Raw genomic sequence first — 72,089 nt, 5'->3', positions numbered from 1 at the left:
GGGCGTATAAACCCCTTATCCAGTAACTCCTGTAACTGGATTTTTAGTTCCTTCAATTCTATGGTTGCCATCCTATAAGGAGTAATAGAGATTGGTGCTGTACCTTGCAGTATCTCAATAGCAAATTCAACTTCCCTTTCTGGTGGCAAGCCAGACAATTCTTTAGGGAACACATATGGGAAGTCTTTTACTGTGGGTATGTCATACAGATCTGGCTTAGCCTGCCTAGTATCCACCACATGTGCTAGGTAGGCTTTATAGCCTTTTCTTATTAATTTTCTTGCAACTGTGGCTGAGATGACATTGGACAAGAAATCTGTCCTTTCCCCCACAACTGTAATCTCATTACCCTCAGGAGTCTTCAAGAAAATTCTCTTTAATTTACAATCAACCATTGCCTAATGATGTGACAACCAGTCTATTCCCAAAATCACGTCAAACTCATGGAAAGGCAACTCAATTAGGTCTGCTAAGAATTCATACCCCTAAATCCTTAACAAGCAACTCTTGTATACTTTGTTCACCACTACACTATGGCCCAATGGATTAGTGACCAGAATGTCTTAGCCACTCTCCCCTACTAATATCCCCCTTTTTACAGGTAGGTTGATGAAGATGTATGAATGAGTGGATCCTGAATCCACCAATGCATGCACAGATATATTGTAGAGGGAGAATGTACCCCTGATGATATCCGAGGCATCTTGCTCCTCCTGAGCTCTTCTGGCATAGGCTCTGGCGGGTGCTCTGACCTCTGGTCTTTCTACTGGCTCAGATGCAGGCCTTTGTGGTGGTCTCACTGCCTCATATTTGCTAGATTTCCTACCCCTTAATGGGGCAGGAGTAGGTTTGTCTGCTTGTGTTGGAGCAGCTATAGCAGTTCTGCATGGACAGTTCCTTAACTGATGCTCTGTCGACCCACACCTTAGGCAGGCATGTAACACCCCTATGTTCGGTATTGCGTTCTACTGTCCCGGTGACCAATATTTGTCTGAATAGCTAGGATGCCTAGAACCATATTTAAATGTTGAGGAGACATAAAATAATGAAATACAAGAAAAGAAAATACAAGAAAAATGAAGGAAAAATAATAGCAATGAAATGAAACTAAGTTAAACGAGCCAGCACCGCAGCGATGGGTGACTGCACGAGGAAGTTACGGCGCAGGCAATAGCCGACCCTAGGACTGCAGGGAACCCTCGAAATTTAGTTTTGAGACATAATTAAAGACTTATTGAAGTATAAATGTCATTAGAAATATCAAAGAAAAATTAATTAATTAGTACAAAGAAAAATGAGAAATCGAGAAAACGATAAAACTCTGTGTTACCGAAAAATCGAGAATACAACCCGAATATGGGCATTGGGGTCATGTGACACCGAGAGTTGACTTTTGATCTAAATGTCAATGAAAATAAATAGTATTACATTTGGGAAAATCAAATGAAAAATAGAATTAAAGATAAAATGTAAATTAAGAGAAATTAAGTTTAAAATTGCAATTTTTGAAACCTTAGATTATAATATCATTAATCTAGGTTTAGTGGAGCACTAAGAGGATACATTAATACTTACAATGAGGGCCAAATCCTTCACTCATTTCATCATCCTCACCAAGCTCTCCCATGGCCGAAAATGGTGTCCCAACTTCCCTCCATGGAAACCACCCATGCAAGCTTGAAATCACCTTCATTTCAAGCTAAATTCTTGAACTTCCTTCATTAATCTTTGCCTACACACCTTGGGCAGCAATAAGGGAGCAAGAAAGATAAGTTTTGGTACAATTTTGAAGAAGTCCAAAAGAGGTAAGTGGTTATTTTCAATTCTTGTTTCATTAAAAGTGTAACTAAGGTTGTGGGTAGTTGAATTATGGAAGAATTTTTGAGGTTTGATGAATTGTTGGTGATGGAGCATTTTGGCAGCCATAAAACTTCATCATGTATAGCTTGTCTTTGCATGTAAATGGTTGTTTGAGATGTTAAATTAAGTGTTCAAATGTATTGGAGTTGGTTTCATGTATAAAGTTTGATTTGTAAGCTTGAAAAGTAAAAATGGAAGTTGATGTGTATGTGTAATTTTTGGGCAGCCTCAAAATGGAAATTGGTAAGGTTCAAATTCATGAAATGTTGTTGAAATATTATAAAAAAAAAATGGCAGCATATATGTGTGTGGAATAGTAGTGATAGGTATGTAATTTGATTATGGAAGTTTGTGTGATAATTAGAAGTATTTATGTGTATATATTATTGGGATTGAAGTTTGTGAATTGTGACTGCATTTGGTGTATTTTGAAGTGGTTATATTCTGTCCAAGTTGACCTATAATGTAGAGAATTGAATGGTTTTGGTTAGTGCCAAATGCAAAATGGTACGGGAAGTGAAAATGTAATTGGTAAACATGCGTTTGAATTGGTGTTTGAAAAGCATGTAGAGGGCAGTGTGCAAATGGACCTATAACCCTAAGTGTGTAGCTCCAATTGGTATAAGGCCAATTGGAGGTGAAACTAAAATGTGCCAACTTTCATGAAGAAAGGCTACCTAAATTCTTCCCAGAAAGTAACTTAAAAATTGACCAAATCCGGATTAGTGACTTGAAAGCCTGAAAATTGACCATTTTGGTAGCAGTTAGTGTTTTGGCCATAACTCACTCAAAACAGGTCCAAATGACCTGAAATTTTTACCATGAATAGATTAGACATAGATCTACAACTCTTATGAAGAGATCAAAACCCAAAATGACCATAAGAAAGTCAAAAGGCATGTACAATTTCGGGTATAAAAACTACCAGAACTAGAAATGACCTAAAAATGATCTAAAGTTACTATTTTAGTGCAATCTGTCCAGCTTTGGTAAATTGACCATATCTTGGTCTATACAACTCATAATGACCTGAACTTTTGCCCTGCGTGCAATAAGACTTATATCTACAATTTTGCTTCTTTGACCAGAAGCTAAAAACTAAGAGAACTAGGACTTTAAGCTAGACCAATCTAGCATACAAAAATTGAGAACTTGACATTTACACACAATGATGCTTAAAATAATTTGGCAATGAATGCCAACTTATAAAAATGGTAAATTACACTATATTGGTAGCATATTGAAATGCAAAATGTGACATATTGGTAACACTAAATCTAATTCACCTAGAGTGCATCAAGGGTCAACATTATAGGTTGACTAATGAAAGAAGTAGTATCAATAAAATTTAATTATGAAACCTTATGATTAGAGACAATTTAACTGAGTGCTGAAATACTTTAAATTATGTGTTTCAGTTGAAAAGCATATTGAAGAGCATAAGGAACATTAAGTCAAGGCCAAGAGGCGACTCATCCGAGGTCTATGCATAATATTTTTATATTCATTGCTTTTACTAGAAAATTTATTTGGAGAAATGAGTTATGAATAATTTTTTATTGTTTTGGCTTTGAGAATTTTATTGGAAATTATTGTGTTGCCTACTTTATGAATGGAAAATTGACTTTGGAAATTGATTATGTTTTGCATGAAATATTTGAATAATATGATTTGAAATTGTTTTTGGTTCACACTTGGCATAGCAGTCCCTTACTCTATTCCTCCTCCACTTGTGGGGTTGAGTTTGATATTTGACTATATTCCTCCCTTTCTGGCTTGCCAGTCTGAGGTGATTTTGGATGAGTACTCATTAGCTAGCTAGCCACCTCCCTCATTAATTTCGATTGGTGGGGTGAGTATGTCTTGTCATGGTGTATGACACTGCATGTTCGGAATATTTTGTGTCATGACCTAAGTTGTGTTATTAATTGGCAACACTGTGTTATTCAATTATTTGATCAAATTTGTGTTATATGAGCTTTGAAAATTGTGACATGAAATTGTGAATTATTTGAATTGTAAATTGTCAATAAAAGTTTTATATACCGTATTTTAAATTGTTATTGTTCACCACTGAGTAAATTTTACTCAGCGATAGCTTTTTCATTACTGTTGCAGTTAGATAGACGGACAGAGCAGCAGAGTAGGCTGCTTGTGCCACATTTTGAGATTTCATCAGGTATATTGAGTATACCATATTTTGTAGTTTTTATTGTAATTTATGTGCTCTGTATGTATATATTGTACTTGGTCTTGAGCAGTTGTAAACTAAAATTGTAAATTATTTTGGCTTGTAAAAATATTGTGATGTATTTATCTTATCTCAGCTTTTGGAAACACTGAAAAATTGATTGTTGAACTGAATTGATAGTGTTGAGAAATTTATTGTGTTGAACAAATTTATTGGAATTTGGGATTTGTAGAAATATGTTGGAAGTGCTTTTATAGGTTTTTGAAGAACTGTTTTATTCAAAATACATATGGCACTCTGCCAAAATTTTTACAGAAATTATTAATACTTTAAATTTGTTATTTGGTTTCACTTTAGTAAAAGAAAATTTTTAACACCTGTCAATAGTGCTCACCACTGTAAAAAGAAGCAAGAAAAGGTTTAAAATCTCTTGTAGTGTATTTAATGGGTTATCAGTAGACGAAGTTTGGTAATTCATTAGGTATACTACGGGATCATGTTATGCCTTACAGAGGGGTAGGGTGTGACATGTTTTAGTGGTATCAGAGCTAGTTTTTAAATTCTGTTTTCACCTATAATTTGAATATTCTTTCTACATAGTACAATTGCTCAATGTCATTGTTTGATACATACAATACATTACATTATAAATATGCACTAACATAAGGAAATCTCCTTGTGTTATTTGTTCAGGAGGTCTAAGATCCTCAAATTGACTATGGAAGAAGGGGATCGTTCAGTCGATCAATCAATAGAGGCTAAGGTACAAGGGGATGCCCTAGCCCTACACAATATGTATGGATCAGCCACACCATCCCCCTCAGTACCGCAGTTACCTGCTCAGTTCGCTCAGCAGATGGCTGCAATATTCCAACAGATGGCTGGTAATATGCCTACTTAAGTGCCACTACAGACACCAATGGTACAACCACAGTCTTCATCTAGGCATTATGACAAGCTGATTAAATATGGGGCTACTGAGTTCAAGGGGACAGTAGATCCTCTAGAGGCAGAACAATAGTTAGAGAGAATGGATAGGGTGTTCAGGAAATTACACTGTACAGAGGAGCTCAGATTTGAGTATTCAGTGTCACTACTACAGGGAGATGCATATGACTGGTGGAAAACCATTCCTCATAGTTTGGCAGAACCTCCAGTACTAACCTGGGATGACTTTTTCAGAGAGTTTAGACAAAAATATGTCCCAGATGCCTATGTGGACCAGAAGCTACAGGAGTTCTTAAGCTTGAAGCAAAGGAACAAAACAGTGGCAGAATATGAGAGAAACTTCTCTCGATTGAGTCATTATGCAGGAAGCCTGCTTACCACTCCTAGAGACAGATGTAAATGTTTTGAGATCGGGTTAAGGCCTAATCTAAGAATGCAAGTTGTGGGGTTTCGACACCATAATTTCTCAGAGCTAATATCGTAAGCCCTGGAACTGAACAGAATTGAGAATGAAGAAATAGTTACAAAGGATATAGAAGAAGAAGAGAAAATTAGAAAGACAACTGATCAAATTCCTGATAGTGGGTCAGGAAAGAGAAAGCACTTTGGAGGATCTAGCTTACGCAAATCGGGTAGAGATAGATCTTCTTGACAGAAACCACCCCAATCCGATCAGCAAACTCAGCAGAAACCTAGAAATATGCTGTCGGGTCGACTTTGTGAAACTTGTGGTAAACCACATAGTGGGGTATGTTATAGAGCCATAGGAGCATGTTTTAAGTATGGAGAGATCGGTCATTTTGCTAAGGATTGTATAAATGCACGCCGTTCTGGATTATTTACTACACCAGAGGGATCAACCCAAGTTTCTACCCCAAGGAGTTCACCATCAGTTAGTAGAGGTAGAGGTAGAGGTAGGGGTAGTACACCTGGAAATCAGAGTACTGTGAATCAACCAGAACAAGGTGATGCTTCAGCTAGAATGTACACTATATGGCAGAGGGAAGAGGCTGAGACTTCTGACATTGTTGCTGGTACTTTCTCAATTTTTAACTAAGATATATATATGTATTGTTTGACCCAGGGTCTGCATACTTTTATGGTAGTGCCAGTATTGTTTACCTTCTTGCTGCCCCTCGTATAAAAAAAAAAATTGTCAGTTACCTAAAAGTAAGTTACAGTAATGGAATTGCTCTAGATGAGGGCAAAGATGTTATAGTTAGTAATTGTCAATGGATATTGTACTCAGAATAAGTTTCGGATATTAGTGAATTCGAGAAGGATAAAATATAGGAAAGTTTGATCTATTGGAATGTATCGTAGTAACTGTGTAATGTTCTTGATGTTTGTCTTGTAGTCGCAGATTCTGATCGACTTGAGATTATTGTGTAGAGCTACATACTGCTCGATAGTGCACCAAAATGAGAATAGTTGCCAACGGCATTTGTTTTGGTATAGTTATGCCAGGACAGAATTTTATTGTTGGAAATGAGTTTGAAAATCCTACTTAGGGATTTAAAACTCAAAAGTTAGAATATCGAAAGGTTATAGTTTAGTACAAAAGAAAGTAAGTTATAGAATATTAATAGATAAAAAGAGTTGTGGAAGTAAAAATTTGAGCAGTTGGTTCAAATATAACAAAGAAATGTTACGAATATGAGTAAGATTGGTAACTAGAATGGTCAGAGGACCAATGATTAGATAAATAATTTTAACATGACCTCAATGATCATTCAATGAGGAAACATTAACCGAAATATTAGATAGAACAATAGTAAGATAAGATTGGTGTTATACAAACAAATTAAATGTTGTATTAGATTATTAAAAGTCTTATACAAATTCAAAGGAAAGAAGATTATACGATCATATTGAAAGGAGAAAATAAACGTATGACTATTGTAAGATGGCTATTGGGTAAAATTTCGCGGATGAAATTTATTTTAAGGGGGGGAGAATTGTAACACCCCTATGTTCGATAGTGCGTTCTACTGTCCTGGTGACCAGTGTCTGTCCGGACAGCTAGGATGCCTAGAACTACATTTAAATGTTGAGGAGACATAAAATAATGAAACACAAGAAAAAAAAATACAAGAAAAACAAATGAAAAATAATAGCAATGAAATGAAACTAAGTTAAATGAGCCAGCACCGCAGCGATGGGTGACCGCACGGGGAAGTTACAGCAGCAATAGCCGACCCAGGATCAGGAACCCTCAGAATTTAGTTTCGAGACATAATTAAAGACTTATTGAAGTATAAATATCATTATAAATATCAAAGAAAAATTAATTAATTAGTACAAAGAAAAACGAGAAATCGAGAAAACGATAAAACTCTGTGTTACCGAAAAATCGAGAATACAAGCCGAATAGGGGCATTGTGGTCACGTGACACCTAGAGTTGGCTTTTGACCTAAATGTCAATGAAAAATAAATGGTATTACATTTGGGAAAATCAAATGAAAAATGGAATTAAAGAGAAAATGTAAATTAAGAGAAATTAAGGTTACAATTGTAATTTTTGAAACCTTAGATTATAATATCATTAATCTAGGTTTAGTGGAGCACTAAGTGGATACATTAATACTTAAAATGAGGGTAGAATCCTCCACTCACTTCATCATCCTCACCAAGCTCTCTCATGGCCGAAAATGGTGTCCCAACTTCCCTCCATGGAAACCACCCATGCAAGCTTGAGATCACCATCATTTCAAGCTAAATTCTTAAACTTCCTTCATTAATCTTTGCTTACAGACCTTGGGCAGCAATAAGGGAGCAAGAAAGATAAGTTTTGGTGGAGTTTTGAAGAAGTCCAAAAGAGGTAAGTGGTTATTTTCAATTCTTGTTTTCATTAAAAGTGTAACTAAGGTTGTGGGTAGTTGAATTATGGAAGAATTTTTGAGGTTTGATGAATTGTTGGTGATGGAGCATTTTGGCAGCCATGGAACTTCATCATGTACAGCTTTTCTTTGCATGTAAATGGTTGTTTGAGATGTTAAATTAAGTGTTTAAATGTATTGGAGTTGGTTTTCATGTACAAAGTTTGATTTGTAAGCTTGAAAAGTAAAAATGGAAGTTGATGTGTATGTGTAATTTTTGGGCAGCCTCAAAATGGAAATTGGTAAGATTCAAATTCATGAAATATTGTTGAAATATTGTACAAAAAAAATGGCAGCATATATGTGTGTGGAATAGCAGTGATAGGTATGTAATTTGATGATGGAAGTATGTGTGATAATTAGAAGTATTTATGTGTATATATTATTAGGATTGAAGTTTATGAATTGTGACTGCATTTGGTGTATTTTGAAGTAGTTATATTCTGTCCATGTTGAACTATAATGTAGAGAATTGAATGGTTTTGGTTAGTGCGAAATGCAAAATGGTACGGGAAGTGAAAAAGTAATTGGTAAACATGTGTTTGGTTTGGTGTTTGAAAAGCATGTAGAGGGCAGTGTGCAAATGGACCTATAACCCTAAGTGTGTGGCTCCAATTGGTATGTGGCCAATTGAATGTGAAACTAGGCACAAAATGTGCCAACTTTCATGAAGAAAACCTACCTAAATTCTGCCTAGAAAGTAACTTGAAAAATGACCAAATCCGTATTAGTGACTTGAAAGCCTGAAAATTGACCATTTGGGCAGCAGTTAGTGTTTTGGCCATAACTCACTCAAAACAGGTCCCAATAACCTGAAATTTTTACCATGAATAGATTAGACATAGATATACAACTCTTATGAGGAGACCAAAACCCAGAAATGACCATAAGCAAGTCAAAAGGCTTGCACAAGTTTGGGTATAAAAACTGCCAGAACCAGAAATGACCTAAAAATGACCTAAAGTTACCATTTTAGTGCAATCTGTCCAGCTTTGGTAAATTGACCATATCTTAGTCTATAAAACTCAAAATGATCTAAAATTTTACCCCGCGTGCAATAAGACATAGATCTACAATTTTACTTCTTTAACCAGAAGCTAAAAACCAAGAGAAATAGGACTTTAAGCTATACCAATCTAGCATACAAAAATTGAGAACTTGACATTTACACACAATGATGCTTGAAATAATTTGGCAATGAATGCTAACTTGTAAAAATGGTAAATTGCACTATATTAGTAGTATATTGAAATGAAAAATGTGATATATTAGTAACATTAAACCTAATTCACCTAGAGTGCATCAATGGTCAACATTATAGGTTGACTAATGAAAGGAGTAGTATCAATAAAATTTAATTATGGAACCTTATGATTAGAAACAATTTAACTGAGTACTGAAACACTTTAAATTGTGTGTTTCAGTTGAAAAGGATATTGAAGAGCATAAGGAACATTGAGTTAAGGCCAAGAGGCGACTCATCCAAGGTCTGTGTACAATATTTTTATATTCACTGCTTTTACTAGAAAATTTATTTGAAGAAATGAGTTATGAATAATTTTTTATTGTTTTGGCTTTGGGAATTTTATTGGAAATTATTGTGTTGCCTACTTTGTAAATGGAAAATTGACTTTGGAAATTGATTATATTTTGCATGAAATATTTGAATAATATGATTTGAAACTATTTTTGGTTCACACTTGGCATAACAGTCCCTTACTCTGTTCCTCCTCCACTTGTGGGGTCGAGTTTGATATTTGACTATATTCCTCCCTCTTTGGCTTGCCAGTCTGAGGTGAGTTTGGATGAGTACTCATTAGCTAGCTAGTCACCTCCCTCATTGATTTCGATTAGTGGGGTGAGTATGTGTTGTCGTGGTGTATAATACGGCATGTTCGGAATATTTTGTGTTATGACCTAAGTTGTGTTATTGATTGGCAATACTGTGTTATTCAATTATTTGATCAAATTTTTGTTATATGAGCTTTGAAAATTGTGACATGAAATTGTGAATTATTTAAATTGTAAATTGTCAATAAAAGTTTTATAAACTGCATTTTAAATTGTTATTGTTCACCACTGAGTAAATTTTACTCAGCAATAGCTTTTTCATTGCTGTCGCAGGTAGACAGACGGACAGAGCGGCAGAGTAGGCTGCTTGTGCCACATTTTGAGATTTCGCCGGATATATTGAGTATACCATATTTTGCAGTTTTTGTTATAATGTATGTGCTCTGTATGTATATATTGTACTTGGTCTTGAGTAGTTGTAAACTAAAATTGTAAATTATTTTGGCTTGTAAAAATATTGTGAAGTATTTATCTTATCTCAGCTTTTGGAGACACTGGAAAATTGATTGTTGAACTGAGTTGATAATGTTGAGAAATTTATTGTGTTGAACAAATTTATTGGAGTTTGGGATTTGCAGAAATATGTTGGAAGTGCTTTTTACAGGTTTTTGAAGAACGATTTTATTCAAAATACATATAGCACTTTGCCAAAATTTTTATAGAAATTATTAATAATTTAAATTTGTTATTTGGTTTCACTTCAGTAAAAGAAAATTTTTAACACCTGTCAATAGTGCTCACCACTATAAAAAGAAGCAAGAAAAGGTTTAAAATCCCTTGTAGTGTATTTAATGGATTATCAGTAGACGAAGTTTGGTAATTCATTAGGTATACTAGGAATCATGTTATGCCTTATAGAGGGGTAGGGTGTGACAAGGCACCCGTCACTCTCCAACACTCCCCCTTATGCCACTTCAGGCAATGCGGACATGCAGAAGATGTTGAGGTTGGTCCCTTGAACTCCGTCCCTAGAGAGCTACCCACTGATGGTGTAGACTGACCTCTCCTAGGGGTGAACTATGGCCTGGGCCCCTGGGATTGACCCTGACATTGTGGTTGACCTGAACTCTGTGCAGGTGGACCTTTGAATTTCTTTCCTGGTGCAAGAGATGAGCTAGACTGACCCGGGCCCCTTTTCTACTGTCTCTCTCTTCTGGTCTGCTCACTTATTCTAACCTTTTTAACTTTTATTGCAGCTTCCACTAACTTGGTGAAGTATGTGATTCCCAAGGCAGTAATCATGATCTTTATGTTGTCATTTAATCCCTCTTCAAATCTTTTAAACCTCTCAGCTTTATTAGGGACTATCTCCCTTCTATAACGACTCAGTCTGACAAATTCCTTTTCATATTCTACCACTGTCAGCTGTCTCTGTCTCAAGTTAATGAACTCTCTTCATCTCTCTTCTAGGTATACACTACCCACATACTTCTTTTTGAATTCTGAGAGGAAGAAGTCCCAGGTTATTAGTTCTGGCTGCACTTCACTAGATACTGTATCCCACCGTTGGTAGGCATCATCTTGTAATAAAGATACAATAGCTTCTAGATTTTGCTCTGGAGTGCAGTGGAGTTATTTTAAAACCTTTCCCGTTTTGTTCAACTAGTTCTCGGCTCCAACAGAATCATCTTCTCCCTTGCCAAAGAAATCCACAGCTCCAAATTTTCTTAATATTTCCAGATGTGATTTCTGTTGCGGAGGTGGTGGTGGTGGCATTACCCCAACCATTTGTCTGAAAAACTCGGCCATTTGTTGAAACATGGCCTATGGAGGCTAAGCAGGCTCTGCTAGAGCTGGTGGAGCAGGTTCTCCCCTACCCCCAGTCTCAACTACTGCAGGTGGAGCATGACTCTCCACTTCCTCCTTAACTGCCCTCTGTGACATGGGGTCCATATCCTAATCAAAATAAAAAAGAAAAACATATCTGCCTCAGTGTCACCTCGACTCTTACAAATACAATGCATGGTATGGACTCGATCTAGTCCTAGAAACGCCTAAACCGTGCTCTGATATCACTAAATGTGACACCCCTTACCCCTCTACAGTATAGCCGAGTAAGATATGTCACACAGTGTACCAGAACACCCTATTTTATTTCAATCATTTTTATTCTTCCTAATTTATTTCTTTCATAGTTATGAAGTAAAGTATAATTCATTTAAGTCATTTATTGAAATCATAAATTTATTTCAGGTTCCGCAAATTTTATAGAAAATCCAGCAGAGTACAGGCTAAAAATGGAGAAAACAGTTCTTCGGAACTTGTGAAAAACACTTCCAATATGTTTTCAATCATTCCCAAACTTCATTTCATCAACAATGTCTCAATATTTTTCAATAATATTTCCATTTCTCATTCATTCATTTCACATAATATTCATATACAAGTCATAAATAGATACTCAATGTTCCATTCATAAACACAATTTCCACTATTTACATTAATATCAAAATACATTACATAAGTCTTAATTATACATGAAAAATAAAAGTTTGATTACATAATACCAAAATGAAACCTAGTGTCCTACCAATGCACTGAAGACGGTGAGGTGACAAGGACACTATGCAAAGCTGCAGATGGTCTCACCAAGTCTGTGGTCTACTGGGCTCTCTACCTTCTGCCCATCTAAAATCTGTGGTAGCAAGTTTGGCCTCACTTGCAACTCAGCTAAAATAGCTCCATCTCAAGCCAAAGATAGATGGGCATTCAATGATCTCAAAGCTGTGATGGATTTTCTGCTCAAAGCATCAGCAACTACATTTGCCTTCCTAGGATGATAGTCAATTACACAATCATAGTCCTTCAGGAACTCAATCCATCGCCTTTATCTAAGGTTGAGCTCGTTCTGGGTTGGCAAGTATTTGAGACTTTTGTGGTCTGTGTAAATGTAGCACTTTTCACCACACAAGTAGTGCCTCCATATCTTCAGTGTGAAGATAATTGTTGTAAGTTCTAGATCATGGGTAGGGTAATTCTGTTCATGTGGCCTTAGCTACCTGGAAGTATAAGCGATCACCTTCCCCTCTTGAATCAATACACACCCTAACCCATTATGAGAGACATCACTGTAGACCACAAAGTCTTTTCCCAACACTGGCTGTGTTAACACTGGTGCCTCTGTCAACATAGCCTTCAACTTCTCAAAACTGGTCTGACACTTGTCATTCCAGTCAAATCTGACATTCTTGTGTAACAACTTGGTCATTGGAGTAGCTATTAAAGAAAATCCCTTCACAAATCTTCTGTAATACCCAGCTAGCCCCAAGAAACTTCTGACCTCAGTTATATTTCTGGGAGGCTTCCATTCCATTACTGCTTCTATTTTCTTGGGATCCACCTAATCCCATCAGCTAACACTATGTGTCCAAGGAATGCAATCTTATTCAACTAGAAGTCACACTTGGACAACTTAGCATACAACTTCTTTTCTCTTAGGGTTTGCAGAACAATCCTCAAATGCTCATCATGTTCTTCCTTGGTCTTGGAATACACTAAAATATCATCAATAAAGACCACTACGAACCGATCTAGGTATGGATGAAAGATACTATTCATAGGGTCCATGAATGTTGCTGGTGCATTTGTTAGGCGAAAGGGCATCACTAGAAACTCATAATGCCCATACCGGGTCCTGAATACAGTCTTTGGCACATCTGCATCCCTCACCCTCAACTGATGATACCCTGATTTGAGATCAATTTTAGAAAATACTCCTGCTTCCTTCAGTTGATCAAACAGATCATTAATTCTAGGCAACAGATACTTATTCTTCACAGTCACTTTAGTCAACTGCCAGTAATCGATGCATAACCTCAAAGTCCGATCCTTTTTTGTCACAAACAGCACTGGAGCTCCCCATGGTGACACACTGGGGCATATAAACCCCTTATCCAGCAACTTCTATAACTGGATTTTTAGTTCCTTCAATTATGTGGTTGCCATCCTATAAGGAGCAATAGAGATTGGTGCTGTACCCGGTAGTATCTCAATAGCAAATTCAACTTCCCTTTCTGGTGGCAAGCCAGGCAATTCTTCAGGGAACACATCTGGGAAGTCTTTTACTGTGGGTATGTCATACAGATCTGGCTTAGCCTGCCTAGTATCCACCACATGTGCTAGGTAGGCTTTACAGCCTTTTCTCATCAGTTTTCTTGTAACTGTGGCTGAGATGACATTGGACAAGAAATTTATCCTTTCCCCCACAACTGTAATCTCATTACCCTCAGGAGTCTTCAAGGAAATTCTCTTCAATTTACAATCAACCATTGCCTGATGACATGACAACCAGTCTATTCCCAAAGTCACGTCAAACTCATAGAAAGGCAACTCATGACATTGGGCAACCTTTGTATACTTTGTTCACCACTCCACTGTGGCCCAATGGATTAGTGACTAGAATGTCTTAGTCACTCTCTCCTACTAATATCCCCCTTTCTACGGGTAGGTTGTTGCAGATGTATGAATGAGTGGATCCTGGATCTACCAATGCATGCACAGATGTATTGTAGAGGGAGAACATACCCCTGATGACATCCAGGGCATCTTACTCCTCCTGAGCTCTTATGGCATAGGCTTTGGCAGGTGCTCTGACCTCTGGCCTTTCTGTTGGCTTAGATGCAGGCCTCTGTGATGGTCCCACTGCCTCAGATTTGCCAGATTTCCTACCCCTTTGCGGGGCAGGAGAAAGTCTGTCTGTTTGTGTTGGAGCAGCTGGAGCAGTTCTGCGCGGACAGTTCCTTAACTGATGCTCTGTCGACCCACACCTTAGGCAGGCACCCGTCACTCTCCAGCACTCCCTCTTATGCCACTTCAGGCAATGCGGACATGCAGAAGATGCTGGGGCTGGTCCCCTGAACCCCATCCCTGGAGAGCTGCCCACTGATGGTGTAGACTGATCTCTCCTTGGGGTGAACTATGGCCTGGGCCCCTGGGACTAACCCTGACCTTGTGGTTGACCTGAACTCTGTGCAGCTGGACCTTTGAATTTCTTTCCTGGTGCAGGAGATGAGCTAGACTGAATAGGGCCCCTTTTTTGCTGTCTCTCTCTTCTGGTTTGCTCACTTATTCTAACCTTTTCAACTTTTATTGCAGCTTCCACTAACTTGGTGAAGTCTATGATTCCCAAGGCAGTAATCATGATCTTTATGTTGTCATTTAATCCCTCTTCAAATCTTTTACACCTCTCAGCTTCATTAGGGACTATCTCCCTTCCATAACGACTCAGTCTGATAAATTTCTTTTCATATTCTGCCACTGTCAGCTGTCTCTGCCTCAGGTTAATGAACTCTCTTTGTCTCTTTTCTAGGTATACACTACCCACATACTTCTTTTTGAATTCTGAGAGGAAAAAGTCCCAGGTTATTAGTTCTCGCTGTACTTCACTAGATACTGTGTCCCACCATTGGTAGGCATCATCTTACAATAGAGATACAACAGCTTTTAGATTTTGCTCTAGAGTGCAGTGAAGTTATTTTAAAACCCTTCCCGTTCTATTCAACCAGTTCTCGGCTGCAACAGAATCATCTTTTCTTTTGCTAAAGAAATCCATAGCTCCAAATTTTCTTAATCTTTCTAGATGTGATTTCTATTGTGGAGGTGGTAGTGGTGGTGGCATTACCCCAGCCATTTGTCTGAAAAACTCAGCCATTTGTTGAAACATGGCCTGTGGAGGTTGAGCAGGCTCTGCTGGAGCTGGTGGAGCAGGTTCTCCCTTACCCCCAGTTTTAGCTACTGCAGGTGGAGCATGACTCTCCACTTCCTCCTCAACTGCCCTCCATATCCTAATCAAAATAACAAAGACAAACAGATCTGCATTAGTGTCACCTTGACTCTTACAAATGCAATGCATGGTATGGACTCGATTTAGTCCCAAAAATACCGTGATTTGATACCACTAAATGTGACAACCCTTACCCGTCTACAGTATAGCCGAGTAAGATATGTCACACAGTGTACCGGAACACCCTATTTTATTTCAATCATTTTTATTCTTCCTAATTTATTTCTTTCATAGTTATGAAGTAAAGTAAAATTCATTTAAGTCATTTATTGAAATCATAAATTTATTTGAGGTTTCGCAAATTTTATAGAAAATCCGGTAGAGTACCGACTAAAAATGGAGAAAATAATTATTCAGAACCTGTGAAAAACACTTCCAATATGTTTTCAATCATTCCCAAACTTCATTTCATCAACAATGTCTCAATATTTTTTAACAATATTTTCATTTCTCATTCATTCATTCATTTCACATAATATTCATATATAAGTCATAAATAAATACTCAATGTTCCATTCATAAACACAATTTTCTCTATTTACGTTAATATCAAAATACATTACATAAGTCTTAATTATACATGAGAAAATAAAAGTTTGATTACATAATACCAAAATGAAACCTAGTGTCCTACCAATGCACTGAAGACGGTGAGGTGACACAGACACTATGCAGAGCTGCAGATGGTCTCACCCAGTCTGTGGTCTACTGGGCTCTCTATCGGTCTCTCCAGAACCTACGCGTGGCAAAAAGCAACGCGCTAAGCAATAATGCTTAGTGGTGCCAATAACAGAAATAAAAGAAATAATAGAAAATAAATATTCAGTAAATATTTTGATGTCTTATGCAGACCATTTTTCGATAATTATTTGTAGTCTTATTTATTTTGTACTTGTTATATTCATTATTTCATTAAATTTATCCTCTTTCATTTTTGGTTGCCCAAGTAACCTATACTGGATGACTGGACTGGATAAATGGGTAAACTGGAGCCGTCACACCATTGGTTACATATGTATCTCCCGGGGTGCAACAAAACAGCTAATGAGCTGTAATAAATATTAAGTGCAAGGCCAAGTATCATCACTATGTCAGAATGACAAAAAGCCATTAAATCACAGAATGGCATAATGCTATGTGCCGTACTGCTAACTAAACCCTATTGGCATGCCAACCTATCCAAACCAATCCTGCTAGGTGTACTAGGGCATGTTATACTTTTAAATTTTACAATTCTTGAAATTAAAGTTTAAGTGTTACTATTCATTTTATTAGTCAATTAAAATGTTGACTTTTGTATAGACAATAGGTACATTGATTCTAATATTCTCAACATACCACATTTTGCATTCTAAAATTGTTGGTATTGGTTGCCAATACCATTTCTAAGCTTAGTGTTGGTTATTCGCAATTTTCAGATTTCAAGCACTAATTTTACTATTCCATTAGTCATTTGTACAGTAGGAATTTGGCAAAATTGTATTCATGAAAGTTGTTCCTTATTGTGTCTAGTTATATTTCATTTTTTGAATCACTCCATTTGGAGTATTTTAGCTCAAGTTATGGCCCAAACACCATAACTGGCAGGATTGGACAGTATCCAAAATTTTGGGCAAAATTGGTTCTACCAGATTTGGTAACCTAAGTTTGGTTGGAAATTTGACTAGGTTATGGTCAGAATTTGGATTTGTGTTCTTCATGAAAGTTCTAGATTTATGTCTCAGCTTTCTGCTGGTAAACTTTTAGGTAAATTGGACCTTTCTACACAAAGTTATGACCAAATGAATAAACATTATTCATTTGGTAATTCTGCCCAGGTAGAATGCGAGTCACCCGGATTAGGGCAATTTTTAGGTCAACTTGGTTTGGTTTTCTGGGAAGGGTTTCTTCACAAAAGTTGTGCCATTATGTGTCTAGTTTCATGTCCAATTAGCCTTGCACCAATTGAACCTCTACAAATCCATTTATAGCTGCCTAAACCTGCTGGACTCACACTCAGTCCTGCAGGTCAGCCAAGGCAGCTCACCCAAACTCAAATACCAAGCAACAACTCACTTCATTTCCTCCTCACACACATTCAGATGGTCACTAATTGAACATTACAAGGTTAATAAACCATCACATGAGAAAACCCTAGAATTGTTCAAGTGTCCAATTTTTTTCATGTTCATACATGCACAATTATTACATTTCACTTACTTAACTATGTTCAATCACCCATCCATTACCAAAGGCTGCTCATAACCATTTTTTTATCAAGAAAAATCATCAAAACCTAACTAACCCTAGATGCCAAAATTTGTAAGGTGCACACACACACATGTTTATTTTATTTTCTTACATTTCCTACACATTTCATGCCATTTAACATGAACTAAAGCAAAAGGAGTAAGAATTGGACACTAACCTTTAAGTGGCACTTCATGGACTTGTATAAACCTTAGAATTTCTACTTCTTATGGCTGCCTAGAGTTGCCTTGTGATGTGAGGATGAATTTTTGTGAATGGATATTAGGATTTTAAGGTGGGATTTAGGGAGATTTCAAGCTTAATTTGAGCAACAATGAAGGAAGAAAGTGTTGGAAGGGTGCCGGCCATGGGAAACAAAGAGGAAGATGATAATTTATTTCTATTATTTGTTCTTATTTTATATCTCTCTTATCCCTTAATAAAACTTGTTAATCTCCCATTGGTTTAAAATTTTAATTGAGGTCATTATGACATCATTTATATATATTAATCTTATTTCTTTTCTTTTCTTCATTTCTTTCACTCATTTTTAATTATTTTCTCATAAATATTAATTCATTTTTTTATGTCATAATAATTATTTACTTAACTGGACAAATCGGTCAAAAATCATCTCTAAAGATGAAATGACCAAAATGCCTTCGTTTGGCTTAACAGACTAAAATTGCCTGTACCGATTGAAAAATTTTTATAAGCATTTTATTGGCATTCTAATGCCATAGAACCCTCAATGACTCTTCTATGGAGTTCCAAAAATTATTTTATGAATTTTCTCCCTGGTCTAGGGCTCTTAGTTGCGAGAACTGCAACTTTCTATTGGGTTACCCATCGCTAGGGCATCGATTCATTTAACTTGGTTATATTTTATTTCTAAAATTTTTCCTAAATTTTTCTCATTAATATTTGAGTTAATTGTGGTTCCTCACTTTAGTTTAAATATTTTTCTAGACGTTCTAGTTGTTCGGACAGACACCGGTTACCGAAACAGTAGAATGCACAGGGTTGCTACAGGGAGGGTGTTACAGGAGTTCCACAGAATGTACATCTATCTTTAAGCAAAATTGAGGTAATAACCTTTGAAACTCAACTAGAAAAACTTGCTAACTATATCTTCTACACTTGTCCCTGAAGAGAAAGATAGAAAAAGGTGGTGAACTAGGGGCTTAGTGAGTAAAAGCCTACTTAAGGGAAATAAAACATTTAAATTCAAGCAAATGAAATGTAACAATCACATGATGTTTACACAACATAAAAAAAGCCACATCAAGGTAGTCCATGTCACCAGTGGTTTCGTAATCATATCATAATCATAATTACATATTCAAACAAATGGGGCCAAAGATACAGAATTGCCTTTTACCCGTTTCCCCTCTTTTCTAGGCCTCTTGTCTTCAGAGTATACACCAGATCATTCCCTTCAAGAGCCTTATGGATCTCATGCCACCATCTTTGAAGTATACACTAGATCATTCCCCCATCTTTGGAGTACACACCATATCATCCCTTTAGGGAGTCTATAAATCCATCTAGCATGCATGTAATTCCTTTCTCTATTAGGAGTTTGGCCTACTGGGTCATCCATGAACTATCAACAAATCACAAGTAATAATGCAAATACAACACCTTTATGGTAGTAAAACATATATGCAATTCCTCCTACAATAAATCTAATAAGAATATAATTTCATGATGCATGAGCATGCATAGCATAACATAGGCAATAAACTTAAAGAAAACATTTAGTTAAATAATTTTCTTAGGTTCTACTCACAGACTGGTTAACCCTTCAATATTAATGGACCTGCTAGGGTTGCTAACATTGCTAGTTGGATTAACCTATATAGATACACTGATTATTATTAGACATAGACCATTAATTAATTGTAGTTATAGAATTAACTTAATTATTTTGCTGAAAATCCAATAAAGTCTCTTTTGTAACTAGATCTATCCTCCCTTCAAAGCAAACTCATTAGGCCTGAAGCTCCCAACAATATCATAATGGCCATTTGATGCCTACATAAACCTAATCTAAGTCTAGTAGCTCAATTGTCCAATTAGCATTCCTAACTCCTTCAATAGTACAATCAATTATGTTATATGTTCTAAAAATTATATAAATATTCTTATAGGTCCCTTACGATGTTTTTATGTTATTAGAATTCATGTTATTACATTATCCCATGCCAAGAATATTTTATTAATTAATATAGGAACCCTAGTTTTATGTCTTTGGTGTTCTATCCCCAAGTCTACTGTAAAAGGGTTTGAGGGGTTCTTATTTTAGGATTTAAATAAATTTTTTAAACTTAAGGTTCTTAGGTGGGCAAGTTTGGCTGCTGAAGTTGGCATGCACTATTTACGTGACCATTCACATAAAGTTAAGCTATCAAACATGAAAAGTTCAGCTGCCTAACCAGGGTTTTCTAGAATTTATTCTACAACTCTCAAATTTGTTTCTTATGCCCTCAAATTACCAAGTTTTCTTAAGTGCTTTTTAGTTATATCTAACTATTTTTAAGTGCTAAATAACTAAAATAAACCTTTAATAACTTGAATCTATCAATTTAATCCAAGATTTAATTGTTTCTATAAAGCCCTAACATCCTTAAATTCATTTAAATCCATAAATCCAAGCTAACTCCATGTTTGCTAGCTTACATTCATCAAATATAAAGGGAAGAGGATGAATTACTTGGGTCTTCAAAGGCCAAACCATTTACTAAACCCTCAAAGCCTCTAACTTTACCTTCAAGCAAAGAAAGAGAATAAAGAGAGAGTCTTAGTACTTTAAAAGGAAAGATCTTAAGGAACTACTATGGTTTAGAGTGCTTAGTTGGTGACAAAGGGGGAAAAAGTGAGGGAAATGAGAGGGGAGAAAGGGAAAGCTCTAGAGAGCCAAATGAGATAAGTAGGAGGGAGAAATATGTCCCACACTCTATTTATATTAGTTTTCCCTAAGACATTTGGCAATCGAAGATTAGGACTTAATTCAGCAATTGAAGTTTCCCAACTTTAGACTTGTACTTCTTATCATGTAATATCTCATGTAATACAAAGGAATATGCTAGGAAATTTCACAGAGGGGTATCACAACAATTCTAAATTATTTAGAAATTATGTTTTGCTATAGTCATAATAGAAATTTCTCAACCTTTTCCATTACATGTATTTTCACCCAAAAGTTCACAATTAGTCATTCTACTCAGACAACCTTATTTTCCCTAAAGGCATTTAAAGAATACAAATATACCTAACTAATCTCCATAACCAACTAGTAAGCCCTTCTTAAACCTCTTTTTAATTAAAAGATACCATGACATATATGTACATGGGATTGATAAATCAAGATAAGTGACAAGGCCTTTGCTCTGACTGAAATAGAGAATTAGGTAAGTCGCTGCTTGCCCTTCTTTAACTCTTTGAAACCTATTACTTCTATACCCATAATTCCCTCTATAATGCCCGCCATTTCCTGACATCAGAATATTTGTCCTTAATGGAATATTCTAGTAAAAATTAAAACTTCACTGACCAAGGAGTGGCGATGAGATGTGAAATTTTATGTCTTTTTAAAATGTTCAATATATATTTAAGAATGAAAAATATTTTAAGGGTTTTATTCTTTAAAAGTTTTAAAGAAGTATTTTGGGCAAAAGGAACTTTGGCAACTAAAAGATAGATTTTTGGCAGCCATAGTCCTTTTTTGGTCTGGATGCCCATTTGGTCATAATCGACTTAAAGGAGCAGAAGCATGAAAATTATCAGATTAGAACACTGAATTTAAAAATTTTCTTCTAGGGTCTCATGCATCATGCAAGATTCATTATTTACCTAATTGATTTCAATGTTCAATTGCATATTAAAACATTTTTAATATGTATTTGGATCTACATTTGCCATTTAAGATTTTTAGAATTAATAAATTAATTCATTAGAACCCTAGATTAATTCAAGAACATGTGCACTAACCTTTTGATGCATTGTAGATGTGTGTGGTACCTTTGGGAATCACCTAGGATCTCAAATGTTGTCCCTCTAGTTTGTCCACACCAAGATCATCAATGGCAGCCCCTTGAAATGCTTCTCAAGCCTTGCCAACCAGTTAGAAAATAGGGATTTGCCTTAGGGAGGTTGTAGATGTATATTGGACACTAGAAACAATTTCTAGCAATTTTAATTCAAGAGAATATGGGCAATTCTCTTTGAATTGATGAGAGAAGAAGAAGAAGAAGAGAAGAAGAGAGGCTATGGGTGGCGGCACCTTTTGGTAAAAATCAGAATGTTATTTTATTCTTTTATCCTTTCCCTCTTATAATTAGGTCACCACTTAAAACCCTTGCCACATGTCATCTTCTGATTGCATCTTAGTTTAATTGACCCAATCACATTATGCCATGTGTCAAAGCTAGATTTAATCTTAACTTTGATCATCTTACATGATTGGAAGACAAATGGCAAACTTATATGGTGCCATGTGTCACCATCTCATGGTGCCACATGTCACCCTATGAAATGATCAAATTACCCTTGTGTTGTAATTTTGAGTTCTCAACCCAAAATAATTATTTCTCCTCTTCTAATCAATTTATCAAATATAAATTAATTAATTAATCTCTATTAATTAATTTCTCATAATTAAATTCATATTTAAATACTTTAAATATAAATTTAACTTATACTATACATCCAATAACCTGGATTTGATTTCAAGCCATGCTAGGGACTTTGCAATCTAATTACAAACCAAACCTATTTAATTAATCAATTAAACTCTTTAACTAATTAATTAAATCATATTTAACTTGGTGATTACTTGTGTATGTGTGTGACTCACTAGGCTCATCACTAATTGGCAATGAGATATGATATTAACTCTTAATATCATCAGAACTCTTTTTTACCATAAATAATTTCTCTAAATCATTATATGTACCTCATAGACCATGGTTAACACCTAGCATAGCATGCCATGGCCACTCAATCAGTAATAAGGAATACCTTAAATGAACCTTTAATCATATATTACCATGCACTAAAATCTCTTTGTTATAAAATCCCAATTTGAGCTAGAGTCATGGTTTATGTCAAACTCCATTTGCTATGAATATTATGTTCTCTTTTAATTCCAATTCTTGATTAAAAAGATTTTCTCATCAGAAACTTTTTTTTGATTAAATCTATCTGTCTTGGCCAGGAACTTGAAACATCAAGAACAGTTAAACAAAAATAGGATTTTATCCCTATTTACTTAGGGTAACAAATTCTATCTTGATCAACACCTACCTCCATATATAACTAGTAGGAGCCAACACATGCCCATATACCCATACACAGTATAAGTATGAAAGCAGTATCAAACTTAAACCACCTATATACAAGATAATTGTGCTATCTCAAGTCTAAAGATTATATGCACTGATATGATTTATGACAATGCATTGATAAGAGTAAACTCCATGTGCTTGTCATAAATGTCACTGGTTCGGCCTACTTATCATACATAAGTGCCTATCATGTTTGTTATATGGCATGAGACTCACCATTGCATCTTATTTACATGTCGTATGAATAACTTGGGAATAAACATGATTACAATCTTTCTGGATAAGTCATGTCCTTATTATGAAGTATCCTCGATTGTAAACCAATTTATGATACTTTGTGTTAGAAATACTGTCACTCATATTCTTAACAACTTAATAATAGAATTTCTAATAAAATATCAATGGACCTTTTCTATTACACATAAATATATAATGTAAATGGAAAAGTGAAAATGCCTTTTATTAATAAAACATGTACAAGATACATGCTAAATGATGTGCTCTAGGGCATACTACTAACAATCTCCCACTAGCACTAGAGCCATTCATTACAATATCTTAGACCCATCTTCTCAAGATGTCGGTCTAACTGAGCTTGTGATATAGGCTTAGTAAATGGATCAGCTAGATTTTTAGCTGATGCTATTTTCTATATGGCTACATCGCCTTGCCCAACTATCTCTCTAATAATGTGGTAGCGCCTTTCTATGTGTTTGGATTTTTGGTGAGACCGGGGTTCTTTATATCCAAACATCTTCTTTTGCAGCATCTGATGCAGCAATGTTGTGACACCCGTAACCATCTACAGTATAACCGAGCAAGATATGCCACAATGTGTACCGGAACACCATATTTAATCTCAATTTTTTTTATCCTTCATTAATTTATTTCTTTATGCTGATGAAATGCAATTTGGGAAATTTGATTCATTCAAGTCATTTATTTGAAATTATAAATTCATTTGAGGTTCCAAAAATTTTATAGAAAATTCGGTAGAGTACCTGTTAAAAATGAAGAAAACAGTTCTTTAGAACTTGTGAAAAACACTTCCAATAATCATTTTTGTTCCACAACTCCCAATTATCACATCAATTTTCAATAATTTCTTATCAATTTCTTAAACTTTCCAATCATTCAATTCACATCATATTTATACTCAAATCATAAATAAATACTCAACTTTCATTTATGAACACCATTTACAGATAATTTCATTAATACATAATCATATAAGTTTCAATATACATGACAAAATAAAAGTTTAATTACAAAATTTACAAAAATACAAAAAACAAAATAAAAAATGTAGCCTAGCATCCTACCAATGCACTGTAGCTAAGAGGTGACACAGGACACTAGCAGATCTGACTCTCACCCTGACTGGGGTCTACTGGGATTGCGCTCCATATCTCCAGTACCTATGCTAGCAAAAAGCAATGATCTAAGCAATAATGCTTAGTGATGCCAATAATAAAATAAAAAGAACTAAAAGAAAATAAATATACAGTGTGTATATTGATACCTCATGCAGACAAATTTTTGATAATTATTTGTAGTCTTATTTCTTTGGTACTTGTTATATCCATTATTTCATTAAATTTATCAACTTCCATTTTTGTTTGCCCAAGTAACCTATACTGGATGACTGGACTGGATAAATAGGTAAACTAGCACTGGGCACGAAGTATCTCGGGCCGTCCCACCATCGGTCACATATGTATCTCCCGATGTACAACAGAATAGCTAATAAGCTGTAATAATTATTAGGCACAAGGCCAAGTATCACCATAATATCAGAATGGCTAAAAGCCATAAAATCACAGAATGGCATAATGCCATGTGGAGTACTTCTAACTGAACCCTATTGGCATGCCAACCTATCCAAACCAATCTTACTAGGTGTACTAGGGCACATTTCAAAGTTATTGATTGAATTTTTATGCTTTGCATGTAAGGTTACTATTCATTTTACTATTTAGGTCAAATTATTGACTTTCCAATGCATAATAAATACATAAGTCCTAATCATATAAATTTACCACATTTTGGTTCCCAAAAGTGTTGGCATAAGTTTGCCAATCTATACTTCTAACCAATGGTGAATAAATCAAAAATTTCAGTTTTGGGTGCTAGAGTTCACTGTTCCATTAGGCCATTATACAGTGAGAATTTTGTCACACCTTACCTCTCTGTAAGGCATAACATGATCCCGTAGAATACCTAATGAACTACCAAACTTCACCTACCGATAACTCATTAAGTACCCTACAAGAGATTTTAAAAGTCTTTTTCTTACTTTTTGGAAGGGGTGAGCATTTTCTTACATTTAATATAAGTTTAAAAGCTAGCCAAAATTTTTGTTCATTTTTATTTTTACACAAATTTTGGAAAAATTTCGGCAGAGTGCCATTTGTATTTTAAGAAAACAATTCTTCACAAACCTGTAAAAACACTTCTAATAATTTATTTCATCAACTCAACAACTATCACAATAAACTTCAACATCATTTCTCAAACTCCAAAATTCAAATCAATAATTCACAACTCAATATTTCCATTCATTTTTCATTAAAGTAAAAACAAATTACATTTATCAACCACTTTACATTAGCAAATCTAAAATGATATTATTACAACTTTATACAACTGCTCATTACCAGTTTTTAAATATACATACAGTTACATACACAAATATAAATATTACATTCAGGGTATAAATTTATACCTGACAAAACTTTAGGAAAGGTGGCTCCAAGATCCTCAGCAGCTCACTCTGCTGCTCCTCTAGTCTCTATATCTGTGACAATAATAACAGCCATTGCTAAGTACTATGACTCAGTGGTGCACAACATACTAAAATAACATTTATGCATAATTCAAGTCATACTTATTCAAACACATTGCTGAAAATGGAAGACATATTCAAAACATGATTTTTAAACTTTTTAGTCCAACAATTTCATTTAGGAATTCTCAAATCAATTTCATAAAAATACACAGTTATATCATGCCATTCGAAACATATTCATCTCAATAGCCGGAGGCTTATGAGAAATTACAAGGCTAGTTAGCTCAAATATATGGATATCCATTCAAATTTCTTCTTCTACTGGCACACGCCTCAACATTTCAGCCAAAGAAGGAATCAAAATTCAAAACTAATTTCCCCTACTAGTCATGCTAGTGAAGCATTCAAATATATGGTCATGACACTATGGTTTCAAAACTGTCTTAGTAATTTACTAAACATTTATTGCCATTTCCAACACATACAAGTAAACTTTCAACAATTTAAGTCAAAAGCATAATAAACATTTCAATACAATTGAGTCACAATTTAATATCTCAATTCATTCAAAACAATTTGCAGAAGAAAATTTACAGAAATTCTATGTTGTGCACAAACCTTATACGAGTCGCCACTTGGCCTTGACTCGATGCTTCAGGTTCTTTCCCGATATTCTTTTCCACTAAAACATATAATTTCACAGTGTTTCAGTACCATAAATTATCATAAGTCTAAAAATAATTTCAGATCTAACTTTAATATGCTTAATTTGATGTTCTTTGAAATTTGTATTTCGGGTTACTATTCATTATACTATTCAAGTCAATTTGTTGACTTTCTAATGCTTAATAGGTATGAGAATTCTAATTTCACCCACATACCACATTTTGGTTGCCTAATTTGTTGGTTTTGGTTGTTTTCTTAAACTTCAAGTCCTTTAGGCACAAATTTCAAATTCAGTTTTGGTGTTAAGTATTGCACTGTTCCATTGGTCATGTTACTGTGAGTATTTGGCTAGGTTTTCTTCATAGAAGTTATTCCTTATTGTCTTAACTTTATTTCCCTTTTTGAGTCACTCCATTTGGAGTTTTTTAGCCTAAGTTATAGCCATTTGAACATGACTGGCCGGATTTGGTGTTACCTAGAATTCTGGGCAAATTCTTGATTTTGGCAATTTTTGTAGTTGAATGCAAGTGGATTTTCAAACAGGTTATGATCAAAATTTGGGTTTGTTTTCTCCATGAAAGTTGTAGGGCTATGTCTCAGCTTTCTACTGGTAAAAATTCAGGTCATTTGAACCTTCCTAGGCCAAGTTATGGTCATTTACGTAACTACTATTCATTTGGTCATTTTTGTACAGGTCAATGTGCCCAATCCGGATTTAACCTAATTGTTCACTAAGTTATGGTCACTTCCTAGGCATGATTCCTAAATGAAAAATTTATCATTTTGTGTCTAGTTTCATTACCAATTGACCTCACACCAATTGGGTTGGTAAATTTTCAGTTTTGGTCCCTAAAAGGGACCTAGGTCAAGCTACCTGCAGATTGACCCTCACCAATCCGAATTTAAACTTGTTTCCAACAATTCATACACATCATAAATGGTCACAATTGACCATTTCTCAACTCATACAAGGTCAATAACATCATTGGCCAATTCTCAAATTTTTCTTCAATTTTTCACATGTTCAAAACTCTAGCTACACATAAAGTTCAATCTAATGCAATTTAAAGTGTGTATTCATATTCTACACACCTAATTCACCTCAAATAACCACTCAAAACCATCAAACTCATTCATATCAAACCTTAACCCTAGCTAGATGAATTTTCTATTTGGTCCCTCAATGATTATTTTTGTTTGATTCCCCACAAATCTAAATTAGTTCAAGTAGATATGCATGAATATAAAGAGAAATCAAAGAATGGATAACTAACCTCTTTGTGTGGCTTTTCTCTCTTCCTAAATTCCACTTCTTTCCTCTTTTTTTTTTGGTTGCCAATAGATGAATCAAGGTTCAAGGACAAAATTTACTTAAGAAACCTTAGGGAAATTATGGCTAGATTAGGGTTTGTGAAGCTTGGGGTATGGTTATTAATGGTGGAAGATGAAATGAGGAAAGAGAGAAATGAAAGGGGTGGCTGGCCAACTTGTAGAAGAAGAGTAAATTTTTTTTTTCTTTAATTTGGTCCCTTTTTAGTGGTATTTATCCCCAAATTTCAATAATTAAAAATTAGGTTTTGTTGCATCATGCTTATGTCATGCATGATGCAAATATACTTTTTCTTTTCTTTCTTTTTCTTTTTCATTTATTTTTCATTTACTTCTTTAATTTAATTATTGATCCTAAAATTTTATTTTCTCTGATTTTATTGGACAATTAGGTCAGAAGTCAGCTTTAGGAGTGAATTGACCAAATTACCCCTCACCGGTTCGATCCGGTTTGCAAGTAATTTAATATTTCTTCCGGATCTCTGACCTAATTATTTGACCTACTTAACAATTCTTTTTTTGTGATTTTCTCTTTTCCACTATGTTCACAATGGTCCTAAGGACCGTGACGTCATATTTTACGGCTCGAAATTTGAGTTTAGACTGACCTCGTAGTCATTCCCGAGAAGGTCACCCATCGCTGTGACTCCAGGCTCATTTAACTTTTTATGTTCTGTTTTTTTTTTTATTTATACTTAACGATTTGGCAATTACTAATTATTTGTGTTAAAGGCTTATCTAGGTGTCTTAGCTGTGATTCTAATCCTCTTAATTGCCCGGACCGACACCGGTCAGCGGAATAGTAAAATATACTAGGCTATGCAAATAGAGGTGTTACAATTCTCCCCCCCTTAAAATATATTTCGTCTCAAAATTTTTACCTAGTAATCAGTCTCTGAACAACTGTGGGTGCTGTTTCCTCATGTCCTCCTCTCGTTCCCAAGTAGCCTCCTGGCCCGAATGATGGTTCCACAACACTTTCACTAACGGTATTTGCTTATTCCGTAGCTGTTTTACCTCATAAGCCAGAATCTCTATGGGTTCTTCCTCATATTTAAGGTCTGGATTCACGTCAATCTCTTTTACTGGTAGTACATGAGATGGGTCTGATCTATACCTCCTTAACATAGACACATGGAAGACGTTATGTATTTTCTCCAACTTTGGAGGTAGTGCCAAACGATATGGCAAAGGACCCACTCTCTCCAGAACCTCATATGGCCCAATGAAATGAGCACTAAGTTTCCCCTTCCTGCCGAATCTCATAATTCTCTTTCAAGGGAAACCTTGAGGAATACTTTCTCACCCACTGCATATTCAATTTCCCTTCTCTTCAGATCAATATAGGACTTCTGACAGTTCGATGTAGCTTTAAGTCGATTTCTAACCAATTTGATTTTCTCTTCAGTTTACTGAAAAATTTCGGGCCCAATCAACTTTCTTTCACCAACCTCATCCCAACACAATGAGGTTCTACATTTTCTGCTAAACAAAGCTTTATATGGAGGCATCCCAATGCTTGATTGGTAGCTATTATTGTAAGCAAACTCAATCAAAGGCAAGTGTATGTCCCAACTACCTTCGAACTCGACCACACAAGCCCGTAGCATGTCCTCCAATATCTGAATTACTCTCTTAGACTGGCCATCTATCTGTGGATGAAATGCTGTACTGAAGTTCAATCTAGTTCCTAGGGCTCTCTGAAGACTACCCCAGAATCTAGAAGTGAACCTAGGATCTCTGTCTGATATGATGGATACTGGCACTCCATGCAGTCTTACTATCTCATCTATATACAACTTGGCCAATCTTTCTAAATTGTAGTCCATCCGGATAGGCAGAAAATGAGCAGACTTGGTCAGTCTATCAACTATGACCCATACTGCATCATGGCTCTTCTGTGTCCTCAGAAGTCCGATCACAAAATCCATAATTATTCTTTCCCATTTCCATTTTAGTACTGGTAGTGGATGTAACAAACCAGCTGGTACTTGATACTCTGCCTTTACTTGCTGACAAGTTAGGCATTTATAAACAAATTCTGTTACATTTTTCTTCATACCCATCCACCAGTGCTGTTCTTTTAGCCCTCTATACATTTTTGTGCCACCAGGAAGCATAGTAAAAGGAGAATTATGTGCTTCCTTCAAAATGATCTACCTCAAATCAACATCATTAGGAATGCACATTCTACCCTGGTGAAGCAGTAGGCTGTCATCTCTCACTGAGAACTTAGGTTTCTTGCCCTGTCTGACTTCTTCTAACAGCTTCTGATACTTCTGATCATTTTGTGTAGCCATTCTGATCTGATCAATCAACAATGGCTGTACATGCCATGCAACTGCTGTTTGCCCCTCATCATTAATTTCTAAGCTAGCATGCAATACTCTCAACTCATGTACCATAGACAAAGGAGTAACCCATAGACTTGCCATAGTCTTGCGACTTAAGGCGTTAGCCACCATATTAGCTTTCCCTAGCTGATAGTCTATCAGACAATCACAGTCTTTTATCAACTCTAACCATCTCCTCTGTCTCAAATTCAACTCCTTCTGAGTGCCCAGATACTTCAAACTCTTATGATCTGTGTAGATGTAGCACTTCTCCCTATACAAATAGTGTCTCCAGCTCTTAAGAGCAAATATAATAGCTACAAGCTTCAAGTCATGTGTCGGATAGTTCCTCTCATGCGGTTTCAGCTGGCATGATGCATAGGCTATGACATTCCTTTCTTGCATCAATAAACAGCCTAAGCCATTGTGAGAAGCATCACTGTAAACAATATACTCTTTACCTAGGTTAGGTAAAGTAAGGACTGGAGCCTCAGTTAAACATCTCTTTAACTCATCAAAACTCTATTGGCATTTATCCGTCCACTGAAATTTCACATCTTTTTGAAGTAATTTGGTTAATGGAGATGCCAATATGGAGAATCCCTTCACAAATCGGCAGTAGTATCCAGCTAAACCCAAAAAACTATGAATCTCCATGATATTTCTGGGTGGTCTCCAATTAAGAATAGCTTCACTTGGATCTACCTTGATGCCCTCTACCGATACTACATTCCCCAAGAAGGATATTTCTTTCAGTCAAAACTCACACTTTGACAATTTGGCGTATAGTTGTTTCTCCCTCAAAGTCTGCAGTATAATCTACAGATGTCTATCACGCTCTTCTGTACTCCTCGAATATACTAATATATCATCTATGAATACCACAACAAACTGGTTAAGGTATGGTTTGAAGATAGTGTTCATCAGATCCATAAAAGCAGCCGGAGCATTAGTTAACCCGAATGGCATGAACAAGAACTCATAATGGCCGTAGCGGGTTCTAAAGGCAGTTTTAGGAATACTCTACTCTTGTACTTTCAGCTGGTAATGACCTGATCTCAGGTCAATTTTGGAGAACACAACTGCACCCCTCAACTGATCAAACAAGTCATCAATGCAGGGCAATGGATATCTATTCTTTATTGTCACCTTATTCAACTGTCGGTAGTCAATACAAAAATGGAGAGTGCCATCCTTCTCCTTAACAAACAACACTGGCGCTCCCCAAGGTGACACACTAGGGTGGATAAAGCCCTTGTCAAGCAGCTCTTGCAACTGCACTTTTAATTATTTCAATTCTGTTGGTGCCATTCTATATGGCGTTATAGAGATTGGGTCCACACCAGGCATAACATCAATCTCAAACTGCACTTCTCTTTCTGGTGGTAATCCTGGCCATTCATCAGGAAACACATCTGAAAAGTCACATACTGTAGGGATGTCCTTCAATGCTGGACTCCCCATTTGGGTGCCTATCACATGTGCCAAGTATGCTTCACACCCTTTTCTGATCATCCTTCTGGCTAGTGCAGCCAAAATGATGTTTGATGGCAATAATTGCCTCTCCCCATGTATTACCACATCATCGTATAGAGGGAGACCAAAAGTGACTGTCTTCAGTCTACAGTCAATCATGGCGTGATGCCTGGTTAACCAATCCATGCCTAAGATGATATCATAATCTCTAAAGGGCATTTCAATCAAATCCGACAAAAAAGTATGTCCTTGGATCACCAAAGGACAATCTCTATAGACTCTATTGACCTGGACCTCTTGTCCTAACGGACTAGTTACTAACACTTCAAAATCCATTTTGGCACACGGAACCGCAAGGAAACTCACTATGCTAGCACTAAAATATGAGTGGGTTGAACCCGGATCAAACAGTACAAATACATCTTGATCAAAGATAGAGAATGTACCGGCTACAACATCGGAAGTCTCAACTTTTTCCCGCTGTCTCATCGTGTAAACCCTTGCTGGAGCACTCCCTTACGCTGACTGACTAACAATACTCTGACTGCTAGAAGCATTGCCTCTACCTCTTCCTCTTCCTCTGCTAACCGATTGTGAACCTCTGGTAGCAGGACTCTGAATGGATCCTTCTGCAGTAATAGGAGCTGGGCCAAATCTAGGGGCATTAGTGCTGTAACACCCTCCCGATAACTACTCCGTACATTCTAATGTTCCGGTGATCGGTGTCGGTCCGGACAGCTAGAACGTCCGGGAAAATATTTAAACTAAAGTCAGGAACCATAATTAACTCAAATATTAGTAAGAAAAATTTAGTAAAAATTTTAGAAATAAAATACAAACAAGTTAAACGAGCTAGTGCCCTAGCGATGGGTAACCCGGAGGGAAGTTGCGGTTCTCGCAACTAGGAGCCCTAGACCTGGTGGAAAAATTATAAAATAATTTTTGGGACTCCAGAGAAGGGTTATTGAGGTCCCTATGGCATTAGAATGCCAAGAAAATACCTGGAAAAATTTTTCAATCGGTACAGACAATTTTGACCCGTTAAGCCAAACGGAGGACATTTTGGTCATTTTGCCTTCAGAGGTGATTTTTGGCCGACTTGTCCAGTTGAGTAAATAATTAATATGACACAAAATATGAATAAACATTACTAGAAATTAAATTGAAAATGAGTAGTGATGAAAACAAAAGAAAAATGAAATAAAATGCCAAATATGACATAGTATGATGTCATTTAAAAAGCCTTCTCCAATCATAATAAAACAACCAATTAATTAAGTAATAAAAGAGACTAAATGAAGACCAAAAGGACCAAAACCCAGCAGCCTTCCTCCTCATCCTCTTACCAGCCGAAACCCTTGCACACCCAAACCTCCATTGACAACCTCAATTAAAGCTCAATTTCCTTCCTTATTTCACCTTAAACCCTAGACACCTTTCACTAAAAACTTGTCTATACCTCTTGGGAAGTGTTTGGCAGCCAAGAAAAGGAAAGAAAGTGAAGTTTTGAGCTTGGGAAAATTCTGCCACTTAAAGGTTAGTGCACTATATACCTAAATCTCTTTAATTTCATGAATAGGGACTTGAACTTAGTAAGAAAATGTAATTTAAATGAACAAAACTCATGTGTATGTGTACATGAATTTCGGCTGACCTATTGAAGGAATAGGAATGAGTGTTTTGTTGGACTTAGAGTGAATTAGAAATGATGTTTAAGATATATAGATACATGGATAATAAATTGGTATGCTAACTAAGGCATTTTGTAGAAAACATAATGTGAAGCTAGGGTTTTGAGAAGTGAAAATTTGGCTTGGCTTATGAAATTGTTAAAGAACACTCTAATGGTCAATTAGTGACCATTTTAGATAAGTTGACCATAATATGGACTGAAAAATAGCATGGCAAAGAGAATGACTATGCTGCCTAGGGACAGCAGTAATGGTGACTGAGATTCCAGTCCAATTAGACAGCCATAACTTTGGCTGTGTTGGTCCAATTGGTGTTTGGCCAATTGGACATGAAACTAGGCTTATAATGGCACATTTTTTCTGAAGAAACCATGCCGAAAAGACCAAAGCAATAGGACCAAAAGTTGGCCCCAATCCGGATACCCTGCAACAGTCACTGTTCATGTTACTGTAGATATGGTCAATTCTGCAGATTGGCAATCCGGCCAGCTGTGGTTTTTGGGCCATATCTGGAGCTACAAAACTCCAAATGGAGTGATTCAAAAAAAGAAATTCAACTAGATAAAATAAGGAACAACTTTCATGTTTGCCATTTCTTCAAATTCCCACTGCAACAGTGCTTAATGGAATAGTAAACTTATGCTACAAAAACTGAAATTTTCTGCCCTCTTGGTTTTAAGTTAGAAATGGTAATGGTGACCAATTCTAACAAGTTTTAAACGTGAAATGTGGTATGTTGGGAGTTCCAAAGTCAATGTACATATTGTCTATCCAAAAGTCAACATTTTTGTTGACCAATGAGGTGAATAGTAACACCAAAACATGAAATTCACAAATTGAAGAATTTAAAAGTTTCAAATGCCCTAGTATACCTAACAAGATTGGTTTGGATAGTTTGGCATGCCAATAGGGTTCAGTTAGCGATCGCACATGGCAGTTTGCCATTCGTGATTTTATGGCTTTTAGCCATTCGACCTTGTATTGAGTTTTGGCCTTGTGCTCGATGTTATCACGACTTGTTAGCCGCTCAAGGTACACATCGAGATGCATATGTGACCGATGGTGTGACGGCCCGAGGTACTTGATACCAAGTGCCAGTTTACCTGTTATCCAGTCCAGTTATCTAGTGTAGGTTACTTGGGCAACCAAATGAATGAAAGTGGACAAAGATAATGAAATAATGGATACACCAATACCAAACAAAGAAATCATACACATTCTATACATACTTATTTTTTTGCTATTTTCTTTTATTATACTATTGCACCACTAAGCATTATTGCTTAGCGCGTTGCTTTTGCCACGCGTAGGTACTGGAGATACAGATCGTGAGCCCAGTAGACCGTAGACTGGGTGAGTCTGTCCGGCAGTTCTGCACAGTGTCCGTGTCACCTCAACTTCTGCAGTGCATTGGTAGGACACTAGGTGTCATTTTGATATTTTGTAGCTAATTTTTACTTTCTCATATGTATTTGAACTTATGTAATGTATATTGATGTTCATGTAAATAATGAAAGTTATGGCTATGAATGCAAAATTTGAGCATTTATTTATTGTTTGTATATGAGTATTATGAGAAATGGATGTTTGAGAAATGAAAAGGTTATTGAGAACTGAAATTGAGAAATGTTGTGGATATCTTGATATTGAGATTTTGTTGATGAATTGAACTTGGGATTGTTTGGAAATTATTTAGAAGTGTTTTTAACAGGTTCCGAAGAACTGTTTTCTCCATTTTTAGCCGGAACTCTGCCGGATTTTCTTTAAAAATTTTCGGAACCTCAAATAAATTATAATTTCAATAAATGAACTATATTTCACAAACTATATTCAAAACTTTGATAAAAAAAAATTAATTAAGGTAAAATAGAGTGTGCCGGTACACCGTGTGACATAGCTTACTCGGATACACTGTAGCCAGGTAAGGGGTGTCACATTTAGTGGTATCAGAGCACGGTTTAGGCGTTTCTGGGCCTAGATTGAGTCCATACCATGCATTGCATTTGTAAGAGTCGAGGTGACACTAATGCAGATCTGTTTGTCTTTCTTATTTTGAATAGGATATGGACCCTTCATCACAGAGAGCAGTCGAGGAGGAAGTGGAGAGTCATGCTCCACCTGCAGCAGCTGAGACTGGGGGTAGGGGAGAACCTACTCCACCAGCTCAAGCAGAGCCTGCTCAGCCTCCATAGGCCATGTTCCAACAAATGGCTGACTTCTTTAGACAAATGGCCGGAGAAATGCCAGCACCACCACCACCACCACCAGCTCCATAGCAGAAATCAAACCTGGAAAGGCTAAGAAAGTTTGGAGCGATGAGACTTTTCGGAAGAGAGAAGATGACTCATTGCGGTAGAATTGGTTGAACAGAACGGGCAGAGTCTTAAAACAACTCCACTGCACCCCGGAGCAAAACTTAGAGGCTGCCATATCTTTGTTGCAAGATGATGCCTACGAATGGTGGGACACGGTATCCAGTGAAGTGCAGCCAGAAGCTATAACTTGGGATTTCTTTCTCTCAGAATTCAAGAAGAAATATGTGGGTACTGTATACCTAGAAGAGAGAAGAAGAGAGTTTATTAACCTGAGGCAGAGACAGCTATCAGTGGCCGAGTATGAGAAGGAATTTGTCCGATTAAGCCGCTATGGAAGGGAGATAGTCCCTAATGAAGCTGAAAGGTGTAAGAGATTTGAAGAGGGACTAAATGATAACATAAAGATCCAGCTCACTGCCCTGGGAATCACAGAATTTAGCAAGTTAGTGGAAGCTGCAATAAGGGTTGAAAAAGTAAGAATAAGTGAGCAGACCAGAAGGGAGAGACAGCAGAAGAGGGGACCAGGTCAGTCTAGCTCATCTCCTGCACCTGGGAAGAAGTTCAGAGGTCCACCTACACAGAGTACGGGTCAGCCACAAGGTCAGGGTCAGTCTCAGGGGCCCAGGCCACAGTATACCCATAGGAGAGGTCAGTCCACACCATCAGTGGGTAGCTCTCCAGGGATGGGGTTCAGGGGACCAGCCCCAACATCTTCTGCTTGTCCACACTGTCTGAAATGGCACAAGGGGGAATGTTGGAGAGTAACTGGTGCCAGCTTAAGATGTGGGTCAACAGAGCATCAGCTGAGGAACTGCCCACACAGAACTACTACAGCTGCTCCAACACAAGCAGACAGACCTGCTCCTGCACCATAGAGGGGTAGAAAATCTGGTAAATCTGAGGCTGTGGGACCATCACAAAGGCCTCGTGATCTCGAGCCGAGAGAGGCCCGACAGACCACCTGCAAGAGCTTATGCTATTAGAGCTCAGGAGGAGCAAGATGCCCCGGACGTCATCAGGGGTATGTTCTCCCTCTACAATACACCTGTGCATACATTGGTGGATCCAGGATCCTCTCATTCATACATCTGCATCAACTTACCCGTAGAAAGGGGGATACTAGTAGGGGAGAGTGACCAAGACATTCTGGTCACTAATCCATTGGGCCACAGTGTAATGGTGAACAAAGTATATAAGGGTTGCCCGTTAAGGATTCAGGGGTATGAATTCTTGGCAGACCTGATTGAGTTGCCCTTCCACGAATTTGACGTGATTTTGGGAATGGACTGGTTGTCACGTCATCAGGCAATGGTTGATTACAAATTGAAGAGAATTTCTCTGAAAACTTCTGAGGGTAATGAGATCACTGTTGTGGGTGAAAGGACAGATTTCTTGTCCAATGTTATCTCAGCCACAGTTGCAAGAAGAATGATGAGAAAAGGCTGTGAAGCCTACCTAGTACATGTGGTGGATACTAGGCAGGCTAAGCCAAACCTGAGTGATATACCCATAGTAAGAGACTTCCCAAAGGTATTTCCTAAAGAATTGCCTGGTTTGCCACCAGAAAGGGAAGTCGAATTTGCTATTGAGACACTGCCGGGTACAGCACCCATTTCCATTGCTCCTTATAGGATGGCACCCACTGAATTGAGGGAGTTGAAAACTCAGTTGCAAGAGTTGCTTGATAAGGGGTTCATACGCCGATGTGTCACCATGGGGAGCTCCAAGGTCGTTTGTGAAAAAGAAGGATGGGACTTTGAGGCTATGTATCGACACGGCAGCTTGAATACAAGTGATCGTGAAGAACAAATATCCGTTGCCTAGAATTGATGATCTGTTTGATCAGCTGAAGGGAGCATGAGTATTTTCTAAGATTGATCTCAGATCAGGGTATCATCAGTTGAGGGTGAAGGATGTAGATGTGCCCAAGATCGCATTCAGACCCAAGACGGGCATTATGAGTTTCTGGTGATGCCCTTTGGCCTAACAAATGCACCAGCAGCATTCATGGACCTTATGAACCGTATCTTCCATCCATACCTAGATCGGTTCGTAGTGGTCTTTATTGATGATATTTTGGTGTATTCCAAGACCAGGGAAGAACATGATGAGCATTTGAGGATTGTTCTGCAAACCCTGAGAGAAAAGAAGCTGTATGCTAAGTTGTCCAAGTGTGACTTCTGGTTAAATGAGATTGCATTCCTTGGACACATAGTGTCAGCCGATGGGATTAGGGTGGATCCCAAGAAAATAGAAGCAGTGATGGAATGGAAGCCTCCCAGAAATACAACTGAGGTCAGAAGCTTCTTGGGGCTAGCTGGGTATTATAGAAGATTTGTGAAGGGATTTTCCTTAATAGCTGCTCCAATGACCAAGTTGTTACACAAGAATGTCAGATTTGACTGGAATGACAAGTGTCAGACCAGTTTTGAGAAGTTGAAGACTATGTTGACAGAGGCACCAGTGTTAACACAGCCAGTGTCAGGAAAAGACTTCGTGGTCTATAGTGATGCCTCTCATAATGGGCTAGGGTGTGTATTGATGCAGGAGGGAAAGGTGGTCGCTTATGCTTCCTGGCAGCTAAGGCCACATGAACAGAATTACCCTACCCATGATCTAGAGCTCGCAGCAATTATCTTCGCACTGAAGATATGGAGGCATTACTTGTATGGTGAAAAGTGCTACATTTGCATGGACCACAAAAGCCTGAAATATTTGCCAACTCAGAGGGAGCTCAACCTTAGACAGAGGCGATGGATTGAGTTCCTGAAGGATTATGATTGTGTGATTGACTACCATCCTGGGAAGGCAAATGTAGTTGCGGATGCTTTGAGCCAAAAGTCCATCACAGCTTTGAGATCATTGAATGCCTGTCTATCTTTGATTCGAGATGGAGCTATTTTGGCTGAGTTGCAAGTGAGGCCAAACCTGCTACAACAGATTTTAGATGGGCAAAAAGTAGATGAAAAGTTACTGGCTATTATGAGCAAAATCCCAGAGGGAAAAGCAACTGACCATGAGGTGAAAGCAGATGGGTGTCTGTATTACAAAGGAAGACTGTGTGTACCAGATAATGGGGAATTGAAGGCCAGTATTCTAAAAGAGGCACACACCAGTGTATATGCTATGCACCCAGGAAGTACAAAGATGTATCATGATCTGAAGCTTCAGTATTGGTGGCCTGGTATGAAGAAGGACATAGCTGACTATGTGACTAAATGCTTGACATGTCAGCAAGTCAAGGCAAAACATCAAGTTCCATCGGGTTGCTCTGACCTACGCATACCTGAATGGAAATGGGATCGGGTCACCATGGATTTTGTAAGTGGTCTACCTCTCACCCGAAAGAAACATGATGCAGTATGGGTGATAGTTGATAGATTGACAAAGTCAGCACACTTTCTGCCAGTTAGGACTGACTACTCACTGGAGAAGTTAGCAGAATTGTATATCAGTGAGATAGTTAGACTGCATGGAATTCCACTTTCCATCATATCTGATCGGGACCCAAGGTTTACATCGAGATTTTGGAAGAAGTTGCATGAATCCTTGGGTACACAACTCCACTTTAGCACAGCCTTCCATCCTCAGACGGATGGGCAATCTGAAAGAGTAATCCAGGTAAACAATTGAAACAAATTAAATAAATACACATATTGAATTGAAATGATAATAATAACATGAGATATATGTCAGGTCCTTGAGGATATGCTGAGGAGTTGTGTCATTGAGTTTGAGGGAAGTTGGGATAGATACCTCCCACTGGCAGAATTTGCATACAACAATAGCTACCAAGCTAGTATCCAAATGGCCCCATATGAAGCACTGTATGGGAGAAAATGTAGAACTCTAGTGTGCTGGACTGAATTGGGCGAAGACAAGCGGTAGGGCTGCACAGTGAAACAGACTGAGGAGAAAGTGAAACTAATCAAAGCCAATCTGAAGGTTGCCTCAGACAAACAGAAATCTTATGCCGACCTGAAGAGAAAAGAAATAGAATATGCGGTTGGCGACAAAGTGTTCCTCAAGGTGTCACCGTGGAAGAAGGTATTGAGGTTTGGAAGGAAAGGTAAGTTAAGCCCTAGGTTCATTGGCCCATATGAAGTCATTGAACGTGTGGGTCCAGTGGCCTATAGTCTAGCTTTACCTCCAGAGCTGGACAAGATTCACAATGTGTTTCACGTATCCATGCTCAGAAGATACCGCTCAGATCCTTCACATGTCATCTCCAGGGAAGAAATTGAAATACAACCGGATTTGACGTATGAAGAAGAACCTCTACGGATCCTGGCTTGGGAAGTGAAAGAGTTAAGGAACAAGCAGATTCCACTGGTGAAAGTGCTATGGAGGCACCACAACACCGAAAAGGCAACTTGGGAAAGTGAAGAGACGATGAGGCAACAGTTCCCTCAACTGTTTGCATCAGGTAAATTTCGAGGACAAAATTTAAATTAGAGGGGAAGAGTTGTAAAACCCTCCCGGTAACTACTCCGTACATTCTAATGTTCCGGTGACCGGTGTCGGTCCGGACAGCTAGAACATCCGGGAAAATATTTAAACTAAAGTCAGGAACCATAATTAACTCAAATATTAGTAAGAAAAATTTAGTAAAAATTTTAGAAATAAAATACAAACAAGTTAAACGAGCCGATGCCCTAGCGATGGGTAACCCGGAGGGAAGTTGCGGTTCTCGCAACTAGGAGCCCTAGACCTGGGGGAAAATTTATAAAATAATTTTTGGGACTCCAGAGAAGGGTTATTGAGGTCCCTATGGCATTAGAATGCCAAGAAAATACCTAGAAAAAATTTTCAATCGGTACAGACAATTTTGACCCGTTAAGCCAAACGGAGGGCATTTTGGTCATTTCGCCTTCAAAGGTGATTTTTTGTAACACCCTCTCGGTAGCAACTCCGTACATTCTATTGTTCCGGTGACCGGTGTCGGTCCGGACAGCTAGAACGACCGGAAAAATATTTAAACTAAAGTCAGGAACCATAATTAACTCAAATATTAACAAGAAAAATTTAGTAAAAATTTTTGAAATAAAATATAATCAAGTTAAACGAGCCGGTGCCCAAGCGATGGGTAACCAGAGAGAAGTTGCGGTTCTCGCAACGAGGAGCCCTAGACCCGGGGAAAAATTCATAAAATAATTTTTGGGACTCCAGAGAAGGGTCATTGAGGTTCCTATGGCATTAGAATGCCAAGAAAATATTTAGAAAAATTTTTCAATCAGATGCATAATTTTGACCCGTTAAGCCAAACGGAGGGCATTTTGGTCATTTCGCCTTCAGAGACGATTTTTGGCCGACTTGTCCAGTTAAGTAAATAATTATTATGACATAAAATGTGAATAAATATTGCTAAAAATTGAATTGAAAATGAGTAGCAAAGAAAAGAAAAAAAAATGAATTAAAATTACAATTTTGACCTCATGCTTATGTCACTAAGCACTCTCACCCAATCACATTGTGACACATGTCCATCAACCACTTAAAATGAGTCAAATGGGCAGAAAATTGAAATGAAAAACTGAATTCTCCTTCCTCATTTCACGTCCACCATAGTAAAAAAAAAGCTTTCTCTCTATTTTTTTTTTTAAGGTTGATTTTCCTAAGCTTCCTCACCTCAAAACCTTATCCTTCCTTCACTAAAAATTATACCCACACCAAGGAGAAGTGTTTGGCAGCCAAGAAAACAAAAGAAAGTGAAGAATTAACAAGACAAAATTCTGCCACTAAGGTTAGTGCTATATCTCTCCATTTTTCTCTTTAAATTTGAAGTTAGGTATATGGATTTAGTTAGAAATTCATGAAATCAAAAGAACATATCCATGTATGGACCACTTAAAAATTGTTGGCAGCCTTAGTGATGGAAGTGTTGATGAGTGTTGAATGAATTTAAGTTGTGTATGGGTGGTCTTGAACATGAGTGTGAGACATAAACATCATTAAGTATGTTGAATTGATGTATGTGCATTAATGGTTATTTGAGAATTAGGGTTTTAGAGAGAAATTTGGACTTTGTGTATGTGATGTTGAAAGAACATTTTAATGGTCAATTAGTGACCATTTGAGGTAAGTTGACCATAATTTGAAGTGCATTAGAGGGTTACAAAGAGTTTTGGTAGGCTGCCTAAAGATAGCAGAAATAAGGCTGTGAGTCCAGCCTGTTTGGACTGCCATATCTTTGGCTGTGTAGGTCCAATTGGTGTTTGGCCAATTGTACATGAAACTAGACTTATAATGGCACATTTTTGCTGAAGAAACCATGCCCAAAAGACCAAAGCAAGAGGACCAAAAGTTGGCCCCAATCCGGATTCCCTGCAAGCTAATTCTGCTGAATGACCAAATGAACAGTAACCATAACTCACTGTAGATATGGTCAATTGACCTGAAATTTTTACAGCAACAAGATAAGACATAGACAAACAACTTTCATGAAGAAACCTACCCCAAATTATGGCCATAACCCATTCAACAAGGCAGTGGCAGTCACTGTTCATGGTACTGTAGATTTGGTAAATTCTGCAGAATTGAAATCCGGCCAGCTGTGGTTTTTGGACCATATCTGGAGCTAAAAAACTCCAAATGGAGTGATTCAAAAAATGAAATTCAACTAGACAAAATAAGGAACAACTTTCATGTTTACCATTTCCTCAAATTCCCACTGCAACAGGACCCAATGAAACAGTAAAGTTGGGTCACAAAAACTGAAAATTTTGCTCTCTTGGTTTTAGGTTTGGAAATGGATTTGGTGGTTAATTTCAACAAGTTTTAAATGTAAAATGTGGTACATTGGGGGTGCTAAAACCAATGTATCTATTTTCTATCCAAAAGTCAACATTTTTGTTGACCAATGAGGTGAATAGTGACACCAAAACTTGAAATTCAAATTTTGAAATTAGAAATGCATCTAGGGGACTTTAAATTGCAATTGGCAATTAATACTAGCAAATGTAAAACTCAAAATGTGGTATCTTGGAGAACTTAGGTTCAATAAATTTATTATGTATTAAAAAGTCAACATTTTGGTTGACTAGTAAGGTGAATAGTAATCAAAATAATTAGCAAACTAATATGAAGACCTAGAACCAATTCTAAGCTTAAATGCTTAGAATTGTATGACAAATGTGGACTATGCATCCTAGTCAAAATTGTTAAAAAGAAATTAAGGCCATAAATTTGAAATCCATGAAATATTCATGGATTACTTGAAACATGAAAAATAAGTCACCTAATTGATGTGAATAGATAGCTAGGGCTTATATGCCCATCACAAATGGAATTCATAAAATATTAGTAACTCAACTTGAAATATAAAATTTGTAATTACATAAGTAGATTCTTGAATGTATAAATGAGAAAGGAAAAATGTTTTGAATACAATAGTACATGTGAACCATTGTTTAGAATTGTGATCAATATGAATAACATAATGAATAAATAAATAAACCATATTAATGTATAAATGAGACATTAGTTCTCATTATTGTAGAGAGGAGGATTATTTTGAGTAAAATGGTATAAAAGGATAATTGATGTGAATTGTGATCATATAAATGATCAAATGAATGTATGAATTATAATTGAAATTTATCATGAAATAATAAAGTCATAAAACACAATATATTAATATTTAATGATATTATGTGCCCTTGTATTACCTAGACATGTGTGTCAGATTGGATAGTTTGGCATGCCAATAGGGTATTGTTTTAGCAGTACTGCGAAAGGCTTTATGCCTGTATTCATGGCTTTATGCCTGTATTCATGGCTTTATGCCCGTATTCATGGCTTTATGCCTGCACTCATGGCTTAATGCCCGATTAGGTAATATCATGGCTTCTTAGCCATACTGACTGCATACGTGGTTGACGTTCTGCATCCTATAGTATGACGGCCCAAGACACCGCAGTGTCCAGTGCCAACGACCCGTTATCCAGTTTAGTCAGCCTGTCATAGGTTACTTGGGCAGTGAAATTTATTGAAATAAGTTAAGAATATTAGTAATTATAAATATTAGAAATTAAGTAAATGAGTAGGATGACCTAAAATAAATTGGAATAATTATTTATTAGAAATAAATCGAAATGAATTGGACCGATATCAAAATTTACTTATTATGAAATAATCTGAGACAACCTAGAAAGTATTGAGAAAATGCTAAAAATTATAACACACATAAATATTGCAAATGTGACTTACACGATAAAATAAGCATATATTTATTATTTTTAGATCATTTTTTCTTTGTACATTATTACTGTACATTGGCGAAATAAACACTTCCAAAGAAGACTAAATTATGATAAAACATATTAAATTTTAGAAACCGCATGTGAAGTATAAATAAATCTTAATTATCCGAATTTTGTTTCTATCTTTATTTATATATTATTTTCTTGTTATATTATTGCACCACTAAGCAGCAATGCTTAGCGCGATGGAATTGTTTCCTCGCGCAGGTACTGAAGTTAAAGCCCAGCGAATACTAAACAGAGATTTTGGAGTTTTGATCTGCAGAGCGTTCAAGGTTGTCACCTCCTCAGCAATGCATGTAGATAGGGCTCACCTTAAGCATATCATGTATTTTGTGTATGTTATTTATTTCTTATATTGTAATATAAATTAGCAAATTGTAATTAATTTGTATATCATGTAAATTATGAAATTTTGTAATTACTTTGTAAATTATGTAAATTAAGGAAATTTGAAAATTTTGCTCATGAAATTTGAGAATGTTTACATATGAATTGAGTATGAATGGAAATGTATGGAAATGATTATGAAATTGAAATGTATGGATGAGATTAGAAATATGAGATAATTATGATTAGCATGGATAAGATTTTATTTTGGAAATATTATTGAATTTCAAACAGGTGAATATTGAAATATGTCAAATGATAATAAAATAGGAGAAACTCCGCTAGTTTCTCCGTCGAAAAAAATAATTGATGTCAAATTTAACGAATTCAAAATTATTAAAAAAATAAAGTAAGATAAATTAGGGTGCTTCTGCACCGATTGTAGCACGCCTTGCTCGGCTACACTGTAGACGGGTGAGGGGTGTTACATTTTTGGCCAACTTGTCCAGTTGAGTAAATAATTAATATGACACAAAATATGAATAAACATTACTAGAAATTAAATTGAAAATGAGTAGTGATGAAAACAAAAGAAAAATGAAATAAAATGCCAAATATGACATAGTATGATGTCATTTAAAAAGCCTTCTCCAATCATAATAAAACAACCAATTAATTAAGTAATATAAGAGACTAAATGAAGACCAAAAGGACCAAAACCCAGCTGCCTTCCTCCTCATCCTCTTACCAGCCGAAACCCTTGCACACCCAAACCTCCATTGACAACCTCAATTAAAGCTCAATTTCCTTCCTTATTTCACCTTAAACCCTAGACACCTTTCACTAAAAACTTGTCTATACCTCTTGGGAAGTGTTTGGCAGCCAAGAAAAGGAAAGAAAGTGAAGTTTTGAGCTTGGGAAAATTCTGCCACTTAAAGGTTAGTGCACTATATACCTAAATCTCTTTAATTTCATGAATAGGGACTTGAACTTAGTAAGAAAATGTAATTTAAATAAACAAAACTCATGTGTATGTGTACATGAATTTCGGCTGCCCTATTGAAGGAATAGGAATGAGTGTTTTGTTGGACTTAGAGTGAATTAGAAATGATGTTTAAGATATATAGATACATGGATAATAAATTGGTATGCTAACTAAGGCATTTTGTAGAAAACATAATGTGAAGCTAGGGTTTTGAGAAGTGAAAATTTGGCTTGGCTTATGAAATTGTTAAAGAACACTCTAATGGTCAATTAGTGACCATTTTAGATAAGTTGACCATAATATGGACTGAAAAATAGCATGGCAAAGAGAATGACTATGCTGCCTAGGGACAGCAGTAATGGTGACTGAGATTCCAGTCCAATTAGACAGCCATAACTTTGGCTGTGTTGGTCCAATTGGTGTTTATCCAATTGGACATGAAACTAGGCTTATAATGGCACATTTTTTCTGAAGAAACCATGCCCAAAAGACCAAAGCAAGAGGACCAAAAGTTGGCCCCAATCCGGATACCCTGCAACAGCACCTGCAAAAATGACCAAATGAATAGTAACTGTTCATTTGGCCATAACTTACTGTAGATATGGTCACTTGACCTGAACTTTTTACAGCAACAAGTTAAGACATAGACAAACAACTTTCATGAAGGAACTTATCCCAAATTATGGCCAGAACCCATCCAACAAAGTGATTACAGTCACTGTTCATGTTACTGTAGATATGGTCAATTCTGCAGATTGGCAATCCGGCCATCTGTGGTTTTTGGGCCATATCTGGAGCTACAAAACTCCAAATGGAGTGATTCAAAAAACGAAATTCAACTAGACAAAATAAGGAACAACTTTCATGTTTTCCATTTCTTCAAATTCCCACTGCAACAGTGCTTAATGGAACAGTAAACTTATACTACAAAAACTGAAATTTTCTGCCCTCTTGGTTTTAAGTTAGAAATGGTAATGGTGACCAATTCTAACAAGTTTTGAACGTGAAATGTGGTATGTTGGGAGTGCCAAAGTCAATGTACATATTGTCTATCCAAATGTCAACATTTTTGTTGACCAATGAGGTGAATAGTAACACCAAAACTTGAAATTCACAAATTGAAGAATTTAAAAGTTTCAAATGCCCTAGTATACCTAACAAGATTGGTTTGGATAGTTCGGCATGCCAATAGGGTTCAGTTAGCAGTACTGCACATGGCAGTTTGCCATTCTGTGATTTTATGGCTTTTAGCCATTCTGACCTTGTATTGAGTTTTGGCCTTGTGCCTGATGTTATCACAGCTTGTTAGCTGTTCTGTTGCACACCGGGAGATGCATATGTGACCGATGGTGTGACGGCCCGAGGTACTTGATACCCAGTGCCAGTTTACCCGTTATCCAGTCCAGTCATCTAGTGTAGGTTACTTGGGCAACCAAATGAATGAAAGTGGACAAAGATAATGAAATAATGGATACACCAATACCAAACAAAGAAATCATACACATTCTATACATACTTATTTTTTTGCTATTTTCTTTTATTATACTATTGCACCACTAAGCATTATTGCTTAGCGCGTTGCTTTTGCCACGCGTAGGTACTGGAGATACAGATCGTGAGCCCAGTAGACCGCAGACTGGGTGAGTCTGTCCGGCAGTTCTGCACAGTGTCCGTGTCACCTCAACTTCTGCAGTGCATTGGTAGGACACTAGGTGTTATTTTGATATTTTGTAGCTAATTTTTACTTTCTCATATGTATTTGAACTTATGTAATGTATATTGATGTTCATGTAAATAATGAAAGTTATGGCTATGAATGCAAAATTTGAGCATTTATTTATTGTTTGTATATGAGTATTATGAGAAATGCATGTTTGAGAAATGAAAAGGTTATTGAGAACTGAAATTGAGAAATGTTATGGATATCTTGATATTGAGATATTATTGATGAATTGAACTTGGGATTGTTTGGAAATTATTTAGAAGTGTTTTTAACAGGTTCCGAAGAACTATTTTCTCCATTTTTAGTCGGAACTCTGCCGGATTTTCTTTAAAAATTTTCGGAACCTCAAATAAATTATAATTTCAATAAATGAACTATATTTCACAAACTATATTCAAAACTTTGATAAAAAAAAAAATTAATTAAGGTAAAATAGAGTGTGCCGGTACACCGTGTGACATAGCTTACTCGGATAATCTGTAGCCGGGTAAGGGGTGTCACAAGTGCAGTCCTTAACAAGATGGCCCTTGCCTCTACAGTTAAAGCAAGCTCTTGTTGCCCAATAGCATTCTCCCCCATGAATCTTGCTGCATGTCTCACAGGGGCAAGGAGAATATGAACCTTTGATCGACTGTTGTCTAGATCTAGGGGGTCTCTGTCCAGAGAATCTATCCCTTCCAAACCTTCCTCCTCTACCTCTGCTAGGTCCCATAAATTTCTTCTTTTTTTCCTGATGTAACACTGGGACTTTGCTCTACTGACTTTTCCCCTTTATCTTTCTCTGATTTTTCAGTCTTCTCAGATTTTTCTTTTGCTGGGCTCGCTTCTAATTCAATCCTTTCCAACTCAAGTGCCTGAGAGATGAGCTCAGAGAATTTACTATGTCTAAATCCCACTACTTGCATCCTCAAACTGGGCTTCAAACCGGTCTCAAATCTCTTGCACCTTTCTTTGCTAGTGGACAGGAGACTCCCAATATAGTGGCTTAAGCAGGAGAACTCCCTCTCATACTCTGCCACTGATCTATTGCCTTGCTTCAGACTAAAAAATTCTTGTAGTTTCTGATCCACATATGCATCTGGGATATATTTCTGTCTAAACTCTCTGATGAAGTCATCCCAGGTCAATACTGGTGGTTCAGCCAAGCTATGGGGGATGGTCTTCCATCAGTCATACGCATCCCCTTACAACAAGGACACTGAGTATTCAAATTTTAGTTCATCTGGGCAGTGCAGCTTCTTGAACACTCGATCCATCCTCTCCAACCACCGCTCTGCCTCTAAAGGGTCTACTGTACCCTTAAATTCTGTCACCCCATACTTCAACAGCTTTTCATACTATCGGGCTGGATGTTGTGGTTATACCACAGGTGTCTGAAGTGGAGCTTGAATAGGCATACTTCCAGCCATTTTTTGAAACATTGCAGCCATTTGCTGTGCAAATTGTGTAGGAAACTACGACATTTAGGAGGTTGGTGCCACCCACCCACTGATATTTTAGAGAGCTGGGGCTTCCCCTTGGTCCTCAGCCTCTACAGACTACTCAATAGAGTGATCCCCTTCTTCCATTTCAAATTGGAGTTGAGATATATCCTGAACAAATAACACAAGGAGTTTCCCTCCGTTAGTTCATATTTATTATGTAATGCACTGTAAGTAACAAATAAGGACATTGAGCAGTTGTACTTATCAAAGAAAAGACAAAAATTCACAAGATAAAACATACTTTAAAAATTTGCTCTAATACCACTAAAACATGTCACACCTTACCCCTCTATAAGGCATAACATGATCCCATAGAATACCTAATGAACTACCAAACTTCACCTACCGATAACTCATTAAGTACCCCACAAGGGATTTTAAAAGCCTTTTTTTTACTTTTTGGAAGTGGTGAGCATTTTCTTACATTTAATATAAGTTTAAAAGCAAGCTAAAATTTTTGTCCATTTTTATTTTTACACAAATTTTGGAAAAATTTCGGTAGAGTGTCATCTGTATTTTAAGAAAATAGTTCTTCACAAACCTGTAAAAACACTTTCAATAATTTATTTCATCAACTTAACAACTACCACAACAAACTTCAACATCATTTCTCAAACTCCAAAATTCAAATCAATAATTCACAACTCAATATTTCCATTCATTTTTCATTAAAGTGAAAACAAATTACATTTATCAACCACTTTACATTAGCAAATCCAAAATGATATTATTACAACTTTATACAATTGCTCATGACCAGTTTTGATCTATGCATACAGTTACATACACAAATATAAATATTACATTCAGGGTATAAATTTATACCCGACAAAACTTTAGGAAAGGTGGCTCTAAGATCCTCAGCAGCTCACTATGCTGCTCCTCTAGTCTCTATATCTGTGACAGCAATAACAGCCATCGCTGAGTACTATGACTCAGTGGTGCACAACATACTAAAATAACATTTATGCATAATTCAAATCATACTTATTCAAATAGATTGTTGAAAATGAAGATATATGCAAAACATGATTTATAAACTTTTAGTCCAACAATTTCATTTAGAAATTCTCAAATCAATTTCATAAAAACACACAGTTATATCATGCCATTCGAAACATATTCATCTCAATAACCGGAGGCTTATGAGAAATTACAAGGCCAGCTAGCTCAAATATATGGATATCCATTCTAATTTCTTCTTCTACTAGCACACACCTTAACACTTCAGTCAGAGAAGGAATCAAAATTCAAAACTAATTTCCCCCACTAGTTATGCTAGTGAGGCATTCAAATATATGGTCATGACACTGTGGTTTCAAAACTATCTTAGCAATTTACTAAACATTTATTGCCACTTCAAATACATACAAGTAAACTTTCAACAATTTAAGTCAAAAGCATAATAAACATTTCAATATAACTTAGTCACAATTTAATATCTCAATTCATTCAAAACAATTTGCAGAAGAAAATTTACAGAAATTCTATGTTGTGCACAAACCTTATACGAGTCACCTCTTAGCCTTGCCTCGATGCTTTGGGTTCTTTCCCGGTATTCTTTTCCACTAAAACACACAATTTCACAGTGTTTCAGTACCATAAATTATCATAAGTCCAAAAATAATTTCAAATCTAACTTTAATATGCTTAATTTGACGTTCTTTGAAATTTATATTTCGGGGTTACTATTCACGATACTATTCAATTCAATTTATTAACTTTCTGATGATTAATAGGTATGGGAATTCTAATTTCACCCACATACCACATTTTGGTTACCTAATTTCTTGGTTTTGGTTGTTTTCTCAAACTTCAAGTCCCTTAGGCACAAATTTCAAATTTTCAGTTTTAGTGTTCAGTATTATACTGTTCCATTGGTCATGTTGCTGTATTTGGCTAAGTTTTCTTCATAGAAGTTGTTCCTTATTGTCTTAACTTTATTTTCCTTTTTGAATCACTCCATTTGGAGTTTTTTAGCCTAAGTTATAGCCATTTGAACATGGCTGGCCAGATTTGGTGTTAGCCGAAATTCTGGGCAAATTCTGGATTTTGGCAATTTTTGTGGTTGATTGCAGGTGGATTTTCAAATAGGTTATGGTTAAAATTTAGGGTTGTTTTCTTCATGAAAGTTGTAGGGCTATGTCTCATATTTCTACTGGTACACCTTCAGGTCATTTGGACCTTCCTAGACGAAGTTATGGTCATTTATGTAACTACTATTCATTTAGTCATTTTTGTATAGGTCAATGTGTCCAATCCGGATTTAACCTAATTATTCACTAAGTTATGGTCACTTTCTAGGCATGATTCCTAAGTGAAAAATGTGTCATTTTGTGTCTAGTTTCATTCCCAATTAGCCTCACACCAATTAGGCTGGTAAATTTTTAGTTTTGATCCCTGAAAGGGACTTAGGTCAAGCTGCATGCAGATTAACCCTCACCAATCCGAATTTAAACTTGTTTCCAACAATTCATACACATCACAAATGGTCAAAATTGACCATTTCTCAACTCAAATAAATTAAATAAAATCATTTGGCTAATTCTCAAATTTTTCTTTAATTTTTTACATGTTCAAAACCCTAGCTACACACAAAGTTCAATCTAATGCAATTTAAAGTGTGTATTCATGTTCTACACACCTAATTCACCTCAAATAACCACTCAAAACCATCAAACTCATTCATATCAAACCCTAACCCTAGTTGGACGAATTTTCTATTTGGTCCCTGAATAATTATTTTTTTTTTGATTTCCCCCAAATCTAAATTAATTCAAGTAGATATGCATGAATATAAAGAGAAATCAAAGAATGGATAACTAACCTCTTTGTGTGGCTTTTCTCTCTTTCCAAATTCCACTTCTTTCCTCTTTTTTTTGTTGTCAATAGATGAATCAAGGTTCAAGGAAAAGATGTACTTAAAAAACCTTAGAGAAATTATGGCTACATTAGGGTTTGTGAAGCTTAGGGTATGGTTATTAATGGTGGAAGATGAAATGAGGAAAGAGAGAAGTGAGTGGGGTGGCTGACCAACTTGTAGAAGAAGAGTAAATTCTATTTTTTTTTTCTTTAATTTGGTCCCTTTTTAGTGGTATTTATCCACAAATTTTAATAATTAAAAATTAGGTTTATTGCATCATGTTTATATCATGCATGATGCAAATAAACTTTTTCTTTTCTTTTTTTTTCTTTTCTATTTATTTTCCATTTACTTCTTAATTTAATTCTTGATCTCGAAATTTTTTTTCCTCCGATTTCATTGGACAGTTAGGTCAGGAGTCAGCTCTAGGAGTGAATTGACCAAATTGCCCCTCGTCGGTTCGATCCAGTTTGCAAGTAGTTCAATATTTCTTCTGGATCCCTGACCTAATTATTTGACCTACTTAATAATTCTTTTTTTGTGATTTTCTCTTTTCCACTATATTCACAATGGTCTTAAGGACCGCGACATCACATTTTACGGTTCGAAATTTGAGGTTAGACTAACCTCGCAGTCATTCCCGCAAAGGTCACCCATTGCTGTGACTCCCGGCTCATTTAACTTTTTATGTTCTGTTTTTCTTATTTATACTTAACGATTTAGCAATTGCTAATTATTTGTGTTCAGGGCTTATCTAGGTGTCTTAGCTGTGGTTCTAATCCTCTTAATTGCCCGGACTGACACCGGTCATCGGAACAGTAAATATACCAGGTGTCACAAATTTAGCCAAATGTTCTTCATCAAAGTTCTAGTTACATTTCACTTTTTGAATCACTACATTTGGAGTTTTGTAGCTCAAGTTATGGCCTAAACACCATAACTACCCGGATTGCAATTTTTCCACAATTTCTAGGCAGAATCAATTCTGCAGTTTTTGTACACTGACTGCAGGTCAGTTTTTGGACTTGTTATGGTCAAAATTTGACCCTTATGAGAATTTATAAGTAAAATTAAGTATGTAAAATTCAATTTATTAGATTAATATTGAAATACTTTAATTATGTGTTTCAATTGGTAAGGAGCCATCCAAGGAATAAGGAAAGGTTGGTCAAGACTAATTAAAGAGGTTTGTGCACAACAACTAACTCTCTTTTGTTTTTTAAATTGAATTTGGCATTGAATGAGTTGTGAAAATAGTTTATGGTCTTTATTATATTATTGAATACTTTGATTGACAAAAATTATGTGTTACTAGCCCAATTTTGGGAAATTATTTGAATGAAATAAGAATGTTAATTGATGAATATTTTGATGCTTGGAAAATTATTGAAATGGTTTGAAACAACAGTTGTCATGACTATATGTTTGAATTCCTCACTAGCTTATCTAGTGGGACAAATTGGATTTGTATTCCCTCTCTGGCTGAAGTGTTAGGGTGTGTGCCAGTTGAGGACGAATTAAATGAGTACTCATATACATGTGCTAGCTAGCCTTTGCATTCCCCATTAGCCTTGGGTTATTGGGACGAATTGGATAATCGTGTCATGATCAAAACTGTGTGACTTTGCGAAACTTTTGTTCTATGATTTATGGAATAAAATTTGGTTTATTTAAGTAATTTTCTAGCTTTAAAAATAAAGCATCATTTTATATGTGTTAATTTGCAATTGATTTAATTTGGAAGATTGTGATTTATGTTGATGTGTAAATTATTTTTTTTTTTAAATTGAGCACCACTGAGTCTTTAGCTCAGCGATAGCTTGGTTATGTTATCGCAGGTAAAGAGGCAGATAAAGCAATAGAGTAGGCTGTTTGTGACGTAGAGTGATCAACATTTTGGTGTCATTACCAGGTATATAGATTATACCTTTGTAAATTTTCATTTAATATATATATGTATCTGTGTGTATGTACATAATAGACTTGAGTAGTTGTATAAAGATTTTGAAATTTTATTTTTGATCAGTGTAAATATTTGTAATGTAAACCTATTATTTCATATTAATGAAATGCTTAAGTTTCTTTTTTATATTATTTTCACAATGAATTACTTGAAATTGTGTTTGTTGAGATTGAGTTGTGTTGAAAATATTGGAGTTGTGGTTAAGACACATATATCAGGAGTGTTTTTAACAGGTTTTGAAGAATTGTTTTCTCAAATTATAAACAGTACTCTGCCGAAATTTTTGTAAAATTTTTGAAATCTTGAATTAATAAAAAATTTGACTCGTGACATAAACCTTAATTAAAGGCTTTTAATAAGTATTCAACATTACCTTACAATTTAAAATGAATAGAAATTGGTTTAAAATCCCTTGTAGTAAATTTAATGGGTTATCAGTAGGCAAAGTTCGGTAATTCATTAGATATACTATAGGATCATGTTATGCCTTACAGAGGGGTAAGGTGTGATAGTCATCCTTCGGTGACAAAAATGATATGTTACGCCTATCCAGTGATGGTGGAAGATAAATGTTTTCTAGCTGACCTGGTGGTCCTAGAGTTGATGGATTTTGATGTCATTCTAGGGATGGATTGGCTCTTAGCCAATTATGCCACCTTTAGACTATAGAAATAAGGTAGTAAGGTTTAGAGGACTGGATGGGTTAGAGTTAGTCTTTTAGGGAGATCAGATATTAGTAGTAAAGGGGATGACCTTTGTAATACATGCTAGTAAGATGCTCCAAAAAAGATGTAGCCCATGTTAGAGAAGTTATGGAGAATAGAAGTGGACAAGAATCAGCTCTTGTGGTAAGAAAGTTTTCAAATATGTTTCTTAAGGAACTACCTAATCTGCCACTTGAAAGGGAGATAGATTTTAAAATTGATTTAGTGCTTGGTACTAGACCCATATTTATTCCTCCTTATAGAATGGCTCCTGTAGAGTTGAAAAAATTGAAAGAACAACTGTAAGAATTAGTGGATAAGGAATTCATCTCACTGAGTACTTCTCTTTGGGGTGTTTGAGTATTGATTGTAAAGAAGAAGGATGGATCCTTGAGACTATGCATTGACTATAAGCAGTTGAATAAGGTAAACTACAAAGAACAAGCAACCTCCACCCTTATTGATGAAATGTTTGATCAATTAGCTAGAGCTTGTTATTTTTCAAAGATAAATTTGAGGTCTAAATACCACTAGTTGAGGATTAAGGAGTCAGATATTCCAAAGACGGCCTTTCAGACCAGATACAAGCATTATGAGTTCCTTATGATGCTGTTTGGGTTGATAAATGCCCCAACTGCATTCATGGATCTCATGAACATGGTATTCAAATAGTATCCGGATCACTTTGTAATTGTCTTTATTGATGATATTTTAGTGTATTCTAGAAGTCTAGAAGAGCATGCACAACACCTAGGAATAGTTCTTCAAATGCTGAGGGAGCATTAGTTGTATGCCAAGTTCTCGAAGTGTGAGTTCTGGCTAAGGAGTATATCCTTCTTGGGGCATATAGTGACAAAGAATGTAATCGAAATAGATCCTAAGAAGGTAAAAGCCATGGCAAATTGGCTAAGGCTAGTCATAGTGACAGAGATCAAGAGTTTCCTAGGTTTGGCTAGCTATTATAGGAGATTTGTACCTGATTTCTCTAAGATATTTACTCCAATGATTAGGTTAACTCAGAAGAATAAGAAGTTTGAATGGAGTGATGAATGCGAAGAGAGCTTTCAGAAGCTTAAGGAGTGCCTAATTTCAGCACCAGTACTGGCTCTGCCTACAGGTAATGAAGATTTCACTGTATACTGCAATGCCTCCAAAGTAGGTTTGGGATGTGTTCTCATACAAAAGGGAAGAGTAATAGCTTATGCTTTAAGATAGTTAAAGAAGCATGAAGCTAATTATTCCACTCATGACTTAGCAATGACAGCCATAATTTTTGCTCTAAAGATGTGGAGACATTATCTTTATGGAGCAAAATGTGAGATCTTCACAGACCACAAAAGTCTCCAGTACATCTTCAAGTAGAAAGAGCTAAATCTCAGATAAAAAAGATGGGTAAAACTGCTCAATGATTATGACTGTATAATCTAATACCATCCAGGAAAGGAAAACGTTGTTGCAGATGCTCTCAGCCAAAAATCATTTAACAGTTATCAACCAAAGGTACCTGGATAGCTCAAATGAAGGTGACACAAGTGTACCTAAGAAAAATAGCAGAGAAATAGCATGAAGACCCTGAGTTGGTAAAAATAGCAGAAACAGTACAGAAAGGTAAGGGCGGTGAGTTTTGTTTTGATAGAAAAGGAGTGTTAAGGTACAACAACAATTTATGTGTATCAAATGACATCCAACTTAAGGGAGACATTATGAGGGAAGCTCATAATGCTAAGTATAGTGTGCACCCTGAAGCCACCAAATTGTATTAGGACTTAAAGAAGGTGTATTGCTGGCCTTCCATGAAAAAGGAGATTGCATAGTTTGTGACTGCTTATGAGGTCTATCAAAGAGTTAAGCTGGAGCATCAGAAGCCAGCAGAAATGCTCAATCCACTACTCATTCTAGAGTGGAAATGGGAAAATGTGGCCATAGAATTTATTGTGGGTTTGCCAGTTGCTTCCAATAAATATGACTTAATATGGGTTAAAGTGGATAGGTTAACCAAGTCTGTTCATTTCATTCCTATTAGAGCTAACTACTCTATGGATAAGTTAGCTTAGGTGTACATCGTGGAGATAATTAGGTTGCATAGAGCTCCAGTAATAATAGTCTCTAATAGAGGACTATAGTTCACGTCAAGGTTTTTATGCTGTCTTCAAAATGAATTAGGCACCAAGTTAGATTTCAACATAGCCTTTCATCCTCAAACAGATGGACAATCAGAAAGGACCATACAGACTTTGAAGGATATATTGAGAATGTATGTATTTGACTTTGGTGGATCGTGGAAAAAATACCTTCCCCTATTTGAGTTTGCATCCAATAATAGCTATCACTTTAGCATCAGAATGGCACCATATGAAGCTTTGTATGGAAGGAAATGTATGTCACACCTTATCCCTCCGTAAGATGTGGCATGATCCTGTAGTATACCTAATAAATCACCGCACTTCGCCTACCAATAATCTATTAAATATACTATAAGGGATTTTGGCAAAGCAAATTCATTTTTAAGTTTGGCATGGTGATAAAAATTTAATTGAAGTGTTTTCAACTCAAGTATGTGTCATAAAACCTATTTAGAAATAATTATGCATTTTTAAAATTTTGCGGAAAATCCACGTGGTTACGGCTAAAATATAATAAAACAGTTCTTCTAAACCTATGAAAATCAATTTATAAAATTTATGTCATACTCAAATTGAACTCAATCAACATCAAATCATCTCATTTCATTCTCAACAAGACTCATCATAAAGAAAATTGTTCATTATTTACAAGACTCAAAAAGAAATTTAAATATTGCATTCATTAAGGTAACAAAAATTATATTACAAAAATATACATGTAAATAAAATCTCAAAATAATATTATAATAATTACAATCCCAAATTTTTATTACAAATTATTTTTTGTACAACTACTCGAATGTAATTACATATAAATAGCTACATGATTACATCAAAATCTAATGTATAAGGGTATACTTATGATATACCTGAAGATAATCCCAACACAATGTCACTCAGCTGCTCTATCATTTCTTTCACCTGCGACAGTATACAAAGCTATCATTGAGTAGTGCACGACTAATAATTTAAAATTCAAGACAAAACATACTTTAACCAATCATAACAAAAAGCTTAAAATATTGAAATTCTTCATAATTCATAAACCAAAGTCAATATTTTCTATCATGCAAATCATTTATTTGATTAACATTTTTGGGTCAAGTAACCACAATTTAAAACATTTAAAATACTCATATCTTTCTTGATCTAAGAAAACAATATAATACATTCAACTATTTGCAAGCATTTGTTTCAATCATCTTTTTTTAGCAAAATATGCACAATTTAAGGGTGTTGAAAACATTCACATAGTTTATAGCAGGACACTAAAACAATGTCGGGTGGTACACCACGACAAAGCCAATGCATCCCAATAACCAATAGCTAAAGGGGAACATAAGGGCTAGCTAGTATATATGAGTACTCATTCAATACGTCCTCAACTGGCACACACCTCAACACTTTAGCCAAAGAGGGAAAACTCAACCCTACGAATGGAGGAGATCACAATCAATATCATCCCATTAGACAAGCTAATGAGGAACACAATCACATTGCCATGCTAACTGTGGTTTCAAAACATATTCAAAACAATTTCAAATAATTTCCGTTTAAAGAGTCACATTGCAAATCCAATAAACACATTTCATAATTCACAACCGTTAAAAAAATGCATTAAATTCTTAAGTGCACAAAAGTAATTGTATTTAAATCATACAAAGTTAATTGAACATATTTAAAGTCCACAATTACAAAAAAAAAAAAAAAAACAAAATTCAATCATATAGAGTTCATTCAAGTCAAATCCAAATTTAAAACATAGAAAAAGAGAATAGTTGTGCACAAACCTCTTATACTCCTCTCACTTAATTCCACTTTTTACTTCTTTAGGAGGCTCCTTTTTTCACTGAAAATATATAGTGGGAATGTCTCAATATTTATTCCAATTATCTCCAATAACTAATTAATTGAATACCTAATGAATGCCTAAGTTACTTATGCAAAATTCAAGGAGTTTGGGTTCTAGACAGTTTAGAACCTTGACTTTGCAATCCCATTTTAACCGAATTCCAGTCATAATTTGAGAAAGTGATCTCAATGAAAACTGTTTCTCTATGTCTTAGTTTTATTTTCCAATTTGAATCACTCAATTTGGAGTTCTGGATCTCAAGTTATGGCTAAATTACCAAATACTGTTCCAAGTGCCATATCCTGAGATTCCAAGTTTCTATATTTGTACCTTAACTTTTCATTCTATATCCAAGCATCCTAAGCTCATAATTTGGCCATGGTCCCTCAAACAATGTTTTAGGTCTTTGTCTTAGGTTTCCAAATCATTTTGAATCACTTAAATTAGAGTTTTTTAGAGGAAGTTGTGGCCTAATAACCATTCGGAGGTCATAAAGCCAATTAGCTAAGGAGCTGGAATTCCAAATTTAGGATTCCTGATTTATCCCAACAATTCCCCTATCTTTCCCTATGAATTAGGTTCTGGTCAAAATACAAAGTTTGTAGTCCTATGTCTTATGAACATTTTGGTTTTAGAATCACCTAATTTTCATTTTTGTAGCCTAAGTTATGGCAATTTTTCCAAAACTGGTCGGATGGCTCATTGTCCAGAATTTCCAAGTTTGTCTAGAATCAGAGTTGCTAGACCAAATTAGTCTAGCAATTTGATTAACATAGGGTCATAATTTGGCTCTATGTTCTTCATAAGAGTTTTTCTCCAATGTCTCAGGTTTCCACTAATTTAAGAATTACCTAATTTGGAGTTTTTTAGAGTGAATTATGCTTAAATTACTAAATACTGTTCTTTTGGTCATTTTTGTTCAAGTCCAGAATTGCAATATGGATTCAAGCCAAATTTAGGGTAACCTATGGTCATTTTCTGGACAAGGCATCCCCATGAAAAATTTAGCATTATGTTTTAAGTTTTATCTCTAATTGGTTTCACACCAATTGGAGTTATATAGCTCAACTTATAACCATCTAAGTGGACTGGACTCAAGCTGTCCAGAATTCCAGCATATGGCACACCACCAATCTATCAATTCCATTCCTCAATTCAACATCAATACACATTCATGGCACCTCATATTACCTTAATTTACCATTACTACCATCAATTTAGTACCCTATAATAAAAACCCTAATTTCCATAAACCCTAATTCTTTTATCTTCCCAATTTCATGCAATTCATATAACCTCAACATATAAATCAAGTATACTACTTCATTTAAGCTAGGATTGATCATCAATTCAACCCAAAACACACCAAACCCTAAGGTTCCTAAGTTGGCTGAATTTTACACTTAGGTTTCATGCAAAATTTTCATGCTTTCTTAAGTTATTTCTATATAGTTGAACTCAATTTCAATCAATATATAAGAAGAAAGCTTAAAAATCAACTTACCTTTAATTGACAATTTTCCAAACTTCTCAATCTTCAATTTCTCTTCAATTCCTTGCTTCCAATCTTCCACTCAAGGTAAAATATCAACTTTTTATTGAATTGGCTAGGGATTTTATGGAGTAAAACTAAGGTTTAGAAGCTTTGGGATGTTCATCAATGGAGGAAATTGAGAGAGGTGGAGAGAGAGGGAGCCAGCTGGTTCTTTTGGGGAAGAAGACAATTTATTTCATTTAACTTTTGGTCTATTTAATTTGATGATTATCCCCAATTTCATAAATTAAAAATTATAATTTTTAATTGTCATGCTTATGTCATAATACTAATTTAAATTTTCATTTCCTTTTTGTTTTTCTTTTCTTTTCCCTACACATTTCTTCATATTTTTAATTATTTTTCAATATTTTAATCTCATACATTTTAATGGACATTTAAGTTAAAAGTCATCTCTAGGAGTGAATTGTCCGAAATGCCCTTCATCAGTTTATTTAAGTCCTAGGGTTCTAATTCCCTTATTTGTGCTTATTTCCCTTTATTTCTCTGATTTTCTAGTTCCTAATAGTTTTACAATTATCCCTTAACTAAGGATGTCATGGAGTCCCACATGAATTTAGGGTAGCAACTGAGCTCGCAATCACTTCTCGGGTCGGTCACCCATTATTAATACTCTAAGCTCCTTTAACCTAATTGTGCTTCATTTCTCTTATTTTCATCCAACCTCATTTGATCCTAAAAACTTTATTTATGGCTCTTTTATGTAAATTAACTGCAGTTTCATATATTCTAGCTGTCTTGACAGACACTAGTTGTAACACCCTCACTGTAGCCATTCCGTACATTCTACTATTCCGGTGACCGGTGTCGGTCCGGATAGCCAGAATATCTGGAACTATATCTAGACTAGAGTGAGGAATCATAAATAACTCAAATAATAGTAATAAAAATCTAAGAAAAATTTTAGAAATAAAATACAACCAAGTTAAATGAGCCGGTGCTCTAGTGATGGGTAACCTAACGGGAAGTTATTGTTTTCACAGCTAGAAGCCTTAAACCAGGGGGAAAAATTCGTGAAATAATTTTTGGGACTCCAAAGAAGAGTCATTGAGGTTTTGATGGAATTAGAATGCCAAGAAAATGCTTAGAAAAATTTTTAGATCAGTATAGACAGTTTTTGCTCCTTAAGCCAAACGGAGGGCAATTTGGTCATTTCGTCTTCAGAGATGAGTTTTGACCAACTTGTCCAATTAAGTAAATAAATTATATGACATAAAATATGAATAAATATTATTAAAAATTTAATTGAAAATTAGTAGAAAAGAAAAGGAAAGAAAATGAATTAAATTAGAATTTTGACATCCCTATGATGTTATTAAAACACTTCCACCAATCACATTATGACACATGTTTATAAACCCAATTAAAAGAGTAAAATGGGCAGAAAATTAAAAAGAAAAACTGCACTCTTCTTCGTCCCATAGCCCAGCCGAAATCCCTCTCCAACCCCAATCCACCATTAAAGCTTCATTAAGCTTTCAACCCCACTCCAACTCACCTTAAAATCTCATCCTCTCTTCATAAAAATTTATCCCTACCACTAGATCATGTCACACCGTACCCCTTAGTAAGATGTAACATTATCCCATAGTACATCTAATAAATTACCGTACTTCGCCTACCGATAACCCATTAAATATACTAGAAGGGATTTTAAAATAATTTTCGTACTTTTTGAAAGTGGTGAGCTTTTATAGCAGATATTAAAAACATTTACTTAAAGTTTAAAGACTAGTTAAAATTTTTGTACATTTTTATTTTTATGCAAATTTTAAAAAATTTTCGGCAGAGTGCCGTCTATATTTGGGAAAAACAATTCTTCAAAACCTATGAAAAACACTTCCAAATAATTCATTTCAACCCAATTGCAACTACCAAAACTCAAATAATTACAAATCCAACCAATCTCCCTAATTTATGACAATTGCAAAACATTTAAGTAAATCCATTCTCATTGCATTGAAAATATTTGATTTCATTCACAATATAGTTCACAGCCATAACAAGCCAAAAGATAATATTTTTACATATGACTGTACAACTGTTCAATTACATATGACTATAACATTATTTACATCAACTAATGACAAGGGTATAACTAAATACCTGTACAAAAGCCTCAGTGTAGTCCCAATAATCAGCAGCTCACTCTGCTGCTTTTTCCTTGTTTCTATCTACGACAGCAAAGAAAGCTATCGCTGAGTATAAAAATACTCAGTGCTGCACAATAAAATATAAAAAGCAAATTATAAAACATTTGTCATTAATTCACAGTTCAAATATTTCAAAATCGAATTTCAATTTTCAAATCACATTTATCACAATTCATAATTTAAATATTTCATAATTTTCAAAGCTTAAAATAACACAAATTTGATCAAACAATTTAATAAGCATAGTGTTGCCAATCAATAGCACAACTTAGGCCATGACACAAAATTTCCAAACATGCCGTGTTATACACCACGACAAGGCAAACTCACCCCACTAATCAAAATCAATGAGAGAGGTGGCTAGGTAGCTAATGAGTACTCATTCAAACTCACCTCTGGCTGGCAAGCCAGAGAGGGAGGAAAATGATCAAATATCAAACTCAACCCCACAAGTGGAGGAGGAACATAGTAAGGGACTGCCATGCCAAGTGTGAATCAAAAATAATTTCAAAATCATCTTATTCAACATTTCATTCAAAATATTAATCAATTTTCATTTCAAATTTCCATTTACAAAGTAGACAACACAACATTTGTCAAGGCATTATTTAGCATAAAATGCTCCAAAGATGTATTCAAATGAATTTTCTAATAATAAATCGAAAATGAAAAGTTATTGTGCACAAACCTGATGTGAGTCTCCTCTAGACCTTGACTCAGTTTGCCCTATCCTTATCTAGGTCTTTTTCAGCTGAAATATGCAATTTATGGTATTTCAGTATCTTATCTCATAATAACTCTAATAATTAATTCATATATACTTAATTCTAGCCCCAATATACTTAAACTAACGTTCTTGGAAATTTTCATTTTGTAGTTACTATTCACGACACTATTCAAGTCAATTTGTTGACTTTCTTATGCTTAATAGGTATAGGGATTTCAATTTCACCCACATACCACATTTTGGTTACCAATTTTGTTGATTTTAGTTGCTCTTTTTTAAGTTTCCTAGGCACAATTTCAAATTTTCTTGATTTGGTGTTCTGTTTTGTACTGTTCCATTGGTCATGTTACTGTTAGAATTTGACAAAGTTTTCTTCATAGAAGTTGTTCCTTATTGTCCTAACTTTAATTTCATTCTTGAATCACTCCATTTGGAATTTTGTATCCCAAGTTATGGCCATTTGAACATGGCTAGCCGGATTTGGTGTTACCCAGAATTCTAGGCATTTTCTGGATATTAGCAGTTTTTGTATAATGAATTCAGGTGACTTTTTTACTAGGTTATGGTCAAAATTTGGGTTTGTTTTCTGCATGAAAGTTGTGGTTCTATGTCTCAACTTTCCATCGGTATAAAATTCAGGTCATTTGGACCTTCCTAGTCTAAGTTATGGTCATTTAAGTAACTACTATTCATTTAGTCATTTTTGTACAGGGTAGTGTGCCCAATTTCGAATTTGGCCTAAGTGTTCACTAAGTTATGGTCATTTTCTGGGCATGATTCTTGAATGAAAAATGGTTCATTTTGTGTTTAGTTTCATTCCCAATTGGCCTCACACCAATTAGGGTGGTAAATTTTCAGTTTTGGTCCCTGAAAGGGACCTAGGTCAAGCTGCCTGCATATTGACCCTAACCAATCCGAATTGAAACTTATTTCTAACAATTCACACACACCACAAATGGTCACAATTGACCATTTGTCTATTCAAATAAGGTCAACTACATCAATTGACCAATTCTCAACTTTTTCTCCAATTTTTCAAAATGCTCAAAACCCTAATTACATAGAGTTCAATTCTAATGCATTCAAAACATATATCCATACTTCACATGCACAATTCAACCTAAACAACCATTCAAACACCTTAAAATCATTCATTTCAAATCTTAACTAAGGCTGGCTAAAATTCTCTTTTGGTCCCTCAAAAATTATTTTCTTTTAATTTTAATTTAAGATCTAAGTTAATTGAGTCATAAACACAACAAATAAACTTAAATTTCCAAGTACAAGTGCTTACCTCCACTAGAATTTTCAATTCTTCCCTTTCTTCCTTTTCTTCTTTTCTTTCCTTCTTCTAAAGCTTCCTCAAGTTGATCTAACAAGTTCTTATGGACTAGTTTGGGGTCAAAGTAGGGTTAAGTGGTTGGAAGAAAGCTTAAACTCAAGCTTCAATGGTGGTTTTTCAATGGTAAAGTAAGAGAGACAGGAAGGTGGGGCGGCACACTTGAAAGAAGAAGATCAAAATGATTTTTCTTTTCTTTTTTTTTTTAGGTTGTCGACACCATATTTTGGCCGATCCCCAAAATCAATAAAACTTTGAAACTGACCCCAAAACTTTGGCAAAATCGGGGTTCTCCTGAACGGTTCGGTTGTTCTCTAGGGAAGCAATCAGTACTTGGGCGCCACAAGAAGGGGGCCTCGTAGGAGGTCGAGAACGACCCCCTTCTGCGCTTGGAGCAACTGGAGGAGGTGGAGGCGGCTCTTCCTGTTGAGGAGGAGATCGGACAGCTTCAGTGATCGGCGGCCCCGAAGGTCGGGGCGGGCCTCCTTGCGTCTCCCCAGGTTCATGGCCGGGTGTTTGAAGTAGTGACGAACGCTTCATCTCCTTTATTTTCTGGGAAATCTCTCTCTCCTTCTTCCGCTTCCTGGAACCTTCACCACCCGCCATACCTACACAAAAAAGAGGTCAGTGAGATCGCTAAGGTCCAAAGATCTGAGAAATAGAAAATACCGATGCCAAGATCAGAGAGCTGAAGCCCACGCTTTTTGCCCGTGATCAACTCCATCGTCCAATGATGCATTTCTACCACCGCATCTAAACAGGAGTACTTTTGAGTGGCAGCTTGATTCTTCAGCTCCATCACTATTAGGCTTTCCTCCTTGTTCAGGGTAATACGCTTCAGAATCAAGGGCCCCTGGTGCCACCAGCTACGGGGGAAGTCCTCGAAGCAGGTCAGATTTTTGCTCCTCTGAATGAAGAAGCGGTTCTTCCAATTCTTAAGGGAGGAGGGCAGATCGATGAAGAGCCCGCAATGAGGCTTCGCCTAAAAGAACCAATGCTCGTCGTCCTTTCGGCGAGTTAGCCTGTGCAGTTCGGCGAACACCTTAGCCGTAGGTCTGATTCCCTTAGCTCGGCACAGGCCTCGGAAGGCTACCAAGATCCGCCACGAGTTAAGGTGAATTTGGGCGATGCACACTCGATGGAATTTTAGGACCTCCTTGAAGAAGTCATCCAGAGGGAACCGAAGACCGGCCTTCAACTGTTCCTCGTATACCATCACCATGTCATTCTCTTCAAAGGAGTGATCGGCTCGGTGATCGTCGTGACACCGGATAAGTTCATATGAATCGGGCTCTATGTTGTACTCCTGGCTAAACGACTGCAGATCGGTTTCTTGCAAGATCGATGGCAGCTCGTCCATAGGAAGATTCTCCCTCCCTGAGGAAGGTACAAGCCTCGATGGTGCGGTTCGCCCCCGAGCTGGAACGGAGACCCTAGAAGGTTCTGGTTGTGCGCTCGGCCCGACCACCTCTTCTTCATCAGACGACCATGAAACCTGGACGGAAGGTGGGCTTGCCGCTCTCTGACCTTCGGCGCCGCTCATTTTTAAGGAAAACAAAGAACTTAAAGCTAAAAGAAGGATTAAAACCCTTACCGGAGCTTGAACGGAGTCGGAAGAGCTTGAAAATCGGGAGAGTTTTGGAATTGCTTGCGAGAAACAGAAAATGGCATAAGTAAGAAAATGGCTAACCCTTACCCCTATTTATACTCGTCCGAGCATTTAATGCTCACGATGTCCCAGGCAATGCATCGGTTAACGGGATTCGCCAGCTGTTCTGACACGTCTCTCAAATTCCATAAAGAGAACGGCTAATTAGAGATCGGCATATTAAGATAAATGTTTCGAATTGCGGATCGATTAAGGGTTGTTCAGTTAGGAACCAGATCGGATAAACACATCAGAGAGCGGAAAATAATCAGTGCAATAATAATAAGATGATAAGTGACTTTTATTTCCAAAAGATCGGATTACATCATTTGGGCGATCTCTAGGGATCGGAATAATAGAGATCGAAAGATGGGAGATCAGCATGAGAGATCGGAATAGGAGCGTGGGAGGGATCAGAAGGCAAAAAGAATAAGACAAATCCCAAATAACCGTCGTCAGAATCAGAGCCGAGGTAGTTAAAGCGTGGCAGACGAGATCTTTACCGCACGCCTAAGAATCGCCCGCAATGCTGACAGGTGCCAGGGTATGTCATGACAGTCCTGTACATCCCAATCTCCACCGTTGATTTCACTTGTAAGGACAAACCCGGGACCCTTGGATCAAGAGACAAGACGACAAGACCAGCGTCTTTCGCTCTTAGCCCTCAGATCACTCCTGACACGAGGATTTGAGACCGTCCGATTGAAAGAGGAAAAGGACGAATATTCTGAAGAATAATCTTAGCCGTTCATTTTGGTTCTCTTTAATTCTCAAGCATCCGATCATGTCCTTCAAAATCTAGACCCTCCATCTCCCTCAAAATAAATCCTGACCCTTCATGGGGAGCACCCGATTCCTATAAATACCTGCCAGAAAACTGTTCAAAGGGGGGACAAAAAATATAAACAAGAGGCAGTAACTATAGTGGAAGAACTCTAAAATTTAATTCAGTTTGTTACTCTGCTATTTTTTGGAGTTTTCGTAGAAAAGACTTTTGAAACTAGTTTTCTGAAGTATTTTCTTGCAAAAGGGATTCTTGAATACTGAAATTTTTTCATTTTCAGTTCGTTCATTATCCTGTGGCACTCTCACTTTCTGTCTCCATTATCCTCTATTTCCATTCACATTGTCTAAGCTCAACTCCACTCAAGCTTGGTTATTTTGACCTGTTTACATTTTAACAAAGAGTACTTCATTTCGAGGCAAATCATAGTCCTCCGGCTGCCAACTTGCAATCTTGCTACCTTTTGTGATTCTATAGTTAAGTTCAATAGACTCGACTCCCTACAGGTCAGTGTTAATATTGTCATTTTATTAAGTCTAGTTCTCATTTCACGTATTTCCTTTGTTCTTTTTCTTATGCCTGTTGTTTTCTTTAAGTTCATGTCGCGCTAAAAATACAAAGGAAAGATACGCTCTAGTTTACTCCTGTGTTGGCTAACCCACACTTTCGTTAATCTTTATTATTTCTGAACACAAGTCATCTAGCCCCGAGTTACGTAAAAGCAGCTAGACAAAATGTAGGTAACTGTGTTTAAAGTGTCTCTTTGAAAAAAGAGGGTCTAAATAACACGTCAGGGAAATAGCAAAATTGAATCACTAGGCTGACACGGGAGGCGATCCAGCATAACGCCATAAGGCGGAATAAAAATCAAAACCCAGATAAATAAAAGGGTACAGATAGGATACTGGTAAAATGACCTTAGGGGAGGTCAGCAAAATTTAGTCCGTCTTCCCTTATTTAGTCACAAAATACCAATTAGTTAAAAGAAGCCTTATCCCCAGCACCTTTGAACGCCAGAATCCTTAGCTTTAGGTCCTTATGACATGTAGCTGTAATTAAAATTCGGGAGATCGGAAAGAGCCCATTCAGGTTCCTGTTAATTTAAAAGAGATCGGAGGAGAGTTCTTATCCGGTCTCAACTCAAAATTTTAAAATAAATACTTAATAGAGATCGGAGGAGAGTTCTTATCCGGTCTCAACTCAAAATTTTAAAATAAATACTTAATAGAGATCGGAGGAGAGTTCTTATCCGGTCTCAACTCAAAATTTAAAATAAACACTTAATAGAGATCGGAAGAGAGTTCTTATCCGGTCTCAACTCAAAATTTAAAATAAATACTTAATAGAGATCGGAAGAGAGTTCTTATCCGGTCTCAACTCAAAATTTTAATAAATATTAAATAGAGATCGGAGGAGAGTTCTTATCCGGTCTCAACTCAGAATTTTAATAAATATTAAAGAGTTCGGAGTAGAGTTCTTATCCGATTCTTAAATTAAATTTTAATAAAATATTCCTTTCAAATAAAATTAACATACAACAGTAACTCACTAAGGTTGTCTCATTTACTTATGTATCTGGGTGATCCAAATTTAGTGAAAAATCAAACGTTCCTTTAGTCAAAAGGATTAACATGTCTATTCAAGCCCTCCTAACTAATGCAAAATTAAATCTACTTACCCTTATTAAGGGACGAGGTGGGGTGCCTAACACCTTCCCCACCTGTTTACGGACCCCGAACCTAGAATCTCTGTCTTGAAGTGGTTTCATTTCAATCTATTTTCACAAATGGTTTTCTTTAATTCCCCTCAAAATTAAAGTGGCGACTCCTCACTCTTACCCACTTCGGTGAGGGTTCGTTCAGGCGATCGCAAAATCCCTTGCAACAGCTTGGCGATTCCGCTGGGGACTTGATATCCGAATTTAACCCCGATCTAGAGGTCTAAAAAGTAGATTTAATTTTCCAATCAAATTATAGTTAGGTGGGCTCACCCGGCGATAGTTTACATGTTAATTTTTGTTTATTCCTACTAACTGTTCCTCTTGTTTTGCTTGTTTTGCTTGCTTTATCCTCCTACAGTGCTCTTCGTTTCGAAAAAAAAAGGAAAAAGGAAAGATGGAAAGAATAAAATCCCCCTGAATTGGGAAGAGGTAAAGGTGTCCCTTCACACACTGAACACTCACACGATGTCCTCACACACTTCGGTCCTATACCCGGGCTTTCTTACCCTTTTAGGAAAGTAGGAGGGGGTCATGTATCGGTGCAGTGGGTTTTACCCGTTAGTATCCGTGAAGGCTTACGCCTGATTGAAACTCGTTCTATCCTTTGTGATACTCGTGGAATTTTCTCGATAATATCATAGTTATAGAGCGGGGCTCTCTTATTCTGATGAGGCAATTTGGGAACCTGTGGCTTTTAGAAAATTAGACCTTGAGCTAAAACTATCACAATAGCTGAAAGCCGTAGTAAGCTACCTTATAAGATAGAACTATCCAATTAGGTAGCACTCATCCGGTATCAGGAGTCTCCCTATGTTAGGACAAAAAGGGGCATACTTACTCTTACCCTGTTCTGCTTTAATTTCCTTTTGTTCGTTTTTTTTTAGGGTAATCTTGAATTCTACTGAAACACCTACACATTTTCCTACTTTGATAAATGTGTATGTGTCACCCTGCCAACAGTATGATTCAAAATTACCCAAATTTATCTTGCTAACGAGTTTTTCTGTAGGCATCATCAAACCAAGAGTCTGTGAAAAGGATAAGGCATCATTTTTATCATGGCATCCTCGAGTCAGTCGGCAGAAGAAGTTCAGAATGCTAAACTTTGGTCCGAATCAACTCATACTCCAATACCCTCGCAAAATAATGTTTCCAAGGCACATACTAGCTCACTACCCTCATGGGATCTGAATAAAATTGAGGTCAGAATGAACAGTCTTGAGGGTCTGTCTAATGGATGGAGGTCGTTTCCCGATCAGGTCAAGGCACGATTTGAAAGGAAATACGGGAAAATTGCAACCCTAATGCGAGTCAAGGTCCAAATCCCGGCATTAAAGGCCATCTGTCGATTTGGAATCCTAAGTGCACGGTATTCTCTTTCAATGACATTGATACAGTTCCCACTATGGAAGAATATCAGGCATTACTGGAGATTCCTTACTCAACACAGAATCGGATCTACCTACACCTTGAGCATAGGCAGACCTGGAAACGATTAACACATTTGTTGGGTATTCCTTCGGAGGAGGCAAAGTCAAAAGAAACGGTCAAAGGGAACACGCATGGATGGTATTGGACCTACCTCGAGAAGCGGTTAGATCAATTCCTCCAAGAGAAAGCGATGGGATCAAGCTTGAGCACTTCGCATTGGGAATCTATGGCCTGATTTTGTTCCCGGGACCATTAGGAATCATAACCTGCAGCACGGTGGAAGTATTCTGGGCGGTAGAAAGGCAGGAGGTCAATCCGATACCGGCAATTCTTGCGGAGACCTTATTAACCCTTACCTATTGCAGACAACAAGGTAAAGGGTCCATCAAGTGTTGTTCTCAATTGTTATATCTCTGGATCATCAGTCACATGTGCCCTGTGGAGACAAAGGGATTGACTTGGTACCTTGACCAGCCTCCCATCGAGAAGATGACCCGGTTAATGATCAGTCCGAAGAATGAACAGCAGTGGCGGGAACAGATTTTGAGTTTCAATAGCCATGATTATTGTTGGAGGAAGCTGTGGGCGTCAGGCCAATCCGTTTTGATCAACACGGGAGGAAATCAGTCAGTGTCCCTAATCGGAGTAACTGGATACACAAGTTACACTCTGGCATTGGTAATGAGGCAGTTTGGCTCAACACAGACCATAATCGACATTGAAGAATATCACCAAGGTCATTTCTACCATGAGCTCAAGGAAGAGGAAGGGTTGAAAATGGCTCGCAAGTCTTGGGAGAACATCACTCTGGTGGAGAGATCGCCTAAAGGCCCAAGCGCCTCGGGCGATTATCTTAAATGGAGAGCTAACAGGGACCGAGAATACTCAACTACAGAATTCGAAGACAGCGATCCGCACCGAGATGTCCTATTAGAAGAAGCTGATGATCGCCTGGATGACTCGCTACAAAAGGCAAATACCGAGAACTCGCAACTGCAAGAACAAATAAAACAGTTGGAGGACAAACAACAGATTCTCAAGAGGAAAGTAAGAAGGCTCAGGGAAGAGGCAAGGGCCGAAAAGATGGGTTTTGAAGAGCAAGAGATACGGTGGGAAAAGGAAAAAAACTCTCTCCACGCTGTAATGAAAGAAGTAAAGCACAGAATAATAAGCTTTAGGAAAAAACGAAATACCAAGAGATACTCGTTGAAGAGTATAAACAGGAAAACAAAAAGAAGAAGCTCGAATTAAAAGAACAGACACTACTCATCAACGATATCTTGAAGGAATGTGCTAAGGAAAGGAAAGAGAAAGAAAGACAAGCTGCTCTCTATCAAGAGCTGAAAGAGAATGTTGACCAGCTGGAAAGAACAATAGCACAGGGAAAGCAAGAACTCTTACCTGAATCTGAGTATGCTCTGAAAGCATTCGATCCCGCCAAACAAGAAGAAAGGTTATATGAGTATCTCAGAAAATGTCATCTCATTATAAAAAACCTCCCAGAGCCTAGGCCGATGTAAAAAACACGGTGTACAAATTATTCAGTTAATGAAATGATTTTTGGACCATTGTTTAGCAAATTTGTGAATGAATAATATGACTCCCGTAGGAACTCCCTCACTAGGGTTATATGAAAAATTGAACGCGCTATATGGACAGGTATCATAAACGCGCATTCAATCTAGTCTTTCACAGTCAGACTATTGAACGATACCATGATAAAAGTGATGCAGTTATCCTTCAACAGATTTCATTTCTGGCTCTCAAATGCCACCGTATCCTCCGTCCACATTAGGACCCTATTTAATTTTGATCAAAATTCACTAAAAATTTCTTTTTTCGACTCCCTACAGAAAAAACAACATTGCTTCGAACAAGGCAAGTCTGACCAAGCACGCGATTCAACCCCGGCGAGTGTATTTAACAAGATCTCGAACAAGAAAATTAATGGAAGACCAGGAACAAGTACAGAACCTACAGGGGCAAGTGTCTGAACTAAAAGACCAGGTTTCAGAACTTATGAAGCTGATGAGGGAGATGTCCCAAAATAAGCCAGCTTCAGACCTTAACCTACCATTACCTCCCCCACCTCCTACAACGGTTGATTCTCACCACGCTTCAACCTCTTTCACTTTCCAGCCATCAATCCCGGATCCGACGGTCACTGTCAATCCGGTTCCACTAAATAATGAACCTCCTTTCTCTTATTATCCAGCCATCCCGAATGCCGAACCATCCCTTTCGGTCCCGAACCCTCCAATTCATTCTGCCCCTCATTTCCCAGTTGGGGGAGTACCTCACACAACAGGAGGAGAAAGTAAAATGGAAGAAAATGAGAAGCTGTCCGCTCTGGAAGAGAGATTGAGAGCTATAGAGGGCTTGAATATGTATGGCTCAGTTGACGTGGCATCACTAAGATTAGTACCGGATGTGGTGGTGCCGCCCAAATTCAAGGTCCCCGATTTTGACAAGTATACTGGGAATTCGGACCCTCGAATTCATTTGGCCACCTATATTGCCAAGATGTCCTCTATGACAGATGATGACAGACTGTTAATCCACTTCTTTCACCAGAGCCTCTCTGGAGCAGCCCTAAGGTGGTGCGTTGATTGAACGAGGCATCTGCGCTCCTGGAAGGATTTAGCCGAGGCCTTTTTGAAGCAGTATAAATTTAACTGCGATGTGGCCCCCACAAGGAGGGATCTTCAAAATCTGGTGCAGAAAGACCGGGAAAGCTTCAAGGAGTATGCCCAGATA

Source organism: Hevea brasiliensis, chromosome 5 (assembly GCF_030052815.1).
Source record: "Hevea brasiliensis isolate MT/VB/25A 57/8 chromosome 5, ASM3005281v1, whole genome shotgun sequence".
In the NCBI taxonomy this organism is placed as follows: domain Eukaryota; kingdom Viridiplantae; phylum Streptophyta; class Magnoliopsida; order Malpighiales; family Euphorbiaceae; genus Hevea; species Hevea brasiliensis.
Note: the sequence above shows the minus strand (reverse complement) of the source record.